Below are 72089 nucleotides of genomic sequence, written 5' to 3'. Positions count from 1 at the left end.
AAGGCCAGCTATGAGGGAAATTATCTTGTGGGTCAAAATGCACTTGATGTTCCCCGATGGGTATGCAACGAATCTAAAAAGGGGAGCGATTCTTGAAAAATTAAAAATCTTTGGTCTCAAGAGTCATGATTGGCACATATGGCTTGAGCGGGTAATGTCGGTGATGTTATGTCACTTTATTCCTGAGGATGAATGGCTAGGACTGGCAGAGCTGAGCTATTTCTTCCGTGTTCTTTGTGCGAAAGAATTGTCGCCTGGCATGGTAGATGACATGGAGGAGTTTGTACCGGAGTTTCTATGCAAGTTAGAGAATATCTTTCCGCTGGGCTTCTTTAATCCAATGCAGCATTTAATTTAACATCTACCGACCGAGGCAAGATTGGGTGGGCCCGTGCAAAATCGTTGGTGCTATGCAAATGAGAGGATGTAGAAGACGCTTCGAGCTAAATGTAAAAATAAGCGTAGAATTGAAGCATCGATGGCTGGGGCATTCATTACTCAGGAGGTGGAAAAGTTTGTGACAACACACTACGAAGCCAAAAATCATCATTTGCATAATCCGAAGCCTCGGTACAATGATGCAGACCCTAAAAAAGGTGGATCCAACCTCAGCCTATTCAAAGGGAAGATCGCACCAACCAGTGCTTCGAAACCAATAACGTTGGATGTTGAATAATGGCGAAACATTTCATTGTATATCTTCAACAACCTAACAGAAGTGCGGCCGTACATCGAGTAAGTTCTCAACATATTTTTTTCGTAACTTCTAATTCCTTTGAACTGCTCTTATTACCAGATATTTCATACAGCCGATACGTCGCCAAATTCTCGGATGGAGCGGTGATCCAAAATGATTCCGTCGAAGAGTATGAGCTTGTGGCAAAGCATGGAGGCGGCTATCCCGGTTTCATCTCTTGGTTCAAACAAACGGTAATTATCAATAATGGACCATTTCATTTCTTGGTCTAACTTTCAGCTAATGCAACAATCGTTTCGTATTAAACTTGTAGGCTAATTCAGAGTCTATGGACGCCAAATTGAGACAAGCCGCTAATGGTTTTGACTATAAGATCCGTTCATTTGAGAAATACAACATCAACGGGTATCTCTTTCGTACCTTTGGCAAAGAGCTATCTATGCCCGACCGGAAATCTACAAATTGTTGTGTCTCTACTATCGGCGAAGGTGGTATCGAGTATTATGGAAGAGTTGGAAGCAATTTATGAACTTCAATTCTGTGGTGAAAACCCACCGAATGTCGTAGTCTTCAAATGTTATTGGTTCCAACCGAAGGAGACTAGAAGGACTCATGAACATATAGGACTAGTCGAAATCAATCCAAACACCCATCTAGATGTTCCCGATGTCTATATTATGGCTCAACAAGCGACCCAAGTTTTCTATCTACCATGGGCATGCCAAACTGATAAGAATCTGGAAGGTTGGTATGTTGTTTATGAAGTGCCACCACATGTTAGACCACCTCCCCCAAATGAACAGGATTATGAAACTCACATTAACCCAGACACATATGATGGAGAATTTTTCCAAGAAACACGTCTTTCCAAGAAACGTTTCAAGAACCGCCGTGCTTCACCCTAGAACATGGAAGTAGATAGCGACAATGAATCCGACTTCACCCCTGAGCCGGAACTAGCAGAGCTGGAACTAGAAGATGTTACTGATGCGGATGACCTGTCAATGCTTGACCGATTACAGAAAGGCCATCCACAACTTCAAGCCGTTTAACCCGATGAGCACGTCATTCATGAAGACATGCGTGATAGTGATGATGATGATGCATTTATTGATGATGATTATTAGTTTGTAAGATTCCCAACTTAAATTATATATGTAAATATTATTATTCATGTCAGTTATTCAATTTTTTATGTTGTACTAATTTCTTTTAATCTTTATCATGGCAGGTCAGCAGGTGTTGAAAGATGGTGGGAGCGGGTCCAGATCGCTCGACGGGTTCTTCTTCGGCGGCCCGCACGAGGGGTGGTACTTCCATTCCACCCCTATCTCTCCATAGAGCCTTGGCAGATAGTCTCACGACACCACCCACGGGTGCTTCTTCGTCGACGGCATTGCCCACTAGGAGAGGTGCTAGTCGGGTAGGGAAGAAGGGGAAGGGTACAAGGAGAGGTGGTGGCCGTGGAAGAGGTAGGCGGACTGTTGCACCGTCCTCGCCACCACCACCAGCTCATTCACCCGAGCACAGGACTACTATGGTGGACCCGTTCGCGGAGGAGTCTACGGGGACTCCGGTCCAGGAGCCTCGGGTGGACGGGCATTCGGCCCATGAGACTCAGGTCCAGGATCAGCCTCGGGTCGAGGTGCCTTCGGACCACGAGACTCCGGTTCCTGAGTCTACGTCCCAGAAGAATCCTGCCACACACGCTTCGTCCGACGTGGAGACGTCCGGATGGGGTGCCTGGCCGGATCGGACAGAGGTGCCGGATTGGATTGAGGGTCCGGGTGGCTGTTCTGTTGATGGCGGGGATGAGTCTACGGATAGTGAGGGCAACGTGCAGGTGGACAGGGCCACCGTGTACAAGCATGGTAGTACATGTCTCCCGGTCGCGTCGGCTACCCGCGACCAGAGGCCGGTGATTAAGCCTGAAGGGGATAGGTAAGTACATTTACTCTTTTTTTAGTTTCTGCCTTCAAGTTTCTTCAAATATCTAATGCGTTGACCTTATCATACTGCAGGGGATGGAAACACCTTGGTGGAGTCCGGAAGCCGAATAGCGTCCTTGGTGTGCTTTGCCAGACAAATTTCCCGGGGTTTGTCACGTTGCCTGGTGAGGGCCAGGTTCCTACACTAGGATTTACCTGGGAGCACTACCAGGCTGCGCAGGCCCCGCCTAAGGAGATTATAGAGGGTGTCTTGTGCCACACGAGGGCCGAGATGGTGATCAACAACTTTTGGGTAAATTATCCTTTTACACAATCTAAAATTAACAATATAGCTAATTATTGTACTAATCGGTGTTGTCTCGTTTGATTGCAGACATTCTATAGGTGTGAGGAGGGATATGAGGAGGAGGCGGCAAAGGTTATCGAGGCCGAGTGTAGGCGGTTATTACAGAACTTACGCCACGAGGCTCGGCCGCAGGCCATTCGAGACTACAACGCCACGCGTGGTATTAAGAAGCAAAAGAAGGAGTGCCGCAGAAAGTATATGAAGAAGGAGCAGTACATGAAGGTAATTACCTATTCTTAAGGCCTTGTACGTAGTTTTATTGATTTTATTCATAGGCGTATCGCTCAAAATTATTTCTAATAACTTATAGGTTCCCCCGAGATGGTGTGCGGATAAGATGGATTGTTGGGAGGCGTTGGTGGATGAGTGGTGCACAGGCAACTGGCGAGCCGTCCACGACAATGCGAAGGATTGGCGTAGCCAAATGGTTGGTGTGCCACACCATCAAGGCAGCACCAACTTACTTCAGTTCGGACGAAACTGGGTATGTGGTTTGCTTCATGATTCGTGCAATTCATTCTTCATGCTAGCTTGAGCCCCTTACTAATACTTTGTTCTTCTCTTTTAGGCACATCACAATAAGACGGAGATGTTAGAGTTGTACAACCTTTATGGCATGGCCCATACCGCCTCCTACAAGAAGGCGAAGGCATTCTCTGAGTCTGACCTGGATGATCCAAATAACTTCACGAACATCTCATCCCACCACAAGCTCGTGAAATACAGGGACACGGGGAAGGCTTGGAAAGGGGAGGACTTTAACCCGAGCCAGGAACTTTTGGATCCAGAGCTGGTGATGATATCTGGTGGCGGGAGGCCCCACGGCTCGATAGCCATTGGAGATGGGATAATACGTTGTTCACTCACTCTCTCGTAGATCAAGGCGCGCCAGTCGAGCTCCTGTCCTGAGATAACGCCTTGTCCACGGCGAGTCGATCTTGCCATCGAGGTTAGTTGTACGGACTCAGAAAACTTTCATCCATTTCATTGTGTGTGTGGCCATCGATCATTACTATGGTAACGAGGAATGGTGTTGCAGGTTGCTTTTCAGAAAGAGAGAGCGGCAAACCAGGCTGCTCTTGAGAAAGAGAGATTGGCAAGCCAGGCTGCTCTTCAGGAGAGGGACCGAACCACGACTCGGTTGATTGAGGAGGAGAGGGCCCAGAATGAGGCGGCTCACCTGGCCATGTATGAGCTTATTGTGGTAAGTTTCTTTTTTTACATTAGCCAAATCATGTGTGTAATGTCTATTTCATTACTAACTAATACGACTGACTCTTCAAAACCGAATGTGCAGTCTATGTGCGAGAAGACCGGTCAAGCCCCTCCGCCGATGCCCGTCTTCTCTGCGATTGGCATGGTGAGTTTCATTTCAATGGTCATTATGAACTAGTATTCACAATTGTGTGTCATCATGCTAACTGAGACATTGCAAAATATCTTTTCTGCAGAATAACTCCCGAGCGGCATCGCACGACTTTTCTCTAGGGCAACAGTCTGCAAACGAAGCTGACACGAGCAACCCTCGTGTTTCTCCTCCTTGATGACCACCGTGGTAAGTTTTCCCCAAAATGACATAATAAGCTCCTACTTGATTTCTACTAGGAAAAATGGTTAGTGAAACATCATAAGAACCTTGGTTAGCTCATTAAAATGACTAATTAAGATTCTAAAAGACATAATAAGCTGAAAATGACATAAGAACCTTGGTTAGCTCATTAATATTATATACTTAGCTTGTTTTCCTCTAAAATGACATAATTAGCCCATTTAGCTCCCAAAAGACATACTTAGCTAATTTAGCTCCAAGAAGAGGAGAAGAGGAGAAATCAAAAGAAGGAAGAAGAAGAAGAATAGAAGAAGAAGAGAAGGAGAAGGAGAAGAAGAAGAAGGAGGAGGAGAAGAAGAAGAGAAGAAGGAGAAGGAGGAGAAGGAGCCCTCCTTCTTCTCCTTCTTCTGCTCCTTCTTCTTCTCTCCTCCTTCTTCTCCTTCTTCTTCTCCTTCTTCTTCTCTTCTTCTTTTCTTCTTCTTTTCTTCTTCTTCTCCTCCTCCTTCTCCTTCTCCTTCTTCTTTTTCTTATCCTTCTTCTCTTCTTTCTTCTTCTCTTTCTTCTTCAATTTAGCTTATTTTCCCCAACAAAGACATACTTAGCTAATTATCCTCCAAAATGACATAATTAGCTTAGTTAGGTAAAAACATCATAAGAACCTTGGTTAGCTCATTAAAATGACTAATTAAGCTCCTAAAAGACATAATAAGCTCAAAATGACATAAGAACCTTGGTTAGCTCATTAATATTATATACTTAGCTTGTTTTCCTCTAGAATGAAATAATTAGCCCATTTAGCTCCAAAAATACATAGTTAGCTAATTTATCTCCAAGAATAGGAGAAGAGGAGAAATTAAAAGAAGGAATAAGAATAAGAAGAAGAGAATAAGAAGAAGGAGGAGGAGAAGAAGAAGAGAAGAAGGAGGAGGAGAAGAAGGAGATGGAGCCCTCCTTCTTCTCCTTCTTCTCCTTCTTCTTCTCTCCGCCTTCTTCTCCTTCTCCTTCTCCTTCTTCTTCTCTTCTTCTTTTCTTATTCTTCTATTCTTCTTCTCCCCCTCCTCCTCCTCCTCCTTCTTTTTCTTATCCTTCTTCTCTTCTTTCTTCTTCTCTTTCTTCAATTTAGCTTATTTTCCCCAACAAAGACATACTTAGCTAATTATCCTCCAAAATGACATAATTAGCTTAGTTAGGTAAAAACATCATAATATTCTTGGTTATCTCAATAAAATGACTAATTAATCTCCTAAAAGACATAATAAGATTAAAATGGCATAAGAACCTTGGTTAGCTCATTAATATTATATACTTAGCTTGTTTTCCTCTAGAATGACATAATTAGCCAATTTAGCTCCAAAAAGACATAGTTAGCTAATTTAGCTCCAAGAAGAGGAGAAGAGGAGAAATGGAAAGAAGGAAGAATAAGAACAAGAAGAGAAAAATAAGAGAAGGAGAAGAAGGAGGAGGAGGAGGAGGAGGAGGAGGAGAAGAGAAGAAGGAGAAGGAGCCCTCCTTCTTCTGCTACTTCTTCTCTCCTCCTTCTTCTCCTTCTTCTTCTCTTCTTCTCTTCTTCTTCTTATCCTCCTCCTTCTCCTTCTCCTTCTCCTCCTCCTCCTCCTCCTTCTTCTTCTCCTTCTTCTCTTTTCGCTTCTTCTCTTTCTTCTTCAATTTAGCTTATTTGTCATATATATGTTGTTATTGTTGTTCTTCTGACTTTCTTATTCCTATTTTGTAGATTGGATGTACTACATGCATGGAAGCTGGCATTGATGGAGTGCTTTAGTTCTAGTTTTCATTTGAGTTGATGAACAATGTGGAATTATATGTATATGTATATATGGATGAATAGTAGATGTGGAACTATATGTATATGTATATATATGGATGAAACTTTGTGCTATGAATATGTGTTGTGACCTATATATGTGCTATGAATTATATGTGCTATGTATATGTATATGTGTTGTGACCTATATATGTGCTATGTATATGTATATGTGCTGTGAAATAAACAAAAAAACAAAATTGTGACAATATGGGCTCTTTGCCGTCTGCCAGCTAATGGCAAAGGCCTTTGCCATCGGGCAACAGACGACAAAGGTGCCACGTGGCACCCAGCTATGCAACCTAGGGCAGCAGCAGCTGGCCATATAGTCTCTTTGCCGTCCGCTACCTTGGGAGGCTGACGCCACAATGGGAGGGAGGCTGACGGCAAAGGGATGATTCCTGCGTTAGCCCAACTCTGTGCTAGCCCATAGAAGCACATGGCAAAGAGAGGGAGGGAGGCAGACATCACAGAGAGGGAGGAAGGCAGACGACACAGAGAGGGAGGGAGGCAGACGACAAAGAGAGGGAGGGAGGCGTACGACAAAGCCTATGTTAGCCCTAACGGAGGCGTTGCCTGTCGGCTGCCGTCTAAGAATGTGTGTTGTCTGCTTGGACCCAGAGACTGATGGCAAAGACCTTTGCCGTCCGCTTCAGGCAGACTGACGGCAAAGAAGGTGATATGCCGTCGAAAGTAGTCGTAGGAACATTGCCGACAGGAGGCTGATGACAAAGACTTTTGCCGTCGGTGGATCACCTCTTTGCCATCCGTTATGGAAGAAGGCAAAGAGTGTGATTCCTCTAGTGATAGCTCTAACGTGCCCCTCATGCTTGGGTTGTGGAAGCGGCTTTGTCAATGGATCTGCGACATTTGCATCCGTGTGAATCTTACATAATTTAGTATCACCATTCTGTATGAGCTTTCGTATCAGGTGATACTTTTGGTCTATGTGCCTGGTCTAGTGGTGTTGTCTCGGCTCTTTGGCCTGTGCGATGGCACCTGAATTATCACAATAAAGGTCCAACTGTTTTAACTAGCCCGGGAACACATCAAGATCCTCCGAAAACTTCCGAATTCAAACACTTTCCTTTGCAGCTTCACAAGCCGCAATGTATTCGGACTCTGTTGTGGAGTCAGCGACTGTATCTTGCCTGTAACTCGTCCAGCTCACTGCTCCTCCGTTCATGACATACACGAATCCAGTCTGCGATTGACAATCATCCCTGTCGGTTTGGAAACTAGCATCAATGTAACTCTTTACGCTGAGCTCCTCCTCACCTCTATAAACTAGGAACATCTCTTTAGTCCTTTTCAGGTACTTCAAGATAGACTTCACCGCTGCCCAGTGACTCTCACTTGGGTCGGCATGGTATCTGCTTGTTAAGCTTATTGCATAGGCAACATCAGGTCGTGTACATAGCATGGCATACATGATGGATCCTACTGCCGAAGCATATGGAATCCTACTCATCTAGTTTCTCACATCAGAAGTCAAAGGACTCTGAGTCTTTCTTAGCCTTATACCATGTGAGATGGGCAAGAACCCTTTCTTGGCCTCACTCATGTTGAACCGCTTCAACACTTTGTCTATGTACGTGCATTGGCTTAAGCCGAGAAGCCTCCTCGATCTATCTCCATAGATCTTGACGCCTAAAATGTACACTACCTCTCCAAGATCTTTCATTCAAAACTTGCCATTCAATGATTCCTTGACTGAATTCAGCATCGAAACATCATTTCTGGTCAGTAGTATGTCATCCACATACAAGATCAAAAATACTACCAAGCTCCCACTAGACTTCTGGTATAAACAATAGCCCTCTTCATTCTTGATGAAACCAAGGTCAACAATGACTTCATCAAAATGAATATTCCAACTTTGAGCTGCTTGCCTCAATCCATAAATGGATCTCTTGATCTTGCATATTTTACCAGCATTAGTTGGATTGACAAAACATTCGGGTTGTATCATGTATACATCCTCCTTTAAATTTCCATGAAGAAAATCCGTTTTGACACCCATCTGCCATATCTCATAATCGAAATATGCAACTATAGCTAGTATGATCCTCACCGATTTCAGCATCGCTACCGATGAGTAGTTCCCGTCTTAGTCAATTCCTTGAACTTGTCCATAACCTTTACCGACAAGCCGAGCTTTGTGGATCTAAATATTTCCATCCACAGTGGTTTTCTTCTTAAAGATCCATTTGCAACCAATGGCTACTACGCCATGCGGCAGATCAACCAAGTCCCAGACTTGATTATCATCCATGGACTTTAACTCGGATCCCATGGCCTCAAGCCATGCCTTGGAATCTGGGCACACCATCGCCTCGGCATACGTAGCCGGCTCGTCGCTTTCTAGGAACAACACATCGCACACTTTGTGAAATCTATCCGACCTCCATGGCTCCAGTGCCGACTCCACTATGGGTTCTCTGACCGACTCCGGTATGATCTCATCAGTAGATGAGTCGTCCCTAGTGGATCTTGAATTTCTTTGAGTCGCATCGTTCTCCCACTGGCTTCTCGACTGAGAAACTCTTTCTCTAGGAAAACCCCGTTCCGAGCAACAAACACTTTGTTCTCTTCTCGGTTGTAGAAGTTGTATCCCAAGGTTTCCCTCATATATTCCACGAATATGCATTTATCCTTCTTGGGTGTAAGCTTGTCCGACATGAGTCGCTTGACAAATGCTTCACAACCACAAATCTTTAGAAAAGACAAACTAGGACAATTGCCAGTCCACATCTCGTGTGGTGTCTTGTCTACGGATTTCGATGGTACCCTGTTAACTGTGAAAGCTGCAGTTTCTATAGCGTATCCCCAGAATGACAAGGGTAAATCCGATTTGCTCATCATCGATCGGACCATGTCCAGCAAGGTTTGATTTCTCCATTCTGACATGCCATTTCTCTGTGGTGTACCCGTAGGTGTGAGCTGAGGTACTATACCTAGGCTTCTCAAATGATCATCAAATTCATGGCTCATGTACTCACCTCCACGATCTGATCGTAGGAGCTTTATAATCTTCCTGAGCTGATTTTCAACCTTGTTCTGAAACTCTTTGGACTTTTCAAAAGTCTGTGGCTTGTGCCTCATCAAATAGATATATCCATATCTACTCAAGTCATCGGTAAAAGTCACGAAGTACTGATACCCACCTCTAGCCGTTGTGCTCATTGAACCACACACATCACTATGTATAAGCTCCAATAGCTCGGGCGACCTCTCGCAACTCTTTGCAATAGGATACTTAGTCATCTTGCCTAGCAAGCATGATTCGCATGTCTTGAATGACCCGAAGTCGGACGAAGTTAGGAGTCCATCATCATGTAGCTTCTTCATGCATTTCGGACTAATGTGTCCAAGCCGGCAATGCTAGAAGTATGTTGGATTTATCTCATTAGGCTTATGACTCTTAACATTCACGTTATAGACTGGTTCCGTTTCTAGATTCGAAATAAATAGCCCATCTACAATGGGTGCATAGTCGTGGAACATTCCATTCAAATAAAATGAACAACCATTGTCCTTTAAATTAAATTCATAACCTTGACTCATATTACATGAGGCAAAAATAATGTTCTGACTAAGTGCAGGAATGTAATAACAATTATTCAATTCCAAAATAAATCTAGAAGGAACCTAGAGCTGCATCGTGCCGACCTCCAATGCAACAACTCTTGCTTTGTTGTCGACCGTGATGTCAATCTCCCCTTGTGCCAGACGCCTAGTTCTTACTAGCCCATGCATCGACTTGCAAATATGAACAACTGATCCGGTATCAAATACCAAAGAGCTACTAGGTACGTGAGCAAGGTAAATGTCTATAACATATGTAACAAGTGTACTTTTGCCTGAAGAAGCATCTCCGGCCTCCTTGCCATGCTCAGCAAGCCACTTGCTATAGTTACTCTTCTAGTGACAAGCTTCCTTGCAATGATAGAAAATGGTCTTTGAGTTTGGTCCGGACTTTGGCTCAGCAGCGGAGACAACCTTCTCCGCGCCCTTTGCCTTACCCTTTTTCTAGGACCAACTCTTCTTGAACTTTGCCGAGTTCTGCACCATCAACACTTGATGTGTGCGTTTCTTAATATCCTGCTCTGCCACCTTGAGAATCCCATGCAATTCAGTGAGCTTATTATCCATGCCATGCATATGATAGTTCGAGATGAACGTCACATAGCTAGCTAGAAGAGAACCCGGAACTGCATTACTAGCTAGCTCATCCGAGAGTAGGAAGCCCAAACGATCCAAAGATTTCATGTATCCGATCATTTTGATCACATGCGGGCTCAGTGGATCACCTTCCTTCAGCTTGTAATTCATCAAGGATCGCCATACGTTGAACCTTTCGGTCCTAGCCTGCACCTGAAACATGCTCTTGAGACTCTCGATCATATCGAAAGCCGCAATGTCTACGAAATGCTGAGGCAACTGATCTCGTTTGATTCATCAATGAGTTTATGGTAGGCATTCTTGGTTTTGGAATTATCATTATCGGCAGGTACCTATGGAAGTGGATCCTCTAGAACATGTTCCTTTTTATCGTGCTTGAGAACAATTCTCAGATTTCTATACCAGGTGGTAAAGTTTGTTCCATTAAATTTATCCTTTTCCAGAATTGATTTCAATGCAAAGTTTTAAGCAGGTGGTGCCATTGAACTACAATAGAAAATATGCAATCACTAAGCAATGTGTTTATGTAGAGTAATTCAAGCCTTAAATAGAACTACTCCCACTGAAGTCGACATCCCTCCGCAAACTCTCAGTGATTCAGGATCCGTCTAGGGCGAGTGACTAGTGAGCTTTAGCATCACTGCTAGCTGATACATCTCCAACGTATCTATAATTTATAAAGTATTCATGCCATGTTTAAAATAATTCTATATGATTTTATTAGAACTAACCCGGGCTGATGTTGTTTTCAGCACAACTACCGTGGTGTTGTTTTTGTGCATAAATAAAAGTTCTCGGAATGGGATGAAAATTTACGGAGAATATTTTTGGAAAATATAAAAAATACTAGAGCAAAAAGATACCGGAGAGGAGTCCCTAGGCAGTCACAAGCCTAGGGGGCACGACCCCCTCCCTTAGGGCGCCCCCTTGGCTTGTGGGTCCCTCTAGAGTCCCCTTGATGTGAGACCGACGCCAAAAATTCCTATAAATCCCGAAACCCCCAGAAATAAACCTAGATCGGTAGTTCCGCCGCTGCAAGCCTCCAGAGCCACGAAAAACCAATCGGGAGCCCGTTCCGGCACCCTGCCGGAGGGGGAACCATCACCGGAGGCCATCTTCATCATCCCGGCGGTCTCCATGACAAGGAGGGAGTAGTTCACCCTCGGTCCTGTGGGTATGTACAAGTAGCTATGTGTTTCATATGTCTCTCTCTCGTGTTCTTGAGATGGCACGATCTTGATGTATCGCTAGCTTTAATAATATAGATGAATCATATGGAGTTTTCCCCTGTCGATCTTCTTGTGGTGAATTGAGTTTTCCCTTTGAAGTTTTCTTATCGGATTGAGTCTTTAAGGATTTGAGAACACTTGATGTATGTCTTGTGATGGGACATCCGTGGTGATAATGGGGTGTTCTATTGATCGACTTGATGTATGTTTTCGTGGTCAACTTGCGGGTTCCGTGACCTTGGGAATCTATGCATAGGGGTTGGCACATGTTGTCGTCTTGACTCTCCGGTAGAAACTTTGGGGCACTCTTCGAAGTTCTTTGTGTTGGATTGAACATGATGAATCTGAAATTATGTGATGCATATCGTATAATCATTCCCATGGGTATTTCTGGTGACATTGGAGTATCTAGGTGACATTAGGGTTTTGGTTGATGTGTATATTCATGTGTTATTTTAGTACGAACTCTAGGGCTGTTCGTGGCACTTATAGGGATAGCTCATAAGATTGATTAGAAAAGATAACTTTGAGGTGGTTTCGTACCCTACAATAATTTATTCGTTAGTTCTCCGCTATTTGTGACTTTGGAGTGAACTCTTTGTCGTACGAGAGGTATTTACATATGATTCAACTATGTTAGTATTGTTGAGACAACTTGCACTAGTGAAAGTATGAACTGTAGGCCTTGTTTCTAAGCATTGCAATACCGTTTGTGCTCACTTTATCATTAGTTACCTTTCTGTTTTTATATTTTCATATTAAAAAAACCTATATCTACCATCCATATTACACTTGTATCACCATCTCTTCGCCGAACTAGTGCACCTTTACAATTTACCATTTTATTGAGTGTGTTGGGGACATAAGAGACTCTTTGTTATTTGATTGGAGGGTTGCTTGAGAGATACCATCTTCATCCTATGCCTCCCACAAATTGATAAACCTTAGGTCATCCACTTGAGGGAAACTCGTTATTGTCCTAAAAAACTCTGCGCTTGGAGGCCCAACACGAGTCTACAAGAAGAAGGTTGTGTAGTAGACATCAAGCTCTTTTCTCGCGCCGTTGTCGGGGAGGTTAGGTAAGCGACACTCACATCCCGTCAACGAAGCTCTTTTCTGGCGCCATTGCTGTGGAGGTGAGTGCTTGAATGTATATCTTTAGATCTTGCAATCAAATCTTCTAGTTTCTTGTTTTTCACTAGTTTGGTTTTATAATAGAAAACTACAAAAGAATGGAATTGAGGTTGCCTCATATGCTTCATCTTTTCAATGTCTTTCGTGAAAATGATGAAAGGGAAAATTGTGCTCAAGTGTTAGAAGAAGAAGTTATTAAAATGTTTGGCACTAAATCTTTGAGTGATGAGCATGATAGCAATATTGTTAGTATGAATTCTCTGAATATTCATGATGCTAATGATATGCAAAGCCACAAGCTTACAAATGCTATGCTTGATGAATATGATATTTTTAGTCCCCCAAGTTTTGATGAGCAAAACTATTATGAGATAGCATGCCTACTATGTATGATGATTATTGCGATGACATGTATTCTATAAAGAGTGATAGTAACCATGAAACTTGTTATCATGATTTTAATATTCAAAGTGGTTATGTCAATCAAGTACCTCATGATAGTTATTTCGTTGAGTTTACTCCCACTATTAGTCACGAGAAGACATTTTCTTGTGTGGAGAGTAGTAAAATTTCTATGCTTGTAGATCATGAAAATAATGCTTTATGTGTTGGTTATATTGTGAAATTCCTTCATGATGGTACTGAAAATTATTATGAGGGAGGAACATATGCTTGTAGGAATTGCAATAATATCAAGTTTCCTCTGTATGTGTTCAAAGTTTTGAAGTTATGCTTGTTTTGCCTTCCTATGCTAGTTGATTCTTGCTCCCATAAATTGTTTATTCACAAAATCCCTATGCATAGGAAGTGGGTTAGACTTAAATGTGTTTGTCATGAGATTCATGATGCTCTTTTGCATGTTATAATTATTATTCCTATGTCAGCATCATTGAAATCAGAATGCCTAGCTAAAAAGCTTTAAAGAAAACCGCTTGTTGGAAGACAACCCAACACTTTTACTTTCTGTTTTTTGGTGTTCACATGATTAAGCTACTGTAGTAATCATGTTTTATGCCTTTTCTTTCAATAAATTGTCAAGTAAAGCCTTTGGGATAGTGTGGATGATAGTTGACTTGATTCTGTGCAAAAACAAAAACATTTGCTCTAAGTCCAGGAATTTTGTAAATTCACTGGAATGTGATTTTGATCTGTTTTTTACACATGATTGATATACAATTTTCCTGCATTTTCCTAATTCTTCAGAATTTTTAGAGACACGGGAGTATGGTTACACTACAGATCTTCACACACTATTCTGTTTTTGATAGATTCTGTTTTGCATGCATAGTTTGCTTGTTTTAGTGTTCCCATAACTTATATTCAGTGATATAAATTATGGGAATAGTATAATATAGTAGGTATCATGTGGTAACAATTAATAATCTTGTCTTCACTGTACCTAAGTGAATGATCATTATTTATTATACTAACCCATCTCACGAAGTTCCGTTAAGTTTTGTGTGATTGAAGTTTTCAAGTTTTGGGTGAGACACCGATATGAGGAGAATAAGGAGTGACAATAACCTAATATTGGGTATGCCCAAGGCACCCCCAAGGTAATATCCAAGGAAGACTCAAGCGCCTAAGCTAGGGGATGCCCCGGAAGGTATCCCCTCTTTCGTCTTCAACACTATCGGTATATCTTACTTGGAGCTCTATTTTTATTCGTCACATAATATGAGTTTTGCTTGGAGCATCATTTTATTTTGTTGTTCTCCATTAGGTGTTATTTAGAATCTTGTTTTTGAGAATAGGTGAAACCGTGATACGAGAGGATTGAACAAGATACAAAAGCTCAAGCTTGGGGATGTCCAAGGCACAATAAGTAAATATTTCAAGAACTCTCAAGAATCTAAGCTTGGGGATGTTATGCATCCCACCTCTCTTCGTCAACTATCGGTTAGCCTATGTTGAGCCTAAATTTTTATTCATTCACATGATGTGTCCTATTCTTGGAGTGCTATTTTTCTTTTGCTTGCTGTTTAAATAAAATACTCAGATATGAAAATCTTTATTAAGAGAAAGACAGAGAAAGTCCTCACATAGCTACTTAATTGTTTGACTACTCATTGATCTTCACTTATACATTTTGGAGTAGTTTTGTCATTTACCTATGAGTAAATGGTTGAATGAATTGAATATCATAAATCTCACATTATATGTGTTTTATATGCTTATCCCATGGGGAGTAATGTCTTCACATATAAGAAGTATAGGTGGTAAAATTTATTGAAAGTCAACAAACACCGCATTGGTCACTTGAACAATTCAGGAAAGAATATTGAAGGAAGAGATATTTCACATATAAATATACTATCTTGGAAATCTTGTATAACTGTGAATACCTGTTAATTATTTTCAAACTTGAGAAAATTAGTTGAAGTTGGACAAGGAAGACAACGTAATGAGTTATGCTTGGGTATATTTGTATAGAAGTTATATTGTTATGGATCCTCCAACATGTGGTACTTGCTTCCACCTCATACTAGCCAAAACTTCCGCACCAAGTAGAAATACTACTTGTGCATCCAAACACTCTTAAACCTAAAGTTGTTCCATATGAGTCCACCATACCTACCTATATGCGGTATTTACCTACCGTTCCAAGTAAATTTGCATGTGCCAAACTCTAAACCTTCAAATAATATTCTGTTTTGTATGCCCGAATCGCTCAATATAGTGACTAGGGGTTGTGTGTATCTTCCATGGTAGGTGAGTTATTCTCACGATATGTGTTGATTCACTATCATTCACGAGAAAGTGGCTGGTATTTGGGATGCCCAGTCCCATGCTCAAAAAATCAAATCAAAATATAATGAAACAAAACTCCCCCAGGATTGTTGTTTGTATGGACGGTACCCGTGGATTCGGCTCGCCGTGGAGTGTGGTTGATTGGTGGAGGGGGAGTAAAAACTTTACCATTCTGTTTGGGAACCGCCTATAATGTATCTAGCATGGAGGATATCGAGATCTCTTGGTTGTTATGTTTATAATGAAAGCATACCACTCAAAATAATTATTTCTCTCTGTTTTAAAAGCTTGAGCTCTCGCACATGTGCAAATCAATGCTTCCCTCTAGGAAGGGCATATCTTTTACTTTCTAGTACTTACCTTTATACAAGAGTCATGGTGATCTTCACCACTTCCTATATTTCGCCTTTTTCTCTTGGCAAGTGTCATGTGTTGGGGAATGATCTAGAGATATACATCCACACAAATATATTTGATCATGAATTATTATTGTTGACAACTATCTATATGACAAATAAGTTGGGAGGCGAAACATTAAGCCCCTATCTTTCTCTATGTTTGCTGGATGCTATTTGTTCTAAAAATATGCTTTGAGTGTTAGCAATCATGGAAGACTATATGATAGTTGAATATGTGGAATTTGCTAAATGAAAGCTCTTACATAGACCCTTCCTGAAAATAAGATGAATTGCAATTGTTCGATAACTAGGATTATGGTTGGTTAGTTTTCAAGAAACTTTTTGGTATATACTTTAACATGTGACTAGCTTGTTACTTGATCATGAGAAGTTTTATGAGATGAGCTACTGTTTATGCTATATAATGATGCTAGAAAAAGTGTTTGGAACTATCATTGATCAAATTTATGCACTATGCTAGCATTCACACTTCATAAAATAGTTCTTTTATCATTTACCTACTCGAGGACGAGAAGGAATTTAGCTTGGGGATGCTGATACGTCTCCAACGTATCTATAATTTATGAAGCATTCATGCCATGTTTACAATAATTCTATATGATTTTGGTATGATTTTATTAGAACTAACCCGGACTGACGCAGTTTTCAGCAAAGCTAACGTGGTGTTGTTTTTGTGCAGAAATAAAAGTTCTCGGAAGGGCTGAAAATTTACGGAGAATATTTTTGGAAAATATAAAAAATACTGGAGAAAAAAGATACCGGAGAGGAGTCTTGAGGTAGTCACAAGCCTAGGGGGCGCGGCCCCCTAGGGCGCGCCCCTGGCTTGTGGGTCCCTCAGGAGTCCCCTTGACGTGGGACCGACGCCAAAAATTCCTATAAATCCCAAAACCTCCAGAAAGAAACCTAGATCGGGAGTTCCGCCGCTGCAAGCCTCGAGAGCCATGAAAAAGCAATTGAGAGCCCGTTTCGGCACCCTGCAGGAGGGGGAAACCATCACCGGAGGCCATCTTCATCATCCCGGCGTTCTCCATGACGAGGAGGGAGTAGTTCACCCTTGGGGCTGAGGATATGTACCAGTAGCTATGTGTTTGATCTCTCTCTCTCGTGTTCTTGAGATGGCACGATCTTGATGTATCGCAAGCCTTATTAATGTAGATGAATCATATGGAGTTTTCCCCTCTCTATCTTCTTGTGATGAATTGAGTTTTCCCTTTGAAGTTTTCTTATCGGATTGAGTCTTTAAGGATTTGAGAACAGTTGATGTTGTCGGATTTCGTGCTCCGCAAAACGCATTCGAACTCAGGGGCATGTACGAAGATCTCTCACAGCCAAAACTCACCTAGCATGCTACTCAAAGGGAACGACAAAGAACTCACTCGACCGTGAGGGAAACACAAAACACAATAGTTTACCCAGGTTCGGGCCGCTGCGAAGCGTAAAACCCTACTGCTGCTTTGGTGGATTGCCTCTCGTGGAGGTTGGTGGATGAACTAGTACAACATTCTTCGGCCTCCTGAGGCTAGGTGGCCTTAGTGGTGTGACAATGAGTGAATAAATGGTTCGTCCCGGATCCCTCTCTATGAAGCAACCTATCCTCTATTTATAGTGGCGGCCCTGGTCCCATTCTCTTATCGTTTCGGTGGGAAGGGGTCCCATAGCGCCAATTTCGAAGGGGGACAGGGGAACATGCTCCCCCTGTCCAAAAGTGGTCTTCGCCTGCAAAGTTGCTGCCAGCGCTGTAGGGGCTGGTTCAGGGATGACGTCCGTCCTGCCGGCGGGCGGTGATACGTCTCCAACGTATCTATAATTTTTGATGGTTTCATGCTATTAGCTTGTCAAACTTTGGATGCTTTGCATGACTTTTATATATTTTTCGGGACTAACTTATTAACTCAGTGCCAAGTGCCAGTTCCTGTTTTTTCAATGTTTTTGACCCCTTTCAGAGGAGATTTTGAAACAGAGTCCAAACGGAAGAAAATCCTCGAAAATATTTTTTTGGAACGGAAGAAGATCGGGAAGCTTGGGAGCCAAGGCAGGGGAGCCTCAGGGGCCCCACAAGCCCCCACCCCGTGGCCAGGGGGGATGCCGCGCCATCCAGGCTTGTGGGCCCCCTGGACGCCCTTTGCCCTAGGTCTTTCGCCTATATATTCCCCAAAATTCTAGAAAAAATCCTGTTACTCCCGTTGGTTGGTCCCGGCACCGCCCGGTGCTGACTCCCCCTTGGTGCCCCGACATTTCTCCGTTGTCGTAGTTCACCCGCGCCGACGCCTCCGCCTTCTGCTGGCTGCGCCGGATGGAAGGGTCCTGTCTGGCCGCTCCAGACTGTCGCTGGCCGACCTGGTCTTGGCGATGCGCATTGGTGTGTGCATCGATCGTCCTGTCGTTTTCTTAGTGCCCATGGTGGTTGTCAGCGTGATGCGCCGCAGGGTCGGCCTTCGGAATCTGGAGGAGGAGGAGGGCTGCATGAGGCGCGTCTCTCTCAGGCCCGCCCAGCGTAGGGGGCCCCCATTGCTTGCAGCCCCGGGGGCCGGCATGAGGTGCGAGCCCCAGGCGCCCGACGCATGCGGGCTTGAAGAAGAGCGGGGTTGGATGGTTTTCTGGGCGATGGTGATCAGCTCCATGATGTGGTCCGCCCAGGCGTCGAAGCCCCCTTGCGTCGATCGTTGGAGAAGCATCTCGCTCCCCATCTGCAACGCGTCGTGTGCGCCGAGGTCCTCCAACTTGATGCGGCGCGTCATGGGTGCCGGGGGCGCCGCCTAGCACCCATGCACCTGGGTGGCACAGGTGGTCGCAACGGTGGAGATGATGTTGATTATCTGGTATGAGCCACCTGGTACCACAACACCGATATGCGTGCTTTCGACCGCTGTGATGTGGCGGTTGGTGGCTAGCTCGACGAGGCTCGAAGAAGCTGGTTAGGCGCTGGCCATCAGAGCAGCGGACCTAGGGAAGATGAAGCTCGGAGAAGACCTTAACACGCCCCTACCTGGCGTGCAAAATGTCAAATTTTGGGCTCCACAAAACCCTAAAGATTCAAACTCAGGGGCGTGTACGAAGATCTCTCACGGCCAAACCTCACCTAGCACTCTACTGGATGGGGCCGGTGAATAACTCACTCGATGGTGAAGGAAACACAGAACACAACAGTTTACCGAGGTTCGGGCCACTATGAAGCGTAAAACCCTACTCTTGTTTTGGTGGATTGCCTCTCGTGGAGGTTGGTGGACGAACTAGTACAGTGTTCTTCGGCCTCCTGAGTCTAGGTGGCCTTAGTGGTGTGAAGATGGATGAATGAATGGTTCGGCCGGATCCCTCTCTACGAAGCAACCTATGCTCTATTTATAGTGGCGGCCCCAGTCCTCTTCCCTTATCGTTTCGGCAGGAAGGGATCCCACAACGACCAATTTCAAAGGGGGACAGGGGAACATTCTTCCTCTGTCCAAAAGTGGTCTTCGCCTCCAAAGTAGCTTCCAGCGCTGTAGGGGCTGGTTCAGGGATCACACCCGTCCTGCTGGCGGGCGGCCATGGTATTGTTGCACTAGAATGGAAACCTTTAGGAGATGCCTAGGGAACCTGCATTCTCCCTTGCCCCCTTTTCATTAAATAGGAAACTATGCCGCCCCGCTCTCCGTTGCTTGCCTGTCCTTCTTCTGCATCATCCTTGACTCCTGAGGCTGGGCCTCGCCTTGGAATATCCGCCGCTCTGGAGGGGTTCTGAGGAGGCCCCCTGCGGGTCTTGATGCTGTTCATCCTCGCAAGGCCTGGCCCCTCGCGAGGGCCTTGTCTTGGCTGGTGCCGGGCCCGTTGGTTTTGGGTCGATGAAGTGGGCCATCCCTGGGCCGTAGGCAGGCAGGTCTGGGTACCCCCATTCCCAGAACACTGAGAGATGTATGTCTTGCGATGGGATATCCGTGGTGACAATGGGGTGTTTATTGATCCACTTGATGTATGTTTTGGTGGTCAACTTGCGGATTTCGTGACATTGGGAATCTATGCATAGGGGTTGGCACATGTTGTCGTCTTGACTCTCCGGTAAAAACTTTGGGGTACTCTTTGAAGTTCTTTGTGTTGGATTGAACATGATGAATCTGAAATTATGTGATGCATATCGTATAATCATGCCCATGGGTACTTGTGGTGACATTGGAGTATCTAGGTGACATTAGGGTTTTGGTTGATGTGTATCGGAAGGTGTTATTTTAGTATGAATTCTAGGGTTGTTCGTGACACTTATAGGGATAGCTCATAAGATTGATCAGAAAAGATAACTTTGAGGTGGTTTCGTACCTTACAAAAATTTCTTCATTTGTTCTCTGCTATTTGTGACTTTGGAGTGAACTCTTTGTCGCATGAGAGGTAATATGATTCAACTATGTTAGTATTGTTGAGAGAACTTGCACTAGTGAAAGTATGAACCCTAGGCCTTGTTTCTAAGCATCGCAATAACGTTTGTGCTCACTTTTTATCATTAGTTACCTTGCTGTTTTTATATTTTCAGATTACAAAAAACCTATATCTACCATCCGTTTTACACTTGTATCACCATCTCTTCGCTGAACTAGTGCACCTATACCATTTTCCATTGTATTGGGTGTGTTGGGGACACAAGAGACTCTTTGTTATTTGATTGCATGGTTGCTTGAGAGAGACCATCATCATCCCATGCCTCCCACAGATTGATAAACCTTAGGTCATCCACTTGAGGGAAAGTTGCTATTGTCCTACAAAACTCTACGCTTAGAGGCCCAACACGAGTCTACAAGAAGAAGGTTGTGTAGTAGACATGAGTATCCAGCTTGCCCATTCATTAAGCAACACCTTGCTAATCGTATCTCAATACGACTCGTGTCGGTTGGGTAGGTATCTTATACCCCGGCTCCCGACCTTCTTTGCCAGAAGGTCCAAAACAGTTTTGATAGCCTTGCCAAGTTAACCTGATGCAGTGCATGTCCGTGTCCGACACGAACCCTCCAGTTCAAGGACACCTACACTAGTAGAAAAAGGCCTATTTGTCCCAGTTCCAGAGGCTCATTAGCCCCGGTTCCGGAACCAGTACTAAAGTGTCGTGACTAAAGCCCAAAACCTTTAGTCCCGGTTCGCTTATGAACCTTTAGTCCCGCTGTGGGGAGCCCGGGCAGGGGGGGGGGGTTGGAGGGTTAATTTAGTGGTTTCACATTGTGTTAGCTAGCTAATAGAGAGAAGTGTCCTCTCTTTCTCCGTGCTTGGTGGGCGCTAGCTACTATACATATAGAGAGAACATGACACTAGCTAATAAGAAAATGAAGGAAACCATTTACAATCCTTAATATCTTTTAGAATGCTTAACATCATCTACCTAAGATCCAATCACAAATAGCTCACATGGTATTCTCCGTCTGAGGTATGACGTGGTCAAGAAAGAATCCCGCCAATTCCTCTTGAATTGCTCGTATGCCTTCATCTGATAGGGGTTCATCCCGCTTCTTCCAGATCTAATTTAAAGAAGGGGGTCAATACATGCATATATATGAATAAAACTCAACACAATTGATGGTAAAATATAAAATAAAATTGTGAATATTATTTACGTACTTCAAATTGTTTTGTCAGAGATGCCCCACCCAGAGGTCGAGAGGTGAATGAACTCGCATACGTAGTATGCACATTTTTCAGTCCCAGCTACCTGGTACAAGCACTTTATGAGAATAGAGTTCAATCAAACTAATAAGCAAGCATGGTAATTATATATTGATGAAAATTTGAATCAATTAGAGATGCGCGGAATTAGCTAGTACTACTTACTAGGGGGGTGCGTAAATTGCAACTTTTTGTTTAGAGCGGGAGACCTTGAGGTGAAATTCTTACAAATCGTGCCAGGCAAAGAAAATGATTACTTGATATCAGGAAATTAACGAAAGTTGCATCCCAGTATGGTCCTGGCATTCATCTTGATCTTGTGATCGTCACGCACATCGGCAATATCCAACTCCAGTATCATCTTCTCCTCTTCACCGGTTCGTGTCTGGAACCGGGACCAAAGTGGCCAGACGAACCGGGACCAATGGCCCATGAGGCCTGGCCGGCACCCTGGCCTCACAAACCGGGACTGATGCCCCCATGGGTCCCGGTTCATAAGTGAACCGGACTAATGGGATTTCATCAAGTGGACCAAAGCCCACTTTTCTACTAGTGCTAGTAGCACCTCAATTTTATGAGCCCACCACTAGACGTACTTGACGTGCGAAGGTTCACCATCCGGAATGGCAATGTGCTTGATATTAACGAGGGATCTTTCTACATTATAACATGCATAGAAAACAAGAATCACATATAATCATAAATATGTGAAATAGTATGGCTCCTTCATGGACGTCCTTCCAAGCCGGCTCCAACTGCAATGGCCATGGCGGAACTCCATCATGTTCGCCACGCCGGGGCGCCAAAACCTCGAACTTGATCTCTGTCCTCCAACTACTACAACTAGTAATGAATTTATAGAGAATCACAAGTCGACACACATGTCATTATACAATATAATGAGAACACTTTGGCTCTTGCCGGCTGACAATCATGACACGCAGGTCATGTTAAATTACACACATGCATCACATACATATGAGCCATACTATTCACATTAGACGCGCAAAACAAACTTATGCATACAATCGCATTCTACCCTTTTGTGTGGTCGTGTATGAAATATTCGGCGCTATGCACATGACGCCCGACGTTTTCAGAAATCACATATCGAATCTATACTCCGATCACACCGAATTTTCTGATCTCATTGGTCTCATCGATCATTCCAAACCCAATTTGGATTTACATTTCACTGTTAACCCTGATTGCGGAAACCAACCGGTAAGGGTAGGTTGTGTCACAACCTCATCTATTTCGATTGATAGAAAACATAGCCTCAATGATCCCGATGTGCAGTTGATCACATCAACCGTGCACATAGCCGATCTCAAGAACGATGACGGATCTCATGAGCCGCCTCCACATATCAAATATGCATCCGATCTGAATACCAAATCCTATAACAGAGGCTCTGATACCACTGTTGGGTTCCATCGTAGGCCCATTGCATGCAATCAAATTTCCTACGCGAAGAATAACCAAGAACATGCTAGGGAGATGAATCATAGATCGTTACCACTAGACGCGCAGCGCCGTGCAGCGGAAGTAGATGTAGGAGCGCGTCCGTGTGGTGCGTCTCCTTCTTGTCCGATCTCCCTCGAACAACTAGTCGTCGGATCCCACGTATAGGTTCGCTGGAGCAGCACAGGTGCACCGCCTCTAACAGTATCCGAGCGTGTAGGAGGAATACCGTGCGGCGAACTGCTAGGTCCAGATCACACGGTCGGCGGCGGCGAGTGGAGGTGGCTAGTTGCAACACATGCAAAGCCGTAATGACATCGTCAAAGCGATGAACCTAATAGGTGTGCCACACCTCCACTATATGTAGGCGTCCGACACGGGCTTAACTCTTGGGCCTCGCTTGGACCCTAAAGCCCATGTATTCCTTCCCTTAAGCATGCTAGCCTTTAGGTTCTCATTCATTTGGTCGCGAGTCAAACCACATCCGACTCGGCTAGTCGGTAGCAGTCTCTAGCAAGACGTGCCGACTCCAAGTGTCCGATGAAGTTGATTAGAGCATCTGTACCAGTTGCGCTATATAAGTGCCGCACTGAAAAATTAGTGTTTTTTGCGCGCGCGCTACCGCTCCGGGCGCTCCAGCGGACGCGAAAAAACTGCGTGAGCGGCATAACTAGTTCAGCGTGCAGGCCGAAACGCCATGGCGCGTCATTTATTTGCTGCACCGACTCGTGCGCGCTAGACACTCGAGCGCGCGTTCCCAGCTCCACCTACCCCATACAGCCGCTGGCGCCGCCACCGCCCACGCCACCCCATTTCTTCTGGTGCCCGTTCCGGCGCTTCCCCGGCCTATCCCCGCGCCGCCGCTACTTCCTCCGTCTCCCTCTAGTCACCGCCGCCCCTCGCACTCGGTAGTCCTCCGATGAACAGCGCCTGGCGGCCCACTGCTTTTTGGATTTTGCAAGCCGAATTTGCTATTGTGAGAGGACCGACTAGATTTTGGGATCAAAACATGCTTTGGTACATCATGCACGCTTGTGTGATCATGTACAACATGATCATCAAGAATGAGTGTGGCCAAGATTTAGACTACTCTCACTAGGAGCTCTTGGGACATCCCGTGCGAGTGCAGCGGAGGGCTAAAAGGGTGGCCCGTTTTGTTGCCTCCTATCATGCCATTCGACGTGCCAAAATGCATGATGATCTTCAAAAAAATCTCATTGAGGAGTGGTGGGCATGGAGTGGCAGACAAAGAGCATCATGATTTGTGTGTTTGATGTTGTATTGTTGAACTATTTGTTGTATTGTTGAACAATTTGTTGTATTGAAAGATAAATGACGGGGGCATAACCCCGGGGTAGGCTCATATAGCCTACTCCTCTATACTTTGGTATAGAAGGGAGCGAGAGCTTCCTCAACTGCCGGATCCTCCTGGCCAGCTATGAAATCCTTGCCGGCTAGGAGCGTAGCCGTCTACTCTTTGGCCGGCTTGCTAGCCGCCAGCCGACTGAAGGGCACCTCTTGCATCAATCCCTAGGATGTGACACGGGCCTTCGATTAAAGGTCAAGGTACCTCAGCACGGGTACGATGGAGAAGCATACACATGACTACAGTGGCGGCGGCCGTACCGCTGACCGTCGCTAGCTCCGATCCGTCAACCATGTATAGTGCCCGCGCGCCACTACCCACTCCCTGACCTGGCCCGACGTGGATACAGTGGAGGCGGCCGTACCGCTGATCGGCGCCGGATCCCGTAAGACGACGTCCATCGTACCGCACGCCCCCTGTGTGGGGAACACACACCAATCCCATAGGCTAGTCGGCGGGCCCTAGGACCACATGGGACCTTGCAGCCGGCGGGCCCCTCAAGGGACAAGACTAAACCTCAGTGGGCCCCATCGCCGGCCTGAGAGGCTGCGAGCCGGGCCCCCACAATGTAACTATTATCCATTTTGTAGGATGGTGGGTTCGACTATAAAACCCCCCGCCCCCTCCATGCAGAGGGTTGGCCATTCTCACACCACACACACCACACACACCACATAGGAGAGGTAGATTTCGAGCCGGCTGCTCCTTCTTCCTCCTCCATCGAACAACGCAAGGAGCATCATGTAATCACCTTGGTTCATAAACCACTCCGGCACGAGTAGGGATATTATCTCCCATGGAGAGCCTCGAACCTGGGTACATCGTGCATCTTGCATCGCTAGCTACCAATCTCGTTCCCAGAGCCCGCCGATGTCCCTTCGGTCCTAACCACTCTCGATAAGACTACCCATGGCATCTGTCGTGAGAAAATGACGATAGTTGGTGCCCACCGTGCGGCCTTCCGCGGCATCGGTCGGAGTTAGGCTCCGGGCGGGACCCTTCGCCAACCCGACCGGATGCCTCGCGTCCGGACTGATCAGCACGCCCGTGGAGCCTGCCCCTGCGGAGGTTTCCGCGGTATTGATCGATGGCTCGGCCTGTCCTGCAGGCTTTGCCGTTGAGATCGCGAGCAAGCCGCTCAGCGGCGACGTTGCCCCTGACATCGCTCGCTTCTGCTTTCTCTTTGACAACCTGCACCTCGACGAGGAGCCTCACCAACTTGGCGGGGACGTCAACATCGACGCCCTCTGTGCGCACTTCAGGACACTCATTCTTGATGATGCACCTGAACCCTACGAGTACCGCAACGACGTACTCGTCTACAGTGATCCACCATCGTTCGCGGGGTGTCTTGCCCCGCGCGACGTCGCCATTCCCTCTGATCTCGTGGAGGTGATGGTTGCTAGCACTAGCACCAGCTCGGGCCACACCAAGGCCGCAGCGGACGCGGCTGCACCCCCTCCGGTCCCTTCCGACCTGCTTCATGTCACCCTTGCCGGGCTGACTATGCCCATCGCCACGACGGCGAACACAGCGACGTCAAGGGCTGAGCTGGAGGAAGCTCACAAACAACTACTAGTGGAGGGCACCGCCCTTGCCACCACCAAGCACCGGATGGAGGATACGCATCGCGAGTACAAATCCGCCTACGGCTTCACCCTGGCCGCTGATGGACCCAGCAGGCGTGGAGACGTCTGCGGTCGCGGTTGGGTTGTCGCCGAAATCCTAGGCGGCAAGCTGCCCATCTACGACACTCCTACGTCCAACATGCGGGAAGCCCACGAGGACCTTCAAGAGATGGGTGCTCTAGAGGGTGAAGAGCGTGTGCGCCAAGAAAAGTGCATCAAGGACCTCCTCACTGCTGCCAACGAGCAGCAGGATCGCCTCGATCCTGCACGAGCTTTCTCCATGTCTCTAGATTTCGACCTCGAAGGTTACCACATCCCCAGCGGCCGTCAACAAGCTTAGCATTCTTCAGCCCCTCGCACCTCTGGCCGGAGGGCCGAGGGAAGCCACGATCAGCATTCCCAACGTCAGAGCGAGCAACAGACAGTATCTAGCCGGCAGCGCGAGGCTGCTGGAGATGAAGGAGGCTCGGTCCATGAAGTTCCCCCGCTTGAGTGGCGGTAAAGGGCTAACACGCCCATGTCCCTGATCCAGCCTGAGGTTGTGGCTCGGATCAGCCCCCGCGTCCCTCACAACGAGAATGATGCTCGCACCCACCTCGACCTTCTGGCGTAGTCGGCCCTCCTGGAGGAGGAGGGTCCCATCGGTCCAACGTGCTTTGGCCCCCGTATCTGAGGGGAGTCGTTCTCTTGCGGCTTCATCCTTCCCCGCCGTACTCTAAAATACAACGGCTCCGCACAGATGGAAGACTGGTTGATTGACTACACCCGGGCAAGTCGGCATCCACCCGGGGCAACAAGCGCGTAGCCGTCCGCTATGTTCCACTCATGCTCACCGGCTCGGCAAGAACTTGGCTTAACAGCCTGCCAGCCGGCAGCGTCAACTCTTGGGTTGACTTTGAAGAGGCTTTCGTCCGCAACTTCACCGGCACCTAGAAGTGCCCTGGCCGCCCACGCGAGCTGGCCATGTGCATGCAGAAGCCCGACGAACCCCTCCGCGACTACGTCACATGATGGACGGAGTTGCGCAACTCCTGTGAAGGAGTGCATGAAGTACACGCCGTTCGGTACTTCGTCGAAGGCTGCCGAGACGGCACCCTTCTCAAGCACAAGCTCATGTGCTCCGAGCCTACCTCTTTGGCGACACTCATGGCCAAGGCGGTTAAATACGCCGCTGTCGACTCTGCAATGAGGATCAAGATCAGCGTGACGGATAAACCCGTCCAACCGCCGGCTACAACTAAGCCGACTGGCGACAACCGAGGCACGCAAAACAACAAGCGCAAGGCAGATCAGCTAGACCCGCGACCTGGGAGCTAGCAGGTGGCCAACGTGGAGGAACGACACCGAACCGGCAAGAACACATGGCAGCCCAAGCTCACCTTCGAGAAGATGCTCGACGCGCCCTACAATATGCATACCGGGGCGAAGCCGGCCACCCACACACTCCGAAAGTGCAGCATCTCACAGCGCTTGGCCCTGGGCGAGGGTCTGCCGGATCCCCCGGGGGCGGCTCCTCGAGGTCCAGCTCCCGGGCCAGGTCCGGACCCAGCTCAACCGCCTCCCAATGACGGCCGTCTCGACAACCAATTCCTGAGAAGGACGGGGCCTACGTCGTCTTCACTAGCAAGGGCGACGACAAGCACAGCCAGCATCAGCGCTGTAATGAGGTGAGTGCAACGGTCCCCTTGATTCCCCAATACATGCATTGGTCTAAAAAGCCAATTACATGGAGTCGGGCAGACCATCTTGCGGTGATGCCGAACCCTGTCACATACACGCTCGTCCTCGAGCCCACCCTCGTCTCCAAGAAACTCACCTATCGGTTCTTGCGGGTGTTAGTCGATGGCGGTAGCAGCATCAACATCCTCTACCGAGACACCTTGCTCAAGCTCAGGGTAAAGGAGAAGTACCTACAGCCAACCAGGACTGTCTTCCACGGCATTGTGCCGGGGCAGTCTTGCTCACTGATCGGAAAAATCCAGTTGGACGTCCTCTTTGGCGACAAGTTGCACTTCCGCCGCGAGCCGGTCTGGTTAGAGGTGGTGGACCTCAACAACCCCTACCACGCGTTGCTAGGCCGGCCAGCGCTGGCCAAGTTCATGGCTATCCCCATTACGCCTACCTCAAGATGAAGATGCCGGGTCCCAAGGGCATTATCACTGTTGTCGGCGACTACAAGAAGTCGATCGAGTGCGCGCGCGAGAGCAGCTGGCTGGCCGAAGCACTGGTGATTGCCAAGGAGAAAAGGCAGCTCGATTGGCTCGTGGTTGAGGCCATCGAGTAGCCGGCCCTTCCTACTCCTTCGTCCCAATCAGCCAGCAAGGCTTCATTCGAGCCGTCCAAGGAGACCAAGCAAGTGCCCCTCGACCCAGCCAACCCCAAGTAGTGCGTCACCATCGGGCAAACCTCAGCCCCAAATAGGAAGGCGAGCTCGTTGACTTCCTCCATGAGAATCAAGATATCTTCGCATGGCCCCCAAAGGACATCACGGGAGTCCCGAGGAAGTACGCCGAGCACAAGCTTCATGTGCATCCGGACGCAAAGCCGGTCAGACAACCTTTGCGCCCCTTCGCTGAGGCGAAGCGGTGTACAATCAGAGAAGAGATGGCCCGACTGCTCGTAGCCGGCTTCATAATGGAAGTTTTCCACCCGAACTGGCTAGCTAACCTAGTCGTCATGCTGAAGAAGAACAAGACATGGTGCATGTGTATCGACTACACAAGCCTGAATAAGGCATGTCCAAAAGACCTTTTCGCCTTGCCACAGATAGATCAAGTGATCGACTCCACGACTGGCTGTGAATTGTTGTTCTTTCTCGATGCTTATTCCGGCTACCACCAGATCAAGCTGGACCTGGCAGACCGGCTCAAGACCTCCTTCATCACACCTTTTGGAGCCTACTTCTACACGATGATGACGTTCAACCTGAAGAACGCCAACACCACCTTCCAGCGCTGCATGCAACAATGCCTCCTGCCGCAAATCGGCAGGAACATTCCAAAAAGCATTTCAGTCTCCTTGATGATTTGCAGGAGACCATCTTCAACCTGCGCGAGTACAAGAACCCGCTTAATCCGGAGAAGTGCGTCTTTGGAGTACCAGCCGAGAAGTTCATGGGTTCCTTCGTGTCGGCATGCGGCATTGAAGCTAACCCCGAGAAGATCAAAAGAATCGAGCGCATGGCCAAGCTGGTTTGAATCCTTGATGTTCAAAAGTTTGTCGGCTGCCTGGCATCCCTCAGCCGGTTCGACAGCCGGCTGGGTGAGAAGGCGCTACCACTCTATGAACTGATGAATAAGACAACCAAATTCGAGTGGAATGATCAAGCGGACGAAGCCTTCCGCGACCTCAAGCGCATGATCTCCAACACACCCATCTTGGCCGCGCCGGCACAGAGGGAGCCTATCCTCATCTACATTGCGGCAACCATGCGTGTGGTCACTGTCGTCTTGGTGGTGGAGTGAAAGGAGGAGGGCAAGGTGCTGATGGTGCAACGCCCCGTCTACTATCTAAGCGAAGTCCTGTCTGCCTCCAAGCAAAACTACCCCCACTATCAAAAAATGTGCTATGGCGTGTATTTTGCCGCCAAGAAGTTGAAGCAATACTTCCAGGAGCATGCCATCACGATGGTGAGCACAGCTCCACTTTCAGAAATCATGGGCAACCATGATGCCACGGGCCGGATCTCCAAGTTGTCCATCGCCATGGCCAACCACGACATCCGCTATGAATCGCACACCGCCATGAAGTCTCGGGTTGTGGCCGACTTCCTTGTTGATTGGGCCGAGACCCAGTTCCTGCCGCCGCCTCCTGAGTCCACACATTGGCGAATGCACTTCGATGGCTCAAAGATTCAAACCGGACTGGGAGCCAACATTGTCTTGACATCCCCGAAAGGGGACCAGCTCAAGTACGCTCTCTAGGTACACTTCACCTCCTCCAACAAAATCGCTGAGTACGAGGAGCTCGCACACGGCCTCTGGCTCGCCGGAGAGATCGGCATCCGACAGATTCTTTGCTTCGACAACTCTGATCTTGTGGTGCAGCAAGTCTCTAGCGAGTGGGACGACAGGGACGCCAACATGGCCAGCTACTGCTTCCTCATCCAGCAGCTCAGTGGCCCCTTTGAGGGCTGCGAGTTCCATCATGTCCCCCGGGCGGACAAGGAGGCGGCAGATACATTGGCAAAAATCGGCTCCAAACGGTAGGCAATCCCAGCCGGCGTCTCCCTCGAGCAGTTGCACAAGCCCCCCATCAAGCCGTATCTGGAGTCGTCATCAATATTCATGCCTGCAGACCCGTTTGTCCCAATAACTTTGGGTCCGTAGAAGCTGCCAGCCTCACCAACTCCGTCGGCTCCGCCCGCTCTACCGACTCCGACAACCTTGCCGGTTTTGGCGGCTCCATCAGCTATGCCAAACCTCGAACCGAGTCGGCTCAACACCCACTGGGTGGCCGTCATGGAGGTTCATGGCATGCCGGCTGCCACTACCATGCCAGAGATAGAAGGTGAAAAACCGAGGACCACAACGAGAAGCTCAGGAGCTTCAACTGACCTAACCTTCAAGCCGAGCCGACTCCCGTGTCGGCTCCCACATGGGCACACCCCATCCTGGCTTTCCTCCTTCGCAGCGAGCTCCCTCTAGACAAGGCAGAAGCATGGTAGATCCAATGCCGATCTCCCCCGTACGCTATCATCAACCGCGAACTGGTTCGGTGCAGTGTAACATGCGTATTTCAACACTGCATCGAATTTGAGGAATGGCAAGAAATTCTCAAGGATATACATAAGGGTGACTGCGAGCATCATGCCGCCTCCAGAACCCTGGTGGCCAAGGTGTTCTGCCGTGGATTCTACTGGCCCACGGCCCTGGTCAACAAGTGCGAAGGATGCCAGCGCTTCAGCACACAAAGCCACTTGGTGGCCTCGGCTCTCAATATCATTCCCCTCTCATGGCCCTTCGACGTATGGAGGCTGGATATGGTAGGCCCATTCAAGACCGCTCGAGGCGGCATGACGCATCTCCTAGTAGCCGTCAACAAATTCACCAAGTGGATTGAGGCCATGCCAATCAAGAAGCTTGACGGTCCCATGACCGTCAAGTTCATCAAGGACATTACCATCCGCTACGGCGTCCCCCACAACATCATCACTGACAACGACACTAACTTGTCCAAAGGTGCAATGGCGCTCTTCTGCACCAAAGAGGGCATCCGGCTCGACCTGGCGTCAGTGGCGCACCACAGTCAAACGACCAGGCGGAAAGGGTGAACGACCTAATGCTGGCTGGCATCAAGGAAAGAATCGTGGCGCCGCTCGTCAGGTCAGCCGACAGCTAGATAGAAGAGTTGTCGGCTATGCTGTGGAGCCTCCGCACCACGCCGAACCAATCAACCGGTTTCACGCCATTCTTCCTCGTCTACGGGTCCGAGGCAATCATCCCTGCGGATGTCGAGTTCATTTCGCCTCGCATCACCCTGTACACAGAGGCAGATGCAAAAGAGGCAAGAGAAGACGATGTCGATCTACTTGAGGAGGCACGGGAGCTGGCCCTGAGCCGTACGACCATCTGATGACGAGTTGATGGATATACTTCTCGCCCCTTGTTTGTTAGCCCAAGTGGAAGGTGGAGATGTAGACAGTAGTAGATTTCCCTTACACGGAGAGCGTAAGGTTTATCGAACCAGGAGAACTCCTAGGATCAACAAGTAGGTGTATTCCACCCTGGCGCTAGTAGAAGACATGGACCTACACACACAACAAATAAATTTGCTCCCAACGAGTACAAACAGGTTGTCAATCTCTCCAGTCTTGTAGTTTGCAAGCGGGAAAGTAATAGTGATTGAAACAGAAAAGTAAATGAAAGAGGTAAATGATGGAGGTGTAAACAATGATGGTGATATTGACCGAAGTCACATGATGTTCACTAGTGATGTCCCTCTCCCAAAAGACGATAAACAACTATGCTTGGGTAAACAAATCACAGTTGGGCAATTGACAGAATTATGATTGCACCGCAATGCTAATTATGCTACTTGATAGTTAGAGGTTCAATAGTAATGGGAAGTAAGCCAAGACAAGTAGACCGTTTATTCATCAGCATCTATTTACTAATCATCCACCTTGAGATATCTATCCATAACATCTCTCTGATATTAAGTTGCGAGCCCCATCCAAAGTGTAAACTCAAAGAAATGGACAACTGCATTAACGAACTATGCGTAAGGTAAACAATCCTTGCAACTGTGGTCACAAGCACCGTTGTTTTCTCCCTGGTGGCAACAAGCACATCCCCTAGTCTCATGTTTCTCTGACTCAAGCTAGACATTGAGGGGCATGAACCCACAATCATGCATAATGCTCCCTCTTGGACTTACAATCTACTACTCGGCCAAAGCAATAAATAGCAACGGAGAACATGCATGAATGACTAAGGAACATAATATAAAAGGATAATAAAAAATATAACTGATAACAATCTGAACATAATCTCATAATCCATCGGATCCCAACAAACCAATCATAGAAATACCAAGAGAATTACATAGATGCCTTAATCATGTAGGGCAGCTGACATGGACTAACCATTGAAGCACAAGATTGTAGAGAAGACATCACATAGCTACTGGTCATGGACTCATGGTCTAAGGAGGACTACTCACGGCACGCCCGGGAAGTGTCCATTGTGGTGGAGAAGTGCCCGGAGGTCAGTCATCCCTCCGACAGGGTTCCGGGAAGAGGTGTCCTGACGCTCCCGATCTCGGAAGCGCTGCGGCGGTGGAACGATGGAGAAATTCGTGATTCCAGAAGTTGTTGAAGGGTTTCCTCCCAGGACTCTAAATATAGGCCAAAGGAGGGCGCCAGAGGAGGTGGGACCCACCCAGGCGGCCTCTTGGCACGACCTAGGGCCTTGCCGCGCCAGCAAGTCGCCTGGGAGGCCCCTGACCCCCCCTCTGGCCCATCTTCGGTGATCTGGAAGCTTCTGTTTCACTGATTTTTTATATATTATTTCTGGAATTTTTAGGGCTTCGAAAAATTGGGTAAAGGCCGCTGCAAAATAGACATCAGCAGATAGAAACTAGCACTGGGTGCACTGAGTTAGTAGGATAGTCCAAATATGTGTAAAATGATATAAAAGTGTAGCAAAACATATAACAATGTCACCCAAAAGATCATGGAACAAGCAAAAATTATAGATACGTTTGGGACGTATCAACATCCCCAAGCTTCATTTCTGCTCGTCCTCGTGTAGATAAATGATAACACAATAATTTCTGTGGTGACATGCTAACACACATATAAGAAATTCAAAGTAAAGCAAGTGAGATATGCAAGTCAAGACAAGAAAATAACAAGCAAGAGTCTGTATCTAGTATTGAATTGAGCAAAGTAAGAACATAAAGGTGCAAGAGCTCTCGCTGTCCATGACTCGAATGTCTCTAAATGGTGTTTGCGTGCAAGAAGTAGGAGATGGGTTGAGACCATATAATATTTTTTTAATTGAGAACTCAATCTACTAAACCTCACACTTAGTCTGCTTCAGAATCTTATTTTGACTCATCCCCAAACCACTAGTCAGGCACAAGCCAAAATGATTCTCTTCCTTTCGACTTTAAGCACTCATGCAATGGATGAGCGTAAGCAAGATATGTTGGAACTTAGGATGGCAAAATAGAATAATGATGGGGAAGGAAGACAAATAGGTGCGATAGGCTCACATCAATGAGGATAACCATAGGCGAGAGAAATACAAATGATAGATATGATGTGAGGAGTAGGGATAGCCATGTAACGGATGCACATATGAGTTAAGATAAGCTCTCCAATGGAACTAGTGGGGGTGCATCCAACTTGTTTTCTCATGAAGACCTAGAGCTCATTTGAGGAGGCTCATCATTGGAATATGCAAACCAAGTTCTATAGTGTAAGGGTCCCCACATAGTTATGCATGAATGATAATCTCTATGTAGTACCAATATAGCAATGGAGTACGAGTCTGGATCTTTCAAAATGAATAGTAGTGTTGCCACCTTCTCTCTTTTTTTTCTTTTTTTCTTTTTCTCTTTAATTTTTTTTGTGGCCTCTTTGGCTCTTTCTTTTTATCTCTCATTTGTCAACTTTGGGATCTTTTGTTTTGTCCTCTTTGGGATCTTTTCCTCACTTAAGGGAAACCCTCTATGTTTTACATGAATAACAAGAAAAATCATCACACCTTATAAGAAGTACTCAACATAAAGACAAGTTAAAACTATCATGATGTATGCAAATGTATGCCTCTGCGAGTGTAGCAGGATATGCAATAATACTAGCGCGTCATGTAGCAGTAATAAGGGCGAGGCCCAACTATCATGCGGCTCTACGAGCAAGCAAAAGCATGTATGGCATGAAGATAAAGTCATGAGATGGTGGATGTTGCATGACAATGTATCTCGGAAAGGCTATGGAAATTCCTAAGTAGGTAGGTATGGTGGATGTTTTGAGGAAAGATATAATGAGGCTTATGTATGACAGATCGTATCATGTCATGGGTTTGGATGCATCAGCGGAGTTTGCACCAACTCTCAATGTGAGAAAGGGCAATGCACGGTACCGAAGAGGCTAGCAAAATATGGATGGTGGAAGTGCCAACAATCGAATACTCACATTATTCTCAAGAACTCATACACTTATTATCAGTAACTCTTTATCTAGTTAGGAAATTCACAAAGAGACAAGTACCTCGAGGAGGAGTGTTTGGGGGTTTGGTTATCCTTGCGCATCCTCGACTCTTGGTAACGTGAGGGTACTCTATATATTCCAACCCCTCAAGAGGTTAGCGATTAATTTAGTAGTTAGAGTTCTCAACTAATTTTAGTTTTTAAAAAACACACAGATTTACCAAAATATGACACCTGTCACTAATAGGTTCAAGCTCTTGGCACCAATAGTCCAAACATTTCTCAAATCAATACCTCAAAGCTATTGCAAGTTACTACTATACTTGAATAGCAACCTCAGTTACCTACTCATGCAAGACACATAACTCAGTACAACGAGCCAATTCTCTAAACAAGATAAGCATGATAACTCAAGAGAGTTCCAAAATCAACCTAAATAAAAGCTCTTAAAAAGATAAGCATGACAGTAGCTACAAAAAGATGAAGAACACACAAAAAGGGTAAGCATGAAAACCTATGTTGTGTTCTAGAGTGGAATGGAGGGTATGTCTCTCCCAAACAAGGTAGGCTAGGTTCCAACTTGTTATGAACAACAAGCAAAACTAAAACAAACTAAAAAGTAAAGAGCGGGACGTTCCAAGCATAACACATATCATATGAAGTGATAAAAATATAGCATGGAGATGGACGAACTTATGCTTGTTGATAGAGAAGGGGATGCACGGGGGCATCCCCAAGCTTAGACGCTTGAGTTTCGTTTGAATATATCTTGGGGTGCATGGGGGCATCCCCAAGCTTGAGCGCTTGACACTCGAGTATCTTCTTTCATCATCTCCCATCGCATACTTGAAAACTTCCTTCATGCGAAACTCATCATAAGCTGATTAGAGTGGTTAGTTCCCTCAATAAAATAATTCGTTACCTGCTTGAAATAAAGATTTTCATGAAAAGATACTGCTTATTATGAATGCCAAAAGATTTTTGCAAATAAAAAGTAAGCTTAGGATTTACCAAACAATGAAAACGCAAAACATGACAGAATCTGGGAAAAACAGAACAACACGTAGTAAATAATTTATTTGGGGCACTTGTGCAACTCAAATAAAAAAACCTCAAAACATTTGCTAGAAAGGAAATTATATATAGCATGCTGGCAAAAAAAGTCAGATCAAAAAGATGATCTGGTGATTTTTGGCGAATTTGTCCGTCAAGCAGACATAATCTGTTTCTGGACAACATGTCACAATTTTTGAACTTTCTTGCAACCGGAGGCTAAAACTTGGCACAAATCTTAGAAATAAAGATACAATGATGTTTCTACAGTAGTAACACACATCAAGACCACTAAAACTGAAAGTAAAAACTCAAAGTAAAGAGAACAAGGGTTGTCTCCCGAGAGCTCTTTCTTTATAGACATAAAGATAGGCTTAAGATTTTAATGATGCTCTTGTAGGAATAAGAGTTGTAGAACAAAAGAGAGCATCAAGAAGAAAATACAAAACACATTTAAGTCTAACATGATTCCTATGCATAGTAATATTGCAATAGAATAATTCACTGAAGCACAAAGTAATAACCATAGGAAGGCAAAATAACTGCAGCTTCAAAACCTTCAACATAAAGAGAGGGAACTTGATATTATTGAAATATCTATAAGAATATGTTCCCTTCTCATAATAATTTTCAGTGGGATCAGGAATAAACTCAACAATATAAGTATCAGATAGAGCATTGTTACCATGATCCACATGGACTTCATGAAGAGGATAAAACTTGGAGTAAAAGAGAGACTGAATCTCTTCCTAATCCAGTAGGTGAGAATCATCTAGTAGCGTATACCATTCAAATGCTTTTCCTTTAAGTGAAAAGGAAAATAATTTCCTCATGACTCCATATCTTGTCAAACCTGAAATCTTAAACAACTCACAAAGTTCTGTAAGTTTCAAAAAATGAATACTAGGATTGACTGTTCCGTCTCGTGCATAACTATCATTCCAAATTATTTCAATTGTCCCAAGTGGTATTTTGAATGGGATACATTCAGTAGTTGGAGGAGAATTCTCTACCATGGGTGTGGTAAAGCGCCTTCCCCAAGCAGCGAACCAAGAGTGCAGTTTTTCATAAGCCTAACTAGTGAAGTCACACAACTTAGTGTTCTTAGTGGAACCCATAGCAGCAGTAACAAGCAAGAACAAAGCAACTATTTTTTTGTGGTTTTTGGTATAAGACTCTAAAGAAAAACTAAAAAACAAACTAACAAGACTAAAAAGCAAAAGTAAAATATAGCGTGCAACTCCCATATCTTGAAGAATGGAGTCCCTGACAACGGCGCCATAAATTTGCTTGATGACGAGTTGATGGATATACTTCTCGCCCCTCGTTGGTTACCCCAAGTGGAAGGTGGACATGTAGACAACATCAGATTTCCCTTACAGGGAGACTGTAAGGTTTATCGAACCAGGAGGACTCCTAAGTTCGACAAGCAGGTGTCTTCCACCCTGGCGCTAGCAGAAGAATTGGACTTGCACACACAACAAATAACTTTGCTCCCAACGAGTATAGAGAGGTTGTCAATCTCTCCGGCCTTGTAGTTTGCAACAGATCAAAACACAAGCGGGAAAGTAATAGTGATTGCAACGGAAAAGTAAATGAAAGTGGTAAATGATGGAGGTGTAAAAAATGATGGTGATATGGACCAGAGTCACATGATGTTCACTAGTGATGTATCTCTCCTAAAAGACGATAAACAACTATGCTTGGGTAAACAAATCACACTTGGGCAATTGACAGAATTATGATCGCACCGCAATGCTAATTATGCTACTTGATAGTTAGAGGTTCAATAGTAATGGGCAATACGCCAAGACAAGTAGACGGTTTATTCATCAACATCTACTTACTAATAATCCACCTTGAGATATCTATCCAGAAAATCTCTTCGGTATTAAGTTGCGAGCCCCACTAAAAGTGTAAACTCAAAGCAACGGACAACTGCATTAACGAGCTATGCACAAGGTAAAAAATCCTTGAAACCATGGTCACAAGCACCATTGTTTTCTCCCTGGTGGCAAAAAGCACATCCCCTAGTCTCATGTTTGTGTCAGTGAAGCTAGACATCGAGGGGCATGAACCCACAATCATTAATAACGCTCCCTCTTGGAGTTACAATCTACTACTTGTCCAAAGCAATAAATAGCAATGGAGAACATGCATGAATCACTAAGTAACATAATATAAAAGGATAATCAAATATATAACTCATAACAATCTGAACATAATCTCATAATCCATCGGATCGCAACAAACTGAGCATAGGAATAGCAAGAGAATTACATAGACGCCTTGATCATGTAGGGGACCTCACAAGGACTAACCATTGAAGCACAAGATTGGAGAGAAGACATCACATAGCTAATGGTCATGGACTCATGGTCCAAGGAATACTAGTCACGACACGTCCGGGAAGCGTCCATGGCGGTGGAGAAGCTCGCAGAGGTCAATCCTCCCTCCGGCAGGGTGCTAGGAAGAGGTCTCCTGACGCTCCCGATCTCGGAAGCGCTGCGGTGGAGGAACAATGGAGAAATTCGTGATTCTAGAAGTTGTTGAAGGGTTTCCTATTAGGACTCTAAATATCGGCCAAAGGAGGGCACCGGAGCAGGTGGGACCCACCCAGGCGGCCTCCTGTCGCGACCTAGGGCCTGGCCGCGCCAGCAGGTCGCCTGGGAGGCCCCTAGCCCCCCTCTGACCCATCTTTGGTGATTCGGAAGCTTCTGTTTCGCTGATTCTTTATATATTTTTTCTGGAATTCTTCGGGCTTCGGGAAATTGGATAAAAGTCCGTGCAAAATAGACATCAACAGACAGACACTGGCACTTGGTGCACTGAGTTAGTAGGTTAGTCTAAATATGTGTAAAATGATATAAAAGTGTTGCAAAACATACAATAATGTCAGCCAAAAGATCATGGAACAAGCAGAAATTATAGATACGTTTGGGACGTATCACCATCTACCAGCAGAAGCTGAGGCACTACCACAAGAAAAGGATCAGGCCCCTCTCCTGCCGTGAGGGGGACCTGGTACTTAGAAGAATCCAGCGAACAGCTGGCCAGCACAAGCTATCTTCCCCATGGGAGGGACCCTTCATCATCAACAAGGCGCTGCAAAACAATGCATACTATATAATAGACGCTCAGAAGTCGCAGAAGCGCAAGAGAGATGCCTCGGGTGAGGAAACAAAGCATCCATGGAACGTGACACTGCTTCACCCGTTCTACTGGTAGAACAAGAGAAAGAAAAAAAATGTGTACGTATGTATCCTTTACCCTTTTGGGATTTCAATGAATGCAATGGGTGCTCCAAGACAACACTTGGGGCATGCTTGTTTGATTTCATAAAAAGAGTTTTCATTACAAGAGTGGGCTCTCCGGTCCGACTCCTCGGGCTCGGGGGCTCATTAGCCGGCCCGAACTAACTTCCTAGTCGTAGTCGAACATATAATGCATGTCAAGCCGAAACCCTTAACACCCCGTGCAAGCTAAAGACCGGCTCCCGGCTGTCCGATTAAAGGGACCGTGGGACAGAAAGCCGGCTATGCGCAAAATTCGACTATGAAGGGGTCACCGGCTCGAGTTAGTTCGATCGCTTCTGATCTTCATTTCTTGCCGGCCTCTGTTGACTTGCTCCAAGTTTTAAGTATCCTTGCAGCTTCAAGAAATCCAAGGCAAACACCTTTGAAGGCAAAAGTCCTGTCCCAGTCACTGACCGTCTCCCGGGTGCCAGGCTGGCGGGGAGGATGCTGGAAGGGGCAAAACTTTTGGGCAAATGGAAGCCAAGGGGAGACGAAAGACAGAAAAGAGAGTCGGCAAGCACAGCCTTCACACGCACAATTCAAGCAGACAAACATATATCACATTCAAAAACATATAAAGACCCACGACAAAAGTTCATTACATAACACCCCTAGTGGGTGGAACTGCTGGACTGACAAAGACATGCAGAAAATAAAAAACTTCAGTCGGTGTCAGCTCCACCCGTGACTCCGGCATCGCCAGGGGCACCTGAGGCGGAGACACCGGCATTGCCACCTGAGGTAGAGGCGCCGTCATCCGCCCCGGCACTTTCGGCACCGCCCTTCGCGGTGGAGTCAGCATAAGCCTCATCGCTGGAGTCGGCGTCCTCAAATGTCGTCTCATCGGAGCTGCCGTGAGCGTCATAAAGGGCCAGCTGATACTGATCCTCTGGGATCGCAGCTCCGTCAGCCTCCCGCTCGAGGGAGTATTCGTTCCACGCAGCAAAGGAGGCAATGTCACTGGCCCACACCTGCAGCTTGTCTTTGATGGCTGCCAGCTCTGCTTCCGTGCCGACGCGTTGTGCTGCGAGCAGGCCCAAGTTCAGGTTCTTATTCCATAACTTGGCAAGGCGAAGCGCCATGTACGCCCTGGCTCGCGCAGCCGACGCGCGCCAGGCGTCCAATCGGGAACTTCCCACCTCGAGCCATCTGGAGAGCCTGCTCATTGACGCCGGTTCTACCGCGTCCGGCCAAAGGGCCTTCACCATCGCCAGCCCAACTCATGTAGCCAGGTCAGAGACTGTGCTAGCACTCGCATGCGGGCCCTAGCGCCAAGGGCCACCTCTTCCATGGTCCAACCGGCAGTGACATCCACCTCGACACCGGCGACACGTCGTTCATCCAGGTGGGCCTCCACAGCTGCGTCCGCCGCATCCCGTGTCCTTGGGAAGAGTTCTCGGGAGCAAGGGCGGGGGCGTGGCATGAGAAAAGGAAAAAAGAGAAGTTAACAATAAAAAGACGAGACATGGTAGGGACGACTCACGGTTAAGGACAATGTCGACCTCGCCTACCTCCTCTTGAGCCTCGCGTTCCCGAACCACGCTCTCTTGAGCCACACTGGTGAGCTCGTCCCGGAGGGTCTGTGCCGCCTCAGCCTCCTTCGCCAGTTGGGTCTTCATTCCCTTCATGGCGGCATCCTGCTGCGCCTTTTCATCAAGGAGCAACTTCTCCAAATGCTCTAGATCGGCGGCTTGGGAGGCATCCTTCCGCGTCACAGTGTCATTATGGGCGGTGCGCAACTGCTCCAGGTCCGTCTGATGGGCCGCCTCACGGTCCTGATTCTCCGACTAGAGAAGCTCCACCTCCTCACGTAGCCGGCCATCCCCACCGTGCAAGGCGTCGCGCTCCGTGACGGCTCGGTCCACCCGGTCTTGAAGGTCGCGTGTGCGCCTCTCGGCCTCTTGGAGCTGGGCCAATAGCGCGTTATGAGCCTGTGCTTGGTTGTTGTGGTGATCCTGCGACGAAAAGAAACAAAACAAATCAAGAATAAGATTTGGTCCAGCAGATTCCCAACCGGCCCGACTGTCGGGGGCTACACCTAGTGGTTGATCTTGCGCGCCCCCACTGAAAGGAAAAGAAGAAACAAGCCGCCGCGAGTAAGACTCGAGCTGGCTAACTTTCAGCCGGCCCGACTCTCGCGGGCTACACCCAGTGGGTGCGCTCGCGCCCCCCAACCGAAGCAAAGAAAGAAGAAGAAAAATCTAGACAGAAAGATGCAGGAATTAAAAGCATACCGTGGTCCATTCGTCGAGGAGGTTCAGGTCTTCCCGAGCCACCAGGGCCACTTGCACCACCTTGTCACGGCTACACGAAAACGCCACCACAAGCGCGGGGACCCCACTCAGTGTAGCACCAGGAGGCAGGGTCGCGTGGGTCGCCCTGGCCGCGCTCCAGGATTCTATGGGCTAACTCCAGGAGAGGGGGCCAGCTCCGGAGGTGGACGGGCCGTGGCCGGCCGCGACCATGGTGCCGTCTCCTGGTGGCATGGTTCGGGTGGGTTGTTTCGATGCGTTGGCGCGGCGAGGCGCATGCGTGCCCTTGGTCCACACGACCTTGTCCTTCGGCACAAGTGGTATATCCATGCTCGGTGGTGGGATCTCTGCCCCTGGCGCATCGAACGGCGCCTCCGGCATGGTGTTTGTCCCGGCGTTAGGCATGTCGGGCGTCGCATCGAGATCCACCGGCGCAAAGGCAGATCCTGACCCGGCGGCCTTGGCGATCTCGGCAGCGCTTGCTCCGACACGAGCCGGCTCGCTGGTCTGGGCCTCCACATTCGCCCGCGAAGCGGGATCATGCTTCGCCTTGGATCGTTTCTCCTTGGTTGGCGGCTTTTGGGCGGGGCCGGTTGCACGCTTGTCGGGTTGATCCCGGCTTGCGGCAGCCTTTCGGGCCGCCTCCTCCCAGGGATGGTTCTCCTGCTTGAGCAACGCCTTCTTGGTGGCATCTGCCTCAGCCCACGCGGCCTGCTGCGCAGCGGCGGCGTCATCCTCCCCCGTCGTGTGGGCGTCCCTGTTTATCATTACCTGATAAGAAGGGATTTCGTGCCAAGGAATCGAGAATGAGGTGAAGAAAAGAAAAACACGGTTACTTACCCAATGACGATGAGAACCGGCCGTCTACAAACAATGGCCAGGCCGACTCATTGCTTCTTCGAGCCACTCCCACGACCTCCCACACGAGGCCCTGGCGCGGTTCGCTTGAAGGCCGGCTTGGAGGTAGCGGCCTTCTTGCCTTTCTGCTGTGCTCCTTCGCCGTCCACGACTAGCTCGCGGGAGGCTCGACATTGCCATCTCACGGGAGGGCTGGAGACGTCCTCTAGCTCTTCCATGTCTTCCATATCGACTGCACCGTGCAATGGAGGCGACACTTCGTCATCGTCGGTCCAGTCAAGCAATCCAGACACAAGAAACTCACCGACCGGCTTGGTTCCCTCTGACTCCGTCACCTCCTCAACTTCTTCGGAGGCTGTTGTTTGAGGCTCCACCTCGTCCTCATCCTCGATCTCGACGGGGTCCAACACCTCCACGTTGGCAGCCGATGGCTGGTAGGCTTTGATAATCCACAAGTATAGGGGATCGCAACAGTTTTTGAGGGTAGAGTGTTCAACCCAAATTTGTTGATTCAACACAAGGGGAAGCAAAAGAATATTCTCGAGTATTAGCAGTTGACTTGTCAATTCAACCACACATGAAAGACTTAGTATCAGTAGCAAAGTTTCAGTAGCAAAGTAGTGTGATAGCAACAGTAGCAACGGTAATAGTAGCAGCAGTGACAACAGTAGCGGTAACAGTAGCAGAAGTGACAGCAGTAGCGGCAAAGTAACATAGCAAGGACCAGTAGGAAAAACTCGTAGGAATTGGATCGATGATGGATAATTATGCCGGATGACATTCATCATGTGACAGTTATAACATGGGGTGATTTGTAACTAGCTACAGTTCGTTAATGTAATGTAGGCATGTATTCCGTATATAGTCATACGTTCTTAAGGAAAAGAACTTGCATGACAACTATTGTCCATCCCTCCCGTGGCAGCGGGGTCCTAATGGAAACTAAGGGATATTAAGGTCTCCTTTTAAGAGAGAACCGGAACAAAGCATTAGCACTTAGTGAATACATGAACTCCTCATACTATGATCATCTTCGGGAGTGGTTCCGGCTATTGTCACTCCAGGGTTGCCGGGTCATAACACATAGTAGGTGACTACAACTTGCAAGATAGGATCAAGAATACACATATACTGATGAAAACATAATAGGTCCAGATCTGAAATCATGGCACTTGGGCCCTAGTGACAAGCATTAAGGATGGTTGATGATGACGACGACGACGATTTCCCCTCTTCGGAGCCCAGAACGGACTCCAGATCTGCCCTCCAGAGGAAGAACATGTCGTGGCGGCGGCTCCGTGTCGTAAAACGAGATGAACTCTTCTCTCTTAATTTTTTCTAGGCGAAAGAGACTAAATAGAGCTGGAGTTGGAGGCGGCGGAGCCTCGAGGGCCTCACAAGCCTGCCAGGCGCGGCCAGGGGGGCCCGCACCTCCTGGGCTTGTGGGCTCCTCGCTCCGTCCCTCCAGGTAATTCTTGCGCTAGTATTTTTCATATATTCCACAAAAAATCCTCATAAATTTCCAAGTCATTCCAAGAACTTTTATTTCTATGCAAAAACAACACCATGGCAATTCTGCTCAAAACAACGTCAGTCCGGGTTAGTTCCATTCAAATCATGCAAATTAGAGTCCAAAACAAGGGCAAAAGAGTTTGGAGAAGTAGATACAATGGAGACGTATCAGGCTTGTAGACGCGGGAACAACTGATGACGTAGTCGGCGTTCGGCATAACAAGACAGATGGTATGCAAAGGAAAACAGGAAACATTATCATGAAGAAGCGTAGTGTTGGGGCCGGATGGTCCCGGTTGTAAGGGGCCATGCCCCATTCCCACACACCGCCGTCATCCATGGAGGTGGAGGAGATCAGGTTAACCAGCTGTGCTATCCTGTCGGCTCGCAGGTTCTTCGTCGAGAGCCGGCATGGGTCATGCCAGCCGCCGATCTAGCAAATCAAGTGTGGCCAGTGTTGGAGAGGCAGAATCAGGCGTGCCACCATGGTGGCAAGCAGATCCTCGGCCAAAAGGCCTCGGGTCTTCAGAAGTTCGAGGTGGGCGCATATCTGCTTCACCTCCGGGATCGGCTTTGGTAGCGAGCTCTTCCAGTTCAGCTTCGCAGTCAGTGGAGCTATGGCGAAGGGGGCAGGTTGATGTAGCCATTCAGGGGATCCATATTCTTCACATAGAAAAATCATGTGTGCCACTTCTTCACTGAATCCTGGAGAGGAAGCTTCGGGAAGCCGGAGACGGTCCGGTGATGAACGAGGGCGGCGCCACAAGGAGTCATCCTCATGACGCCGGGAACATCGTTCGCCACCGACTATTGCTTGAAGAAAGACAGTTGGCGCCACAAGTCCAACCGGGGCTCGATCCCCACCAATCCCTCGCATAGGGTGACGAAGGCCGCCAACTGAAGGACGACGTTCACCCCGAGGTGGTGCGGTTTTAGGATGAAGTGTACCAGGAAGCGCGAGAAGAAGTTGCTTGCTGGAAGCCTGAACCCGTGAAAGAAATGCTCATTGAAGACCGCCACGTCGTCCTCTCGTGGGATCAAAGATCCTTCTCCGTCGGGGAGGTGCACTGCGACGAGTTCTGCTGAGGGCAACATACGGTGATGGCGGAGGACCTCTATGTGCCCCTCGGTGACGAAGCTACTTTCCCAGGCACCCTGGGCTTTTGCCTTATTGGCGGCGGCACTGGACATGGTGGAGCCACAACGAGAATCCCTAGGGAATGCTCAAAGCTCCGGCGGTGAACGGCGGTGAAGACGCGAACGTCGTCTCTCTCTCTCTCTGTCTCTATTTCTCTCTTGCTTTGGGAGGGAGGGGCGTTGGAGCGGAGCAGGATGGGGGAAAAATGGCTTCTTCGGCGCCTCTGCCCATCCATTTAACCGGAAAAGAGATCGTGGGGAGGGGATCCGGTGCGCACGATTCCCACTCCCTCCGGGTTGTGCGGGAGCCTTAATGCGCTCCGAAATGCCAACTATCGTCGTGTATCCACACAGGATCCCCACGCGCGAGCCAAGGTTGTGGCGTGGCGGGCCCCATTGCGCAGGCCCAGTCCCGTCATGCACATGGTTTGTCAAGGCACGACACCGAAAGCCCAACACGTGGTGCACCAGCGCTGCAAGCAAAGAACCGAGGCGTCCAACGGAAGCCAGTCAGCTCCGGCCCGAGCGTCTCCCATGCCTGGGCTCACGTATAGCGGCTCCCCAGACCCGCGAGCTGGATACTCAAGCCAGCAATGCCCTTCTCCTCGAGAAGGCGGACCTCCCCTGCTTTGGGGACTACTGACGGGGGGATAACCCCGGGGTAGGCTCATCAAGCCTACTCCTTTATACTTCGGTATAGAAGGGAGCGGGATCTTTCTCAACTGCTGGCTCCTCCTGGCCGGCTATGAAGTCCTTGCCGGCTAGGAGCGTAGCCGTCTACTCTCTGTCCGGCTGGCTAGCCACCAACCGGCTGAACAACACCTGTTGCATCAATCCCCAGGATGTGACGGGGCCTTCGATTAAAGGTGAAGGTACCTCAACACGGGTACGATGGAGAAGCATACACATGGCTAAAGTGGCGGCGGCCGTATCGCTGACCGTTGTCGGCTCCGATCTGTCAACCATGTATAGTGCCCGCGCGGCACTACCCAATCCATTACTTGGCCCGACATAGCAACAAGGGAGGCGGTCATACCGCTCACTGGTGAACACACACCAATCCCATAGGCTAGCCGGCGGGCTCCAGGACCAGATGGGACCTTGCAGCCGGCGGGCCCCTCAAGAGACAAGACAAAACCTCAGTGGGCCCCTTGACCGGCCTGAGAGGCTGCCAGCTGGCCCCTCACAATGTAAGAGTTATCCAATTTTGTAGGCCGGTCTGTTCGACTATAAAACCCCCGCCCCCTTCATGCAGAGGGTCGGCCATTCTCACAACACACACACCACATAGGAGAGATAGATTGTGAGCCGGCTGCTCCTTCTTCCTCCTCCATCGAACAACTCAAGGAGCATCCTATAATCACCTTGGTTCATCAACCACTCCGGCAGGACTAGGGGTATTATCTCCCACAAAGATCCCCAAACCTGGGTACATCATGCATCTTGCATTGCTAGCTACCAATCTCGTTCCCGGAGCCCACCCGTGTCCCTTTGGTCCCAACCACTCTCGATAAGCCTACCCATGGCATCTGTCTTGAGAAAACATCGATAATAAACTTTTTGTTTGAGTTATAATAACGAAATTGAACTATTTTTGTTCATTTATTTTGTTTGTGATTGATCTTTATTATTGTGTTTGGAGCGCATATGTTGTTCTCTCGAGAGCATGTGCGCTGCATTTTAGCGCGCGTGCTGGAACTATGCGTGCGCGTTAATGTTTACAGGACCTGCCAGAGCCAGCGGTCCCCGCTGCGCCAAAACAACCGATCGACGCGCTGGAAATGCATTTTTAGCGCGCCGCATGTTGGGCGGCTGTTGGAGATGCTTTTAGGCGTACCTCTACTTCATATTTCTATTCCCTTTGCCACACGATATACGTTGTCGTGCTCAAGGCGACATGGTCATCCTTGTTGTCGCACGATCTCTTTCTCGTTCCGCTGAATCTTGACCAACATTCATATTATCTCATAATCCTTATTGCATGGCCATGCTTATCCAGATCATATGACCCGAGGGCCCCAGATTTTATCTCTCCTGATCGGAGGGGCAAATCCCATCTTGCTCGACCACGTCTTGCAGCATGGGTCTGGACAAGCCTAAAACCTACCTTTGTAACTACTCAGTTACGGAGTAGTGTTTGGTCGACCCAATGCAAGTCTGTCACCATCCTGGGTACATGCGCCAGCTCAGGTCTTAGGACATAGAACATATGTCGTACTAGAGACTCACTGATGACATATCGCCGCGTCTAATAAATGGGTTTGTCCAACTCAGACCTTATCTTGACACGGATCCTACTACGTCGAATCCGACCAGATCTTTCTGAGTCCATATTATCCGGCTAGCATCCAATGCTACATGGTCAGGGAGACCGGACCATCCACCATGTCATATGTTAGTCTAACTGGTTGTGCGTCCACACAATCCTTTCGACTAGGAACCATTTAGGACACTTATCACACAATGCATAGTCTCACAAACAAGTCACATACTTGTCGATATACATCATTGATAATGTCCAAGGACTATCTTTATTCATAAACACATAGGAAATATCATCATACATGATTGCCTCTAGGGCATATCTCCAACATCCACCACCTTCCCCCAACGTTGTGTTGTATCTAGCCGCATTCGTGTCTCTATGTCAGAATTTCCTCGGGTGTCACCCGCATTGGAGTTTGTTCAAGCGCCTGTTCACGTGTCAAGTGATGACCTTGAAGAAGTATTCCTCCTCGGGGGGAAGAACCAATGTAGCACAACTTTGTGGTGTCTTAGGCATTCATCTCAGGGGCAAGAGTATCTTCCCCCAGATGAGTTTCCCGGACTAAGTGATGAACTGGAAAGACTCTTGCTTTTATTGCCGAGATGTCCCAGTTAGCGAGGGTCACTCGGGCCTCCCGCCTATACTGTTGATAGGATCCACCCGACCCCTACCTTGACCTTGTCCAAGGAGGAGTACACAGATCCATATATCTTGATGATAGCGGTGGTTTCCTTGATCTGGAAGGGTGTGAATGGGATGGACCTCCTGGAGGTCTTCTTCCAACATAGGATCCAGTCTCTTCAGGCCAGAGTCCATCCAATGTGCAAATATGAAGGACCGGATGATCCGACTCGAGTCCATCCTGAGCAGATCGGGGAAGAGGCGATGGAGAATAAACTCAAGGCCATTACCTGAGTGAGAGATAACCCGAGGGGCTCTAGGCACGTGCTTCCTTTCACGATGGATAATCAGCTGAATGAGGTGAGTCATCGAGCGTCTGTACCGAGTGAATATCTTCGTTGTTTCAACTCCCGTTTGTGATTTTGATTCCTTCATTCGACACGCTTTCACAAGACCGGTAAGTTCCATACTGGCGGTCGACCGCTCGCGCATTGACGTGGAGAGTGACACGGAAAACCAGGACACCGAGCTCCCGGAGGGCTCGGAGGACGATGAAGGCGACGATGAGGAGAGAGAGGAGAGCAAGGAGGAGCATGGAGACGAGGCGGAATCCTCTCCGTCCAACAAAGTCCAGGTCAAGGACCGTTCCAAGGCACGCCAGGACCCTGGAGTCGTACACGCGCCCTAAAGACTCCCTTGCCGGTGACGGCGAGTGCATCTGCCATGCCAACTAGAAGCTCCAAGCTGGGTCGTAGCAAGCCCGAGGTGCTGCCGGAACAGGTTGCCAAGCAACCCAAGATCTCGAGCTCCAAACCTTGTAAGGCCGTTCTGTCGCGCATCAAGGTCGACGTGCCTGTGGCTTCGGAGTAAGTATATTTACCGAGTGATTTGTCCCAGTTTGAACAATGTCTTCCGAGTGATGATTGGTCTTTTTTGTTTCTGTTGTAGGCCTGATACTTCGACTACTTCACTGGATTCCAAGATGTGTGACAAAGGTAGAGTTGATGCGGATGTCACTTCATTGAAAGGTAACCCTTGAGCTTTTACAACAATTCATTCGAAACTCGGTCTTTGGATATTTGAGTGGTCTTTGGACTGTCTTGTGGACATGTGCAAAACCGCATGACGTGGTTGAACTCGACGCTGATGTCCCTTATGCAGCTGGAGAAGTGCTGAAGCTGGCTCCGACTCCCAACCGAGTGAGCATAAAGGCCAAGACTCCTGTGGTGAAGGAGGTCGCCTTGGCTGGGGCCTCTCTCGGATAGTACCCGCTGACTAGTTCGTCGTCTGACCCCAAGATTGCAACATCTTCTAGTTCCACCCTACCCCGGAAGACCAGGAGGGGGCACGTAAGGAGGTCTTGTCTCAGCTGGACGTGATGGTTGGGCGATTGAAGGAGGTGTACAACGCGAGTGAAGCCATGGCAAAGAGCATTCGGGTAATTCCTTTACGCATGTATTTTTTTGAATCTGATCCTTAGTAGGAATCTTGAGTGGGCATGCCCAGTAGATCACCCACTGGGTGTTAGTGGGAGCGTGCTGAGCGCACCCAGTGGGTGTAGTCCCCGAGGCTACCGTCGACTGTGTCAGTCGGAAGTAGTCTTTTTTTCTTTGTATGTTCGACAGAGTCCAGTAGGGTGTGGAGCCATTTTCTTTCTTCCATCTTTCCTGTGGGGGTGCGCTGAGCGCACCCACTGGGTGTAGTCCCCGAGGCGACTGCCGATTGAAGCAGTCGATATGAGTCTTAGTTTCTTTGTTTTGATTAATAGAGGCCGGTCGGGTACAGATCCCTTATCATCTATCATTCTAGTGGGGGCGCGCTGAGCGCACCCACTGGGTGTAGTCCCCGAGGCTACCATCGACTCTGGTAGTCGGAGGTAGTCTTAGAGTCGCGACATAATGTTATGCCTTTCTTGTATTTGTTGAGTGCAGACTGCTTGTGGGCCCGTGGGCCATGAGGACGACATGGAAAATGAGTTACAGGAACTCCAACTAAGCCTCAATGCTAGAGCAAGCGACTGGAGCATGAAAACAAACAGCTGAAGGTATGTCCTCGCCATCCGACTAACGCTCCATTAGGTTGTCTTTTGTTATCCTACCGAGGCTGTCTTGTGAGATTACCTTTCTGAGAGGCCAAAGATTTCCATTTCTCTAGTAACCATAAAGGAAACCCTCGAGAAGAGGGACGAAGAACTCGCATCCGCTTGGAAGGATGTCAAGCAGAAAACCCAGGAAGATGAGGCCAAGCTCAATACGGTTGGCACTTTGGAGCAAGAGAATCGGCTTCTGAAAGCCGGTGCGGAAAGACCACAACGGAGCTTACCAAGCTGAAGAAGCATTGCGCCGAGTGGGAAACCAACCTCGAGAAAGCATTGCCAAGAAAGCTGAGCTGCAGAAGTTCGTCGAGGACTTGAGCGTGGAACTCTGTGAGAAGCTCAAAGGTATGTCGAGCGTCCGAATACTTCCCCACAATCATTCTACAATTTCCGAGTGACGTTTATCATCCTCCATTTTTCGTTGAATGTAGCCTTTTGCTGCCGATGTTAAAGAAGAGACGACACGAATAGAGAAGGAGCTTGATCCCAAGAGAGGGCTTCTGAGGGACAGCGCTGCCTTGTCTCTCCTCAGGCTGGAGGATCGCGTTGATGACGGAATGGCTTGCTTCAAGCTGCTTCCGTCGGCCATTGGAGGGTTTGACCAGGATAAAGCGAGTGAACATGCTCCCATGAAGGATGCCAAGTCCATCGTGAATCGTGTGAAGGCCATTCCCAATGAACTCAAGTCATGTAAGAAGTCGTCAGCAAGGGACAGATCTAACACTGCCCTTTTTGTCGTCCGTGTCCATTACAAGGGGGTGGATGAAGAGAAGCTGAAGAATCTTTGAGTAGTCAACCGCAAAAGCGCCAAGTTCGAATATTTCATGGAGATGTTCATGGCGGTGGCCACACAGATAGCAGAGGGAATCAATCTCGACACCTTTGTGGAAGCAGTGGATTCTTTGGCCTCCGAGTGATACTCGGAGGAAAAACACTTTAGCTTTAATTTGCCTCGGGATGCCGAGTTATTATATGTAACCTCAAACTTCGAGTGGGCTCTGGGCCCTCTCTTTTGCGTACCTTTAGATGAACTTGATCCTGTTTATATGCAATTGATTTTGGATCTTATTTGCTTGGTTGTCTTTATTTGGGGTTGTTTATACTCGGTCGAAAGGTAGTTTGCGTCCGAGTCCTTGTGTGTGGAAGTTGTCCTCACTCGGGATTGTGTGTGACTTAGGCGAAAGCTGGTTTGCAGCTAATCCCCCAAGTGTGGAGGTTGCATTCACTCGGGATTGTTTGTGAGTTAGGAGAGAGATGGTCTGCGGCTAAGCCCCCGAGTGTGCAGGTTTTCCTCTGTCGGGGTTGTTTGTGACTTAGGCAAGAGCTGGTTCATGGCTAAGCCCCCGAGTGTGGAGGTTGTCCTCACTAGGGCTCGTTTGTGACTTAGGCGAAAGATGGTTCACGGCTAAGCACCCGAGTGTGGAGGTTCTGCTCACTCGGGATCGTCTCTCCCTAGGCAAAAGCGGAATCACAGCTTGTATGATTGTCATGTTCATCTTGGCGTGTGAATGAAGATCTTGCCTTCATTCAGAACAACTTTAACTTAGGTGAAGGCTGGTTCGCGGCTAAGCCCCCAAGTGTGGAGGCTGTCCTTACTTAGAGAAGGGTTTACCTTAGGCGATATAGTTTTGCTGCCAAGAAATGTTTGTTTTCTTCATCTTGACATCGAAGATCTTGTCTACATTCAGAACCGCTTTAACTTAGGCGAAGGCTGATTCACAGCTAAGCCCCCGAGTGTGGTTGTTTCCACGATCACTCGGGGAAGGGTCTACCTTAGGTGAAATAGATTCACTACCAAGATGGTTTTGTTCTTGCGAACATGGCTTAGGCGGAAGCTGGTTCGTAGCTAAGCCCCCAAGTGAGGAGATTGTCCGCACTCGAGGCAGGTTTTACCTTAAGCAAAAACAGGTTCGCCTTTAAGGATTTTCCACCCACTGGGGGTGTGTTTCACCGGAGTGAAGTGTGTGAGGATAATTGAAGAAAGTAAGCACTTTATTATTTTATTCATTCGGATTCATTATAGGAATGAAAAAAGGGAAAGTTCTTTGTGTAGAACGTGCGGAGCAGGTTCGTGTTCCAGATTCTGGGTTCCTCCGCGTTGTTATCAATGTTGTACACTCGATAAGCTCCATTGTGCAAGACTTTGGATATAGAGAATGTCCCTTCCCACGGGGGTGCCAGCTTGTGGGGTTTCTGTTGGTCGAGTCGGAGGACCAGATCCCCCTCTTGAAATGCTCGGCCCATGACTTGTTTGTCATGGTAGCATCGAAAGTCTTGCTGGTACGCTGTGGACCGAATGGGGGCTAGCTCCCTCGCTTCCTCGAGAAGATCCAAATTGTCTTGGCGTGCTTCTTCAGCTTCGGCTTTGTTGTACTGCTCTACTCGGGGAGAGTTGTGACGTAAGTCACTCGGTAGGATGGCTTCCAACCCATACACCATGAAGAATGGAGTACGCCTGGTTGAATGATTCAGATTCGTTCGCATACCCCAGAGGACAGATGGTAATTCTTCGACACAAGCGCCAGTGGCATATTTGAGGTCTGTCATCAGTCGGAGCTTCAATCCTTGAAGTCTCATGCCATTCACCCATTCCGCCTGCCCATTCAACTACGGATGCGCCACAGAGGTGTAGTTAACCCGAGTGCCCTGGGAGTGGCAGAACTCGTGGAACTCATCTGAGTCGAAGTTGGTCCCATTGTCGGTGATGATCTCGTGAGGGACTACGAACCCAAAGATAATCTATCGAATGAAGTTAATGGCAGTCACCGCGTCCATGTTTTTGATGGGTTTAGCTTTGACCGACTTGGTGAACTTATCTACCGGGACTAGCAGGTGGGTGAATCCGCTCGACCTGGTGCATGATACGATGGTTCCGAACTCTTTTGCCCTTGTTTTGGACTCTAATTTGCATGATTTGAATGGAACTAACCCGGGCTAACGCTGTTTTCAGCAGAATTGCCATGGTGTTGTTTTTGTGCAGAAATAAAATTTCTCGGAATGACCTGAAAATTTACGAAGAATTTTTCTGGAATTAATGAAAACTACCTGCGCAAAGATCCACCGGAGGAGGTGAGCCAGTGGGCCACAAGCCCAGGAGGCACGACCACCCCCCTGGCCGCGCCTACCAGGCTTGTGGGGCCTACGTTGCTCCACCGCCTCCAATCTCAGCTCTATTTAGTCCGTCTCTCCTGGGAAAAATCAAGGAGAAGAGTTCATCGCGTTTTATGATACGGAGGCGCCACCAACTCCTATTCTTCATGTGGAGGACAGATCTGGAGTCTGTTATGGGCTCCGGAGAGGGGAAATCGTCGCCATCATCATCATCGACCTTCCTTCATCGCCAATTCCATGATGCTCTTCATCGTTCGTGAGTAATCTCATCGCAGGCTTGCTGGAGGGTGATGAGTTGGATGAGATCTATCATGTAATCGAGTTAGTTTTGACGGGGATTGATCCCTAGTATCCACTATGTTCTGAGATTCATGTTGCTACTACTTTGCTATGCTTAATGCTTGTCACTAGGGCCCGAGTGCCATGATTTCACATCTGAACCTATTATATTGTCGCCAATATATGTGTGTTTTAGATCCTATCTTGCAAGTTGTAGTCACCTACCAAGTGTTAATGCGTTGGTCCGGTTCTTTATTAAAAGGAGAACCTTAATATCCCGTAGTTTCCATTAGGACCCCGCTGCCATGGGAGGGATGGACAATAGATGTCATGCAAGTTCTTTTCCCTAAGCACGTATGACTACATATGGAATACATGCCTACATTAGATTGACGAACGGGAGCTAGTTACTTATCTCTTCGTGTTATAGCTGTTACATGATGAATCACATCCGGCACAATCATCCATCACCGGTCAAATGCCTACGAGTCTTTTACTACTGGTCCTTGCTACGTTACTTTGCTGTTGCTATTGTTACTCTGTTGCTACTGCTGTTACTCTGCTGCTACTGGTTACTGTTGCTACTGCTGCTATCATACCACATTGCTACTGATACTTTGCCGTAGACACTAAATCTTTCAGGTGTGGTTGAATTGACAACTCAGTTGCTAATACTTGAGAATATTCTTTGGCTTCCCCTTGAGTCGAATCCATAAATTTGGGTTGAATACTCTACCCTCAAAAACTGTTACGATCCCCTATTCTTGTGGGTTATCAAGACATTTTTCTGGCGCCGTTGCTGGGGAAGCATAGCTATATTCTCTGAGTCACTTGGGATTTACGTCTGCTGGTCACTATGAGGAATCCGATAGATCCAAGAACTAAAGTCTTGCCCTCAACTATGAGGACAGGTAAGGAACTGCCATCTAGCTCTGCACTTGATTCACCTTCAGTTATGAGTAAGTTTGCAACATCACCTCCTGCTAGAAATAGTGATATGTCGCATGTGCTTGATGATGCTACTTCTGCTGCCCATGAAGCTTATGATGATGCTATGCTTGATACTGCTTTGCCTGATGATGCTATGCTTGATACTGCTTTGCCTGATGATGCTATGCTTGATACTGCTTTGCCACTAGGTGCATTCCTTGATGCACAAATTGCTAGAGTTGCCGCTAGATGTGATGATACTTCTGAAACTGCTGATACTATTGAAATAGAACCTGCTATTATGCTTGAATTGCCTGTTATGCCTGAACGTTATGTTATGGAGGGAGAGATAGCTTAGGATTTTCTACCGTGTAAGGACAGCTATGATGTTGAGAAATTACTGCGCAAGTGGAAAGAAAAATCTCTGAATGCTAAAATGAAATATGACCCTTAGTTTGCTACTTCGCCTATCTTTGTGACCGATAAGGATTATGAATTCTCTGTCAGCCCTGAGTTAATCACTCTGGTCGAATCTGATCTTTTTCATGGTTATGAGTCTGAAACGGTTGTAGCTCATCTTACCAAACTGCATGATATAGCCACCCTATTCACTAGTGAGGAAAAGATCCGCCACTACTATATCCTCAAGCCGTTTCCTTTCTCGCTAAAGGATGATCCTAAGACCTGGTTCACTTCTCTTGCTCCTGGTTGTGTGTGTAGCCCCCAGGATATGGTCTACTACTTCTCTGAAAAATGTTTCCCTGCCCATAAGAAGCAAGCTCCCTTGCAGGAAATATACAACTTTGCTCAAGCTGAAGAAGAGAGTCTCCCACAAGCTTGGGGGAGGTTTATCCAGCTACTAAATGCTTTGCCTGATCACCCTCTTGAGAAGAACGAAATACTTCATATCTTCTATAATGGACTTACCGATGCTTCTAAAGACCACCTAGATAGTTGTGCTGGTTGTGTTTTTAGGGAACGAACCGTAGAACAAGCTGAGATTCTATTGAATAACATCTGGTGCAATGAGAATGCTTGGACTATTCCCGAACCATCTCCTAAGCCAACTCCGAAGAAAATAGGTATTCCATTCCTCCGTCCTGAAGATATGCAAGAAGCTAAGAGATCTATGCGAGAGAAAGGCATTAAATCTGAAGATGTCAAAAATTTACCACCTATCGAAGAGATCCATGGTCTTGCTAACCCGATACAGGTAGTAGAAGTAAATTCTGTGTGTAGGTTTGATGAGTGATATTCCTTTTGATAAACCTGCTAGCCTATGCCTGGATGAATTTGATAACTTTGTTGCCAAACAACAGAGTTTCAAAGATTATGTTAGCAGACAATTGGAGCAGAATTCTCGTATGCTTAGTCATTTAAGTGCTTGTGTGGACAGAAATGTCAATGATCTTAAACTTCTAAGTAAACATGCTTCTATGGTTACTACTCAGGTAGAACAAGTACTTAAAGCTCAAAATGACTTGCTCAATGAGTGGAATGACAATTCTGTCACAGTCGTCACTAGAGGCGGTGGAATGACCTAGGAACCCTTGTATCCTAAGGGTCATCCGAAGAGAATTGAACAAGATTCTCAAGGAGTTAGCACTAATGCACCTATTCATCCTAGAAAGAAGAAGAAAGATGATAGGAACCTGCATGCTAACAACCATGTTGCTGCTACACCTGAGAGTCCAAACGATGCCTCTGACTCTGATGCTGAAACACAATCTGATGATGAACATGAGCCTAATGATAATATCAATAGTGATGTTCATGAAGATGCTCAACCTAGCAATGAAAAGGATGTGGAGATTGAACGTGATCTTGATAACCCACACCCTAAGAATAGAAGATACGATAAGAATGACTTCGCTGCTAGGAAGCACGGTAAAGAAAGGGAACCATGCGTTCAGAAACCTATGCCCTTTCCTCCCAAACCTTCCAAGAAAAAGGATGATGAGGATTTTGAGCGCTTTGTTGAAATGATTAGACCTGTCTTTCTGCAAATGCGTTTGACAGATATGCTCAAAATGTCTCCATATGCTAAGTACATGAAGGATATTGTGACTAATAAGAGGAGGATACGTGAGGTTGAGATTTCCACCATGCTCGCTAATTTTACCTTCAAGGGTGGAACTCCCAAGAAACTAGGTGATCTCGGAGTGCCCACTATACCTTGCTCAATTAAAGGAAACTATGTTAGAACTGCGTTATGTGACCTTGGAGCCGGTGTTAGTGTTATGCCTCTTTCTCTTTATCATAGACTTGAACTGGATAAGTTGACACCCACTGAAATCTCTTTACAAATGGCCGAAAAATCAAGTGCTTTCCCTATCGGCATTTGCGAGGATGTGCCTATTGTGGTTGCCAACATCACTATCTTAACAGACTTTGTTATTCTGGATATTCCCGAGGACGATGCCATGGCGGTCATCCTTGGAAGACCCTTTTTAAACACTGCAGGGGCTGTTATAGATTGCAGCAACGGGAATTTCACTTTCCATCTCAACGGTAATGAGCATACGGTGCACTTTCTGAACAAACAATATCGAGTACATTGCGTCAATGCTATCGAAAAAACTTCATCGATTCTTATTTGGAGCTTTGAATGCCATATTCCTCCTGTTAAGATGAAGTATGATTTGCTTGTTGGGGAGATACACATCCCCATTGAGGTAACCTAGTGACTATTCGAAAATTCTCCGTTCTCTTTTGCGATTCGAGAAAGTTTGTCAAGGAGATTTGATCAACCTCATTGACGGATTTCTTTAGATGACCATGAGATGGATGAATCGAGGAGTCACAAACCTCTGTTCCAAGCTTTCACCTTCGGTTGCTTAGAAGAAAAATGATAGGTTTAGTTTAGTTTTCCCTGTCTTCTGTTTTAGTGTCCCGTGGAAAAGTACCCCAAAAATAAAAGTTCTCCGAATGTCCTGAAAATCATGTATGATTTTTTCTGGATTTTATTAAAAATACTGGGACGAAGAGCTAGTTTGGCGGCTGCACCAGAGGCCCACAAGCCGTGGAGGCGCGGGCACCCCCTGGCCCCGCCTACCTGGCTTGTGGGGCCCACGTGCACCCCCTCCACTCATTCTAGCTCTCATCCACCTGTCCTACCACCAGAAAAAATCGTTTCGCAGCTCAAACCCGTGTTCTTGCTCCTCTTGCTAGGATTTTCGATCTCTTTGCTCAAAGCACCATTCTCCGAACTGTTTTGGGGAAATTACTCTTTGGTAAGTGACTCCGCCATTGGTCCAATTAGGTTTTGCTCTAGTGCCTTATACTTCGCGTATTTTTGCTGCCTTGGTGACCTTGTTCTTGAGCTTTGCATGCTAATTTTAGTTGGTCCCAAGTAGTTTTGATGCGTAATATAGCCTCTAGGCACTTGTGGGAGTAGTTGCTATGAGTTTTGTTGAGCCTTATTCACTTTTCCTTAGAATCACCAAAATTTTCAGAAATTTTCGGAGATAGGAAAAGGGAAAGATGAGGAGGTTCTTAAGAGGCTCGTCAAGCCGTGACCCCAAGGCTGATGGGAGTGAGAAGAAGCCCAGGTATCCGGTCCCTCGAGTCGTAGAAGTTCGAGCGTGCAAGTGGCCAAGCAATGTGTTCTTACGCGACGCCGGATTTTATGAGGACTTTTACCACTTGGTGGAGAAAGCAGGCCTTACCGCCTTCGTTGAAGATAAGTGTCCGCAATACCTCCTCCTCTCTAATATCTTCGTACAAAGCTTTAACTTCTATCCGAGGAAGAATCCTCGTCCACGGGACTTTGGAGCTTTATGATATCCCCCAGCGCATGTCACTACAGGATTTTTGCAATGTTTGGAAATTACCTTACGTTGGGGATATTCATGAACCTCGTCCACGGGACTTTGAAGCTTTCATTGATACAATTGATGTAGGAGAGGAGAGAGGAGTGTCTTGCGCTAGAGCTCCTAGCATTCATTTTCCCGTGCTTCAGTACTTCTCACTATTTGTGGAAAATGTTTGATTGGCCGTGGGAAAGCTGGGTCCCTTAGCTCCCCAGATCTTGCGGTCTTGCGCTAAGCCCTTTATAGCGATAAAACTTATAGCTTGGGCGCTATAGTAGCTCAACGGTTGAACATGAACTGTTCTAAAGGCGTTGTATATGGAGGTATCTATGCTACTCGTCTTGCTAGACACTTTGAGATACCCATTAGACTGGACGAGGAAGAAGATATTCTTCTTCCCGAGAGATATCTAGATTACGATAGCATGGTTCGCCCTGACTTTCTTGATAGAGATATAAACAGAAGGATGATTTATAACCTGGTATTTAGTCAGGGTACTCGTGAGACTATTACTTTGCCTGCTCCTTCTTTGTTCAATCTACATGCAGGCAGGTACATTATTATGCCCTCGGACATCTACGCATATTGGGGCTTGGCCCAACCACAGGTGCCCGTGCCCGAGCCACCAGTTGAGTACCAGACGCCATGTTATCAGTGGGAGCTAGAGGAGCTCACACAGTAGTGGCATCCTCAGTCCACTCCAGAGTACCCCGGAGCTGGTTATTTCCCTCCTTCGGAGTGGATCAACTTAGGCCAAAAGCCTAAGCTTGGGGGAGTACGTGTTTCTCACCGACTTTACATTCTTGCTTATGCTTTCACTTTGTTCGTTGGTGTTTACACTTTGCCACTTTATCATCTATGCTAGTTTATTTTCTTTTTCTCGTTTTATTTTCGTGTGTCTGTCTAGTTTGAGAAAACCCAGAAAGAATTTCTTATTCTTCTTTTGCTTGTTGGGAGCTTTCCCATGTAAATAGTTTTCTTTTTCTTTGGCTCAAGGTAGAAGACCATGTTTACAATGTTTAGTGGCTCTCGCATGCATACCTGTTGAGCTGTCATAGAGCCATATTACTTTGTCTTCTCCTTTGTGTTTGCCTGCAGATTCCATCTTTAGTCCATTGCACGAGCACTCTTATTATTGTTCACATCGTTCGGTCGTGCAAGTGAAAGGCAATAATGACGATATATGGTGAAGTGACTGAGCGTGGAAAAGCTGGTATGAACTCGATCTATTTTGTTTTTATAAATATGACTAGCTCATCATGCCTGATTCAGCTTTGTTGTGAGAGAAACATGTTTGCAATGACAACTTAGAGATCATAGTTGCTGATGCCATGCTTACTTAGCTAGGAGCTTATAATGGTTTGCCTTGGTTGCCAACATGAATTTTGAGATGACTATGATGTAGTATGATAGGATGGTATCCTCCTTTAATGATTCAAGTGGCTTGACTTGGCGCATGTTCACGCATGTAGTTGAAACAACATCAACATAGCCTCTATGATATTCATGTTCATGGTGATTTATGTCCTACTCATGCTTGCACTCAATGTTAGATAATCTCAATGCATTTTGATGACTGTTGTCGCTCTCTAGTTGGTCGCTTCCCAGTCTTTTGCTAGCCTTCACTTGTACTAAGCGGGAATACTCCTTGTGCATCCACTTCCATAAACCAAAAGTTGTTCCATATGAGTCCACTATACCTACCTATGTGCGGTATCTACCTGTCGTTCCAAGTAAATTTGCATGTGCCACTCTCTAAACCTTCAAGAAATAATCTGTTTTGCATGCCCGAACCGCTCATGTGGTGAGAGGGGGCTATTAGTATATTCCATGCTAGGTGTGTTATCCTCGATATGTGTTTATTCACTATCATTCACGAGAAAGGGGCTGGTAATTGGAATTCCCAGTTCCATGCTCAAATCGAAAAGATAATTGCAAACAAAACTCCCCAGGAGTGATGTTGGTATGGACGGTACCCGAGGATTCGGCTAACCGTGGAGTGTGATTGATTGGTGGTGGGGGAGTGAAAACTTTACTTTTCTGTTTGGGAACCGCCTATAGCATGTGTAGCGTGGAAGATGTTGAGAACTCTTAGTCATTGTGTTGACAATGAAAGCATGCCACCCAAAACTATTATCTCTGTTTTCAAAGCTTGAGCTCTGGCACCTCTGCAAATCAATGCTTCCCTCTGCGAAGGCCATGTCTATTTATGTTCCTGTTGAGTCATCCTCCTGTTATAAAATCACCAATCAGAGAGCGCCTCTGTCATTTTTATGCTTTGCTTTTAACTGTGTTGAGTATGACTATGACTGGATCTTCATGCCATGAATTACAATGTTTAGTCACCCCTTGGTCTTTGAAGGTGCTCTGCATTTATGGTTTGCGGTCTCAGAAAGAGCTAGCGAGATACCATCTATTCGTACTCCTTCATGATTGTTTTGATTGAAGTGTTGACGTTTGAGACTTATTATTATTTGCTCGCTAGTTGATTATGCCATTGATATGAGTTTACCGTGAGACCTATATGTCATTTGCTTATGTGGTTTGCTTGTGATCTTGCTGAAACTCTGGATATGAGTTAGACATAGTGGCAACAAGAAGATCAAACAGAGTTCGTCAAAGTTTTTCTTTTGTCTGTTTTAGTTTGTCAACTGAATTGCCTGAGGACAAGCAAGGCTTTAATCTTGGGGAGTTGATACGCCTCCGTCATATCTACTTTTCCGAAATCTTTTGCTCTTGTTTTGGACTCTAATTTGCATGATTTGAATGGAACTAACCCGGACTAACGCTGTTTTCAGCATAATTGCCATGGAGTTGTTTTTGTGCAGAAATAATAGTTCTCGGAATGACCTGAAAATTTATGGAGAATTTTTCTGGAATTAATGAAAAATACCTGCGCAAAGATCCACCGGAGGAGGTGAGCCAGTGGGCCACATGCCCAGGAGGCGCGGCCACCCCCCTGGCCGCGCCTACAAGGCTTGTGGGGCCCACATTGGTCCACCGCCTCCAATCTCAGCTCTAATTAGTCCGTCTCGCCCGAAAAAAAACAAGGAGAAGAGTTCATCGCATTTTACGATATGGAGGCGCCGCCACCTCCTTTTCTTCATCTGGAGGACAGATTTGGAGTCCGTTCTGGGCTCCGGAGAGGGGAAATCGTCGCCATCGTCATCATCAACCTTCCTTCATCGCCAATTCCATGATGCTCTTCACCGTTCGTGAGTAATCTCATCGTAAGCTTGCTGGACGGTGATGAGTTGGATAAGATCTATCATGTAAACGAGTGAGTTTTGACGGGGATTGATCCCTAGTATCCACTATGTTCTGAGATTGATGTTGCTACTACTTTGCTACGCTTAATGCTTGTCACTAGGGCCCGAGTCCATGATTTCGGATCTAAACCTATTATGTTGTCGCCTATATATGTGTGTTTTAGATCCTATCTTGCAAGTTGTAGTCACCTACTATGTGTTATGACCCGGCAACCCCGGAGTGACAATAGCAAGAACCACTCCCGGGGATGACCATAGTATGAGGAGTTCATGTATTCACCAAGTGTTAATGCGTTGGTCCGGTTCTTTATTAAAAGGAGAACCTTAATATCCTGTAGTTTCCATTAGGACCCCGCTGCCATGGGAGGGACGGACAATAGATGTCATGCAAGTTCTTTTCCCTAAGCACACATGACTACATACGGATTACATGCCTACATTAGATTGACGAACTGGAGCTAGTTACTTATCTCTTCGTGTTATAGCTGTTACATGATGAATCACATCCGGCACAATCATCCATCACTGATCCAATGCCTACGAGTCTTTTACTACTGGTCCTTGCTATGTTACTTTGCTGTTGCTATTGTTACACTGTTGCTACTAGTTACTGTTGCTACTGCTGCTATCATACCACATTGCTACTGATACTTTGCCGTAGACACTAAATCTTTCAGGTGTGGTTGAATTGACAACTCAGCTGCTAATACTTGAGAATATTCTTTGGCTTCCCCTTGAGTCGAATCAATAAATTTGGGTTGAATACTCTACCCTCAAAAACTGTTACGACCCCCTATACTTGTGGGTTATCAGGACATTTTTCTGGCGCCGTTGTCGGGGAAGCATAGCTATATTCTCCGAGTCACTTGGGATTTACGTCTGCTGGTCACTATGAGGAATCCGATAGATGCAAGAACTAAAGTCTTGCCCTCAACTACGAGGACAGGTAAGGAACTGCCATCTAGCTCTGCACTTGATTCACCTTCGGTTATGAGTAAGTTTGCGACATCACCTCCTGCTAGAAATCGTGATATGTCGCATGTGCTTGATGATGCTACTTCTGCTGCCCATGATGCTTATGATGATGCTATGCTTGATACTGCTTTGCCTGATGATGCTATGCTTGATACTGCTTTGCCTGATGATGCTATGCTTGATACTGCTTTGCCACTAGGTGCATTCCTTGATGCACAAATTGCTAGAGTTGCTGCTAGATGTGATGATACTTCTGAAACTGCTGATACTATTGAAATAGAACCTGCTATTATGCCTGGATTGCCTGTTATGCCTGAGCGTTATGTTATGGAGGGAGAGATAGCAGAGGATTTTCTTGCGTGTAAGAATAGCTATGATGTTGAGAAATTACTGCGCAAGTGGAAATAAAAATCTGTGAACGCTAAGATGAAATATGACCCATAGTTTCCTACTTCGCCTATCTTTGTGACCGATAAGGATTATGAATTCTCTATCGACCGTGAGTTAATCACTTTGGTCGAATCTGATCGTTTTCACGGTTATGAGTCTGAAACGGTTGTAGCTCATCTTACCAAACTGCACGATATAGCCACCCTATTCACTAGTGAAGAAAAGATCCGCCACTACTATATCCTCAAGCTGTTTCCTTTCTCGCTAAAGGATGATGCTAAGACCTGGTTCACTTCTCTTGCTCCTGGTTGTGTGCGTAGCCCCCAGGATATGGTCTACTACTTCTCTGAAAAATATTTCCCTGCCCATAAGAAGCAAGCTGCCTTGCAGGAAATATACAACTTTGCTCAAGCTGAAGAAGAGACTCTCCCACAAGCTTGGGGGAGGCTTATCCATCTACTAAATTCTTTGCCTGATCACCCTCTTGAGAAGAACGAAATACTTGATATCTTCTATAATGGACTTACCGATGCTTCTAAAGACCACCTAGATAGTTGTGCTGGTTGTGTTTTTAGGGAACGAACCGTAGAACAAGCTGAGAGTCTATTGAATAACATCTGGTGCAATGAGAATGCTTGGACTATTCCCGAACCATCTCCTAAGCCAACTCCGAAGAAAATAGGTATTCCATTCCTCCGTCCTGAAGATATGCAAGAAGCTAAGAGATCTATGCGAGAGAAAGGCATTAAATCTGAAGATGTCAAAAATTTACCACCTATCGAAGAGATCCATGGTCTTGCTAACCCGATACAGGTAGTAGAAGTAAATTCTCTGTGTAGGTTTGATGAGTGATATTCCTTTTGATAAACCTGCTAGCCTATGCCTGGATGAATTTGATAACTTTGTTGCCAAACAACAGAGTTTCTAAGATTATGTTAGCAGACAATTGGAGCAGAATTCTCGTATGCTTAGTCATTTAAGTGCTTCTGTGGAGATAAATGTCAATGATCTTAAACTTCTGAGTAAACATGCTTCTATGGTTACTACTCAGGTAGAACAAGTACTTAAAGCTCAAAATGACTTGCTCAATGAGTGGAATGACAATTCTGTCACAGTCGTCACTAGAGGCGGTAGAATGACCTAGGAACCCTTGTATCCTAAGGGTCATCCGAAGAGAATTGGACAAGATTCTCAAGGAGTTAGCACTGATGCACCTAGTCATCCTAGAAAGAAGAAGAAAGATGATAGGAACCTGCACGCTAGCAACCATGTTGCCGCTACACCTGAGAGTCCAAACGATGCCTCTGACTCTGATGCTGAAACACAATCTGATGATGAACATGAGCCTAATGATAATATCAATAGTGATGTTCATGAAGATGCTCAACCTAGCAATGAAAAGGATGTGGAAATTGAACGTGATCTTGATAACCCACACCCTAAGAATAGAAGATACGATAAGAATGACTTCACTGCTAGGAAGCATGGTAAAGAAAGGGAACCATGGGTTCAGAAACCTATGCCCTTTCCTCCCAAACCTTCCAAGAAAAAGGATGATGAGGATTTTGAGCGCTTTGTTGAAATGATTAGACCTGTCTTTCTGCAAATGCGTTTGACAGATATGCTCAAAATGTCTCCATATGCTAAGTACATGAAGGATATTGTGACTAATAAGAGGAGGATACCTGAGGTTGAGATTTCCACCATGCTCGCTAATTTTACCTTCAAGGGTGGAACTCCCAAGAAACTAGGTGATCCCGGAGTGCCCACTATACCTTCCTCCATTAAAGGAAACTATGTTAGAACTGCGTTATGTGACCTTGGAGCCGGTGTTAGTGTTGTGCCTCTTTCTCTTTATCATAGACTTGAACTGGATAAGTTGACACCCACTGAAATCTCTCTGCAAATGGCCGAAAAATCAAGTGCTTTCCATATCGGCATTTGCGTGGATGTGCCTGTTGCGGTTGCCAACATCACTATCTTAACAGACTTTGTTATTCTGGATATTCCCGAGGACGATCCCATGGCGGTCATCCTTGCAAGACCCTTTTTAAACACTGCAGGGGCTGTTATAGATTGCAACAAAGGCAATTTCACTTTCCATGTCAACGGTAATGAGCATACGGTGCACTTTCTGAAGAAACAATATCGAGTACATTGCATCAATGCTATCGAAAAAACTTCATCGATTCTTATTGGGAGCTTTGAATGCCATATTCCTCCTGTTAAGATGAAGTATGATTTGCTTGTTGGGGAGATACACATCCCCATTGAGGTAACCTAGTGACTATTCGAAAATTCTCCGTTCTCTTTTGCGATTCGAGAAAGTTTGTCAAGGAGACTTGATCAACCTCATTGACGGATTTCTTTCGATGACCATGAGATGGATGAATCGAGGAGTCACAAACCTGTGTTCCAAGCTTTCACCTTCGGTTTCTTAGAAGAAAAATGATAGGTTTAGTTTAGTTTTCCCTGTTTTCTGTTTTAGCGTCCCGTGGAAAAGTACCCTGAAAATAAAAGTTCTCCGAACATCCTGAAAATCAAGTATTATTTTTTCTGGATTTTTTGAAAAATACTGGGACGAAGAGCTAGTCTGGCGGCTGCACCAGTGCGCCACAAGCCCTGGAGGCGCGGGCATCCCCTGGCCCCGCCTACCTGGCTTGTGGGGCCCACGTGCACCCCCTCCACTCATTCTAGATCTTATCCACTTGTTCCACTCCAGAAAAAATCGTTTCACAGCTCAAACCCGTGTTCTTGCTCCTCTTGCTAGGATTTTCGATCTCTTTGCTCAAAGCACCATTCTCCGAACTGTTTTGGGGAAATTACTCTTTGGTAAGTGACTCCTCCATTGGTCCAATTAGTTTTTGCTCTAGTGCCTTATACTTCGCGTATTTTTGCTGCCTTGGTGACCTTGTTCTTGAGCTTTGCATGCTAATTTTAGTTGGTCCCAAGTAGTTTTGATGCGTAATATAGCCTCTAGGCACTTGTGGGAGTAGTTGCTATGAGTTTTGTTGAGCCTTATTCACTTTTCCTTAGAATCACCAAAATTTTCAGAAATTTTCAGAGATAGGAAAAGGGAAAGATGAGGAGGTTCTTAAGAGGCTCGTCAAGCCGTGACCCCAAGGATGATGGGAGTGAGAAGAAGCCCAGGTATCCGGTCCCTCGAGTCGTAGAAGTTCGAGCGTGCAAGTGGCCAAGCAATGTGTTCTTACGTGACGTCGGATTTTATGAGGACTTTTACCACTTGGTGGAGAACGCAGGCCTTACCGCCTTCGTTGAAGATAAGTGTCCGCAATACCTCCTCCTCTCTAATATCTTCGTACAAAGCTTTAACTTCTATCCGAGGAAGAATCCTCGTCCACGGGACTTTGGAGCTTTATGATATCCCCCAACGCATGTCACTACAGGATTTTTGCAATGTTTGGAAATTACCTTACGTTGGGGATATTCATGAACCTCGTCCACGGGACTTTGAAGCTTTCATTGATACAATTGATGTAGGAGAGGAGAGAGGAGTGTCTTGCGCTAGAGCTGTTAGCATTCATTTTCCCGTGCTTCGGTACTTCTCACTATTTGTGGGAAAATGTTTGATTAGCCGTGGGAAAGCTGGGTCCCTTAGCTCCCCAGATCTTGCGGTCTTGCGCTAAGCCCTTTATAATGATAAAACTTATAGCTTGGGTGCTATAGTAGCTCAACGGTTGAACACGAACTGTTCTAAAGGCGTTGTCTATGGAGGTATCTATGCTACTCGTCTTGCTAGACACCTTGAGATACCCATTAGACTGGACGAGGAAGAAGATATTCTTCTTCCCGAGAGATCTCTAGATTACGATAGCATGGTTCACCCTGACTTTCTTGATAGAGATATAAATAGAAGGATGATTTATAACCTGGTATTTAGTCAGGGTACTCGTGAGACTATTACTTTGCCTGCTCCTTCTTTGTTCAATCTACATGCAGGCAGGTACATAATTATGCCCTCGGACATCAACGCATATTGGGTCTTGGACCAACCACAGGTGCCCGTGCCTGAGCCACCTGTTGAGTACACAGACACCATTTTATCAGTGGGAGCCAGAGGAGCTCACACAGCAGTGGCTTCCTCAGTCCACTCCAGAGTACCCCGGATCTGGTTATTTCCCTCCTTGGGAGTGGATCAACTTAGGCCAAAAGCCTAAGCTTGGGGGAGTATGTGTTTCTCACTGACTTTACATTCTTGCTTATGCTTTCACTTTGTTCGTTGGTGTTCACACTTTGCCACTTTATCATCTATGCTAGTTTATTTTCTTTTTCTCATTTTCTTTTCGTGTGTCTGTCTAGTTTGAGAAAACCCAAAAAGATTTTCTTGTTCTTCTTTTGCTTGTTGGGAGCTTTCCCATGTAAATAGTTTTCTTTTTCTTTGGCTCAAGGTAGAAGACCATGGTTACAATGTTTAGTGGCTCTCGCATGCATACCTGTTTACTGTCATAGAGCCATATTACTTTGTCTTCTCCTTTGTGTTTGCCTGCAGATTCCAGCTTTAATCCATTGCACGAGCACTATTATTATTGTTCACATCGTTCGTTCGTGCAAGTGAAAGGCAATAATGACGATATATGATGAAGTGACTGAGCCTGGAAAAGCTGGTATGAACTCTATCTATTTTGTTGTTATAAATATGACTAGCTCATCATGCCTGATTCAGCTTTGTTGTGAGAGAAACATGTTTGCAATGACAACTTAGAGATCATAGTTGCTGATGCCATGCTTACTTAGCTAGGAGCTTATAATGGTTTGCCTTGGTTGCCAACATGAATTTTGAGATGACTATGATGTAGTATGATAGGATGGTATCCTCCTTTGAATGATTCAAGTGGCTTGACTTGGCGCATGTTCACGCATGTAGTTGAAACAACATCAACATAGCCTCTATGATATTCATGTTCATGGTGATTTATGTCCTACTCATGCTTGCACTCAATGTTAGCTAATCTCAATGCATTTTAATGACTGTTGTCGCTCTCTAGTTGGTCGCTTCCCAGTCTTTTGCTAGCCTTCACTTGTACTAAGCGGGAATACTGCTTGTGCATCCACTTCCATAAACCAAAAGTTGTTCCATATGAGTCCACTATACCTACCTATGTGCGGTATCTACCTGTCGTTCCAAGTAAGTTTGCATGTGCCACTCTCTAAACCTTCAAGAAATAATCTGTTTTGCATGCCCGAACCGCTCATGTGGTGACAGGGGGCTATTAGTATATTCCATGCTAGGTGTGTTATCCTCGATATGTGTTTATTCACTATCATTCACGAGAAAGGGGCCGGTAATTGGAATTCCCAGTTCCATGCTCAAATCGAAAAGATAATTGCAAACAAAACTCCCCAGGAGTGATGTTGGTATGGACGGTACCCGAGGATTCGGCTCACCGTGGAGTGTGATTGATTGGTGGTGGGGGAGTCAAAACTTTACTTTTCTGTTTGGGAACCGCCTATAGCATGTGTAGCGTGGAAGATGTTGAGAACTCTTAGTCATTGTGTTGACAATGAAAGCATGCCACCCAAAACTATTGTCTCTGTTTTCAAAGCCTGAGCTCTGGCACCTCTGCAAATCAATGCTTCCCTCTGCGAAGGCCATGTCTATTTATGTTCCTGTTGAGTCATCCTCCTCTTATAAAATCACCAATTAGAGAGCACCTCTATCATTTTTATGCTTTTCTTTTAACTGTGTTGAGTATGACTGTGACTGGATCTTCATGCCATGAATTACAATGTTTAGTCACCCCTTGGTCTTTGAAGGTGCTCTGCATTTATGTTTGGCGGTCTCAGAAAGAGCTAGCGAGATACCATCTATTCATACTGCTTCATGATTGTTTTGATTGAAGTGTTGACGTTTGAGACTTATTATTATTCGCTCGCTAGTTGATTATGCCATTGATATGAATTTACCGTGAGACCTAGATGTCATTTGCTTATGTGGTTTGCTTGTGATCTTGCTGAAACTCTGGATATGAGTTAGACATAGTTGCAACAACAAGATCAAACAGAGTTCGTCAAAGTTTTTCTTTTGTCTCTTTTAGTTTGTCAACTGAATTGCTTGAGGACAAGCAAGGCTTTAAGCTTGGGGGAGTTGATACGCCTCCGTCGTATCTACTTTTCCGAAATCTTTTGCTCTTGTTTTGGACTCTAATTTGCATGATTTGAATGGAACTAACCCGGACTAACGCTGTTTTCAGCATAATTGCCATGGTGTTGTTTTTGTGCAAAAATAAAAGTTCTCGGAATGGCATGAAAATTTACGGAGAATTTTTCTGGAATTAATGAAAAATACCTGCGCAATGATCCACCAGAGGAGGTGAGCCAGTGGGCCACAAGTCCAGGAGGCGCGACCACCCCCTGGCCGCGCCTACAAGGCTTGTGGGGCCCACATTGCTCCACCGCCTCCAATCTCAACTCTATTTAGTCCGTCTCGCCAGAAAAAACCCAAGGAGAAGAGTTCATCGCGTTTTACGATACGGAGGCGCCGCCACCTCCTTTTCTTCATCTGGAGGACAGATTTGGAGTCCGTTCTGGGCTCCGGAGAGCGTAAATTGTTGCCATCGTCATCATCAACCTTCCTTCATCGCCAATTCCATGATGCTCTTCACCGTTCGTGAGTAATCTCATCGTAGGCTTGCTGGACGGTGATGAGTTGGATGAAATCTATCATGTAATCGAGTTAGTTTTGACGGGGATTGATCCCTAGTATCCACTATGTTCTGAGATTGATGTTGCTACTACTTTGCTATGCTTAATGCTTGTCACTAGGGCCCGAGTGCCATGTTTTCAGATCTAAACCTATTATGTTGTTGCCAATATATGTGTGTTTTAGATCCTATCTTGCAAGTTGTAGTCACCTACTATGTGTTATGACCCGGCAACCCTGGAGTGACAATAGCCGGAACCACTCCCGGAGACGACCATAGTATGAGGAGTTCATGTATTCACCAAGTGTTAATGCGTTGGTCCTGTTCTTTATTAAAAGGAGAACCTTAATATCCCGTAGTTTCCAATAGGACCCCGCTGCCACGGGAGGGATGGACAATAGATGCCATGCAAGTTCTTTTCCCTAAGCATGTATGACTACATACGGAATACATGCCTACATTAGATTGACGAACGGGAGCTAGTTACTTATCTCTCCGTGTTATAGCTGTTACATGATGAATCACACCGGCATAATCATCCATCACCGATCCAATACCTACGAGTCTTTTACTACTGGTCCTTGCTACGTTACTTTGCTGCTGCTACTGTTACTCTGTTTCTACTGCTGTTACTCTGCTGCTACTGGTTACTGTTGCTACTGCTGCTATCAAACAACTTTGCTACTAATACCTTGCTGCAGACACTAAATCTTTCAGGTGTGGTTGAATTGACAACTCAGCTGCTAATACTTGAGAATATTCTTTGGCTTCCCCTTCAGTCGAATCAATAAATTTGGGTTGAATACTCTACCCTCAAAAACTGTTACGATCCCCTATACTTGTGGATTATCAGTGTGCAAAGGGCCGACCATGTTGAGGCCCCATACGGTGAATGACCAAGTGAGAGGAATCGTCTTCAGTGCGGATGGAGGTTTGTGCGACTGATTCTTTTAGATCTGGCACCCGACACACAGGTCCACCAAGTCCCTTGCTGCCACATTGGCTTGGGGCCAATAAAAACCTGCTCGGAAGGCCTTGGCCACTAGGGTCTGAGAGGACGCATGGTGTCCAGAGGTTCCCAAGTGGATCTCGTGCAGGATTTGTAGTCCTTCTTCCGGAGAGATGCACTTTTGGTTGACTCCTGTAACACTCTTCTTGTACAGTTTTTCTATGAGTACTGCGAAAGCTTTAGACCGTCGAACGATTTAGCGGGTTTCCTCTTCATTCTCGGGAAGCTCTTGCCAGAGTAAGTAGGCTAGATAAGGTTGTGTCCATTCGGGAGTGATGACCAACATCTCATGGATGAGGTCAACGACGGCCGAGACGTCGATCTCAGTTGGATTAGACGGATCGATTGCTTGTGGGGGATCTATAGTGAAGGGATCCTCCTTGACTCAGGGGCGCGTAAGTGTTTGAGGAACACACCCTTCAATACGATATTCCGAGAGGACCCGTTCTTCGCCAAGTCGTTGACTGCTTGGTTCTTGGCTCGGGGCACATGGTGTAGTTCCAACCCTTAAAGTTTTCTCCAGCTTTGTGACCGCGTTGCAGTAGACTGTCATTGCTAGGCTTCGGATGTCCCATTCCTTCATTACTTGGTTGACAATGAGATCCGAGTCGCCATAAACCATTAATCGGCGGATCCTGAGTGAGATGGCCATGCAGAACCCGTACAAGGGGGCCTCATACTCAGCCTCATTGTTGGATGAATCTCCTCTAGTTATTCTTCGCTCCAATATTTCTAATTTCCTCTAGAAAATAGTATAAAAAAGTTTCGGGCGATTCCGAGAACTTTCATTTTTTGCACAAAAACAACACCATGGTAATTCTATTGAAAATAGCATCGGTCCGGGTTATGTCGGTACAGGTGTGCACACGATCACCTATGGGACCTTTGTGCCCCATTGTGGTTTGGCAGGGAGGTCGTACCGCACAAAGAGCAGAGACTACGAAGCAACACGATGATGAGACTTGGGGTTTTTAACGAGGTTCGGGATGGCGTGAAGCGTAAAACCCTACTCTTGCTTTGGTGGATTGATTGGGGAAGATGAAGTTTTCAGGGATCTATATCCCGGCAAGGGTTTTCGGGGAAGGCTAGCACGTGCGTACACTTACACTTGGTTCTAATCCCTTGGGGACCTAAACTACCAAGTGTTGAATATCTAAGTGTTCGAATACCCAAAGATGAAATCCTTTGATAGGTTGCCTCGGGCCTCCTTTTATAGCTCAAGGGGCATCCAAGATAGCAACAGACATGATCAAATAACTAATAGTTCTATCATACCAAACTCTGGCACTTAAGACACAACGCCATAAATGTGGCCTGAGGTGGTAAGCGGGGGTGCATTCCCGGCAGGCTTATGCCACCTATGAGCTGGCCATGGCTTGGGATCTTGACACGCCTCTGGACGGGTGTCTCAAGTTGTAACCTGCCTTCCAGCGTTGCATCACATAACCAGTGAGAGCCACCTAACCACCAGGGGGCTCAAGACCTCGTTGATAAGTGACTGGTGTAGCGATGGGGTGGAGATGTGGCAGGTTGGCTTTACCGGGTCTTGGTGAGGATGGTTGTGCCTTCGCCCCTATCAGGTGCCAGGGGTCCTTGGTGCGTATTGGTCTATTAGTGTTGGTGGTTGCTCTCGAGAGGTGATGCCCTGTCGGGACCCCGATCCTAAGCCATAGGAATCCAGCCTGTAACACATCGCATCCCTTTGCGGTCTCACACACGGTTAACCCCAGGGCTGCAGCCTTACCTTAG

This window comes from Hordeum vulgare, chromosome 3H (assembly GCF_904849725.1).
Source record: "Hordeum vulgare subsp. vulgare chromosome 3H, MorexV3_pseudomolecules_assembly, whole genome shotgun sequence".
Taxonomy (NCBI): Eukaryota; Viridiplantae; Streptophyta; class Magnoliopsida; order Poales; family Poaceae; genus Hordeum; species Hordeum vulgare.
The sequence above is the reverse complement of the archived record's forward strand: the minus strand, read 5'-3'. Positions refer to the sequence as shown.